General features: G+C 48.8%; 1 protein-coding gene across 1 annotated transcript; it reads left to right on the top strand.

The window, feature by feature from the left end:
* The first annotated feature begins 29,742 nt into the window (after nucleotides 1-29,742).
* DISP3 (dispatched RND transporter family member 3) lies at nucleotides 29,743-68,349 on the top strand. Its single transcript, XM_034068364.1, has 21 exons — nucleotides 29,743-29,845; nucleotides 47,215-48,151; nucleotides 49,376-49,595; nucleotides 50,969-51,105; nucleotides 51,519-51,653; nucleotides 51,859-52,019; nucleotides 52,374-52,513; nucleotides 53,093-53,238; nucleotides 54,682-54,843; nucleotides 55,241-55,402; nucleotides 55,803-55,925; nucleotides 56,538-56,674; nucleotides 57,333-57,514; nucleotides 57,942-58,072; nucleotides 58,188-58,360; nucleotides 59,333-59,459; nucleotides 60,464-60,609; nucleotides 60,894-61,053; nucleotides 61,438-61,551; nucleotides 62,515-62,681; nucleotides 62,948-68,349. Exons 2-21 carry the CDS (start codon nucleotides 47,224-47,226, stop codon nucleotides 63,308-63,310), a joined length of 4,014 nt encoding a protein of 1,337 aa, XP_033924255.1. The 5' UTR covers nucleotides 29,743-29,845; nucleotides 47,215-47,223; the 3' UTR covers nucleotides 63,311-68,349.
* The last annotated feature ends 2,225 nt before the right edge of the window (nucleotides 68,350-70,574 follow it).

Below are 70,574 nucleotides of genomic sequence, written 5' to 3'. Positions count from 1 at the left end.
CCAGCTGGGGAAAATAAGGAACAGAAAGGATGAAGATACCTGGAAAGGGAGAGGGAAATGGGCTAAGTTGAAAAAAGAATGGCAGAAAAAACTAAAGACGGAAGAACAAACAGGACCTGATACTGTATTGTGCTGAGTTCCCTTTAAGAAGTATATACAGCCCTCAGCTCCCAGTGACTGCAGCAAAGGTGGCTTTTACTGAGTATTTATATCACATTTTATTACTCTCACTCCACAGTTACAGCCAGGATTAGGATGGAGGCAGGAAATGCTTTGGACCTTGCTGGATCTGACCCACGGTGAAAGAGAACAACAAGGGCACAGTTCAGGCATTGTATAAGAGCCGGGGACTGGGGGCAGGCAGGAAATACACTCTTATCATTTATCATCCCTGCTCCCTAACCCCTTCCCAAGCATCAGCAAAGATTCCTTGCACTTTCCAAAAAGCAGGAAGCCATTTTGCTGGAGGGGAAACAGAGGCAGGGAGAGAGGAAGCCTCTGTTTTCCAAACCGGTTTGGATGACTCTGTTTCCTCCTAAAACATGCACCAGGTTTGTCTGAGGTCCTGCGTGTTGCCAGCAGGGAGCCAGCAACAGAACCCAGGGGGTGCAGCATCACATCCCAAAGCAGCTGAAGGTACAAAGGAAGGGAGGAATCTGCAGCTACGGTGCCAACTGAAATAGTTAATGGAAGGAAACACTCACCTAACCCTTAATTATTTAGAAGCAGAGTTAATTTTGCAGCTCCTCTGGCAGGTTTCACTGGTCATTAGGGCACTGGCAATGAGTCTTTCCCAACAATCCAGCTATCGATCAGTCTCTTTGAAGGGCTAATGTGTCACTGAGAGCTTGGAGATAGCTGTGGTTTAGGGCAGCTGCTGAGCAAGGCAGAATTTATCCATGCTTTTAAACTTTACTTTTCCTTCTTTCCTCCTCTCAGATACATGATAAAGAAACATAAACCCCAAAAGAAAGAATGGTGGCTTCATCCTACTGGGGGGCTGTATTTTGAGGTTTTGGCTGGTTTCATCTGACTTGAAGAAATTCTTTTGATCATCGAAAGCTTGGCTGGAGTAAACTGCCAAATCCCAGGAGATTCCTTGGGATTTACAGCAGATGTTGAATGAAGGGTTTATTTGTGGCCCACCAGACCTGCACGGCCATTCAGAGCTCTGCTGTCCCCAGAAGCATAGGGCAGCCTTGGAGGAATCATCTTTAACCCCTCATCTATTGTGCAAAGGTCTGAGAAGGTGCAGGGACCACCTGATCCTACCCAGGACACAAGGATCATTTCTGATGGAAGGAGGTCCTGAGTAGAGACACTCCAGCTTTCCTTGGAGAGGAAAGATCCCTGGAAGGACAGGGTAGCAGTGTGTAGGAAAAGGGAATTAATTCAGGGCAACACTCTGCAGTGTTTGTTTGCATTAGCTCTCTTTCTTGCCTTCTCCTCCTGTCCACACTTTTAACATCACACAAAGGTTTGGGAGTAGTGGGAATAGCTTATATGTTATTAATGCTTGTAACTAGTGGCTGGGCTAACCGAGCTATTACAAAGTCAGCTCCATTTCATGCCCTCATTCCACTTTCTCTGCCTTCACTTTTCTGCTCTATTTGTCTGAAACGAACAGATATGAAGTGAAATGACTTGAAGCCTCTCCTGTTTCATGCTCATGACCTAGTGGGAGAGTAGAATGTTACTGTGCCTGGCTCACAGTTTGTGGCTCTACTGCAAGCCGTTCCCTAGCAAGCACTAACAGGCACAGAATCCTTCCCTCCCATTCAAACCCTAATTTGCATGCACCACCCATCTCCTTTCTGCTCCTACTATCCCTATCCTCTGTACACTTCCATAGGTGGAAATCTGGCAGATGTTAAATGTTCCCTGAGAATTCCAGCAGCGCACAAGACTACACAGGGAGTCCAGATGTGATAAGTGAACTAATACCTACGTGCTTCCTCACTCAGACCCAAGGGATCTTGGGAACACAGCAGGATCCTTGCCCAGGCTCCAGGGAATAAGTGAAGAGGCTCTAAGGAGAAAAAGGCAGTGGCGTTCAATTTGATGAGGCTTTTTCCTCTGGGACCTAGGAATTGTAAGGTAGACACACAACATCCACACCCTACCCTGCAATGAGATGTTATAGCACGGCTGCTGTTGAGGCTTCTGCCTTGCCACGCCGTGTAAAGAAGTCGGGAGCTCTGCCTGGAGTCAGCCAGCTGTGGGAAGCCACCACACGCTGGGGTTGCATGGAGAACACCCATCAAGTATGTCTCCTTATGCTCTTTACTGGGTGAGAAATTGTTCTGGCTCTGAGTTTTAATCCTTTCCATATAGAAGCTTCCAACTGGTACAGCTTAGTCTTCCTGCTTAGCTAAATGTGTTTTCAAACACCAGCATGAAACTTAGTGGATGGTAATTACACTTTGACATTAATATTTAAACCACAAACACAGTTAGCACTCTAATACCATCCCCAAAGGCTACTGCTTATTTAAGTCTCATCCTTATGAGACTTAATTATTGTCAGGGATGAATCCTAAAAGGCAGGAAATATTACAGCTTGAAGACTAAGCATTCCCTTGATTATTAGAGCTACAGGATTTGGGCACAGAGTGTGGAAAGGACCTTGGCTATGGCAGCACCACACTGCTACTAAAAATCTAGTGAGTTTTTCAATCCTAAAGCCTGATTTTAAGTGGCTGCTGAGATTTCTTTGCACTTACACTTCTACAGAGGTCTCAGCATTCAGTCAATTTAGCCAGAGAATAAGTCTGCAAACCTTAGATGTCACTACCTGTTATACAGATGGAGAAACAGCAGTATTTCGAGGGCCTGGCCGAAGGCACCATCAGGACTCTGTAGTCTTAGCCTTTCCCTCTCTGGAATTCATAGCTGAGGTGCTGAGGGTAGCAAGTGCCCGATGTTTCGAGCCTACCACTTAACTATTCTTCAAGCTATTTCTCCAGTGTAACCTCTTTCAAGACCTTTTATAAGAAAGAACCCTGGGATCACACATTCTCAAACCAATTTGTGCAGCTGCAGTTAAGTTCCCAGGATACGAGGTGCTAGCTGACCATTTCAGATGCTCTTTGGTATTCTGAAACACACTTTATTGTTTGCAAAACAATAGGGCAATCTGTTACAGCAACACCAGTAAAAAATCACTCCAGAAGCATAAAGAGACTGGGCTGTGAAGGGAGTTTGGCACCAACAGAACAAAGTCTGGGGGTCTCATGTCTCTGAGGTAGCAGCTCCACACTGGGTGAGAGAAGAACAGTGACCTGGAGCAGGGAGGAAGAATTCCTCATGTGTCCTTACATTGATAGGCATCCCTGATGGATGCCACCCAGCAATAGGATGCCAACTGTTGTTGAGGAGACAGGCCATTGATAAAAGCTCGTGCTCCCAGGGTCATCACAGGGGATATATATGAACTCAAGCAAGTTCTGCCCTGAAAACCAGATAATGTCAGAGGGTTTTCTCAATCAACAGTCAAGATTTGTTGTCCTTAGCAGGCTCCAGATCAAAGCTTGACCCAGAGCCAAATCAGATGAGGCTAGAGACTGTTTCCTGTTGTTCTGCATTAAAGGAAGAGTCAGTGTGGTTAGACTGGTCTGCAGCTGAAGTGCATCAGGATCAGGGCATGTGTACAGAGGTGACTCTCCTTCAATTCTCCAGCTGCATTTCACTGAGGATCTCCTGATTTTTGGTTTGAGTGCAAACAGATCATTAGTTGAAATTGCTAATTCCACCTGGCTCAGCACCAGCACTTGTAAACTGGCTTGTTTCCAGGCTTCAGAAGGGAAATCATGCATTTTCAGAGGTCTGAGCACAACTGAAGCCAGGTTTAAATTTGTCAGGAATGGAGTCTTCGATAATGTTGCATTGGACTCAAGCTTACTCCAAAATCTTACACATCTTAGCAAGCCTCTGGCTCAACCTGGGATGAATTTCAAACCTGAGACTGTACCCTAAAGTATGTGAGCCTTCCTATTTTGAGGTGTCATTAATTACGTTTTGCATGGTTCTAATTAAAATCAGAGCCAGGATGCTGAATTTTGGTTTTCCTCCTGCCTCCCTTAGTCTTTCTCTCAGTTTCTATTCTGTGCTGGCTCTTTGGTAGTGATACTGGATGTGGTGGGATCTTTTGTCATGTATCTTTAGATTAATTCCTAGTTTATTTAACAGTCTCAAAGCCTGTAATGAAGGGTGGTGCAGACTCTACCATGTGTGTCCAAGGGAAGTTTGCTGCCATCTGCTTCCTCAGCCTAAAAGTAAGGAGTGCATGAACTTCCAGAGAGAGATTCATAACCTTCCACTGCCTGCGGATGCTATGAGCTGTTGATGTTTAAAGAGTAATCTCCAAAGATTGCTTATCCAACTGTGCTGGTTTATTTAGATAAACCCATCAGAAGGCTCCCATTATTCCCAAGAAGGCGTTTCTGGGCTGTGATAGCTGTGTGATAGTAAATTAAATCCATAATTTACGCTGATCAGGAAGCAGGGCTTGTAAGCTCACTCCTGCCACGTTGACAGATGATTTAAAAATAACCAATACAGGTACACTGGATGTGAAGTCTGTGTCCCTGCACACATGTGATGCATGTAGGATGCTGGAGCAGCAGAGTAACTATTAGTATGTTGGTGTAAATGGTGACTCAAGGAGCAGTGAAACCAGGGGGATGTGAAGGACTCGTACAAAGAGCAGGGCCATAAATCACAGGTCCTATTCTGCTTCCACTTCAAACAGTGTGAAAAGCTTTTTTCCATACTGCTACAGCCCTGCATTTATTTTCTCCATATCCTTCTAGTCAAATTAGATTTGTCCTCCCTTTGAGTGTGTTTAATTGCTCTCTATTTAACATGCAAGTGCAATGTTTTAAATGAGAAGCCTTGATTTGTGGGAAGAGGCATTGACGTTCAATCTATATTTGAATTTATGGGCGAACAGCCTGTGGACTGAGATACAAGCTGACAGAGTCACTGAAGTCCCCATGGAGGCTGATGCTGAGAGCCTGAATCACTGGTGTGCTTATCCTGATAAATGGATGGTATAAATATAGATTAACACAGGGGTGACTTTTGACTTTAACACACCTTGTTTGGCTGGCGTAGAGGTGGGGTGCACACTAACGTGCCTTTCTTTGAATGTCCCGGCTTGGTTTGCCTTGGATCTCAGCTGGATGCTGACCTGAATCATTTCATGTACATCTTTCCCATTTTTAAACACCAAACCTCATAGTTTTCCAAGCATCTCTTTGGGGCTTTAGCCAAGTGGTCCCATTAAAGACAACAGCAGTCCCATAGCACGTTCTCATGTGCAGTTTATCCCAAAGCATCCTGGGATGCAGCTATCAGCAATCCTTCTGCTTTTTGGCAGTTGCCAATCAGGAAAGGGGGGTACATTTCCCTGTTGTGTTGTCTGGTGAAATACTATGCTGTGTGAAGTTGTTGAGCACCTGCTTCTTCACAAAGAGCAAAGGTTGAAACTGCTCCCTCATGCCCTTTAGATGCTGCTAAAAAGATAAAGAGTTGGAGTCAGATGGGTAATTGCTAAAATGAGCAATGTGCTAAGTGCTCCCAATTTTTGGCAATGGAGCTTTGTGCACAGAGTTTAATGGAATAAAAATATGAGGGAAAACAAGGTTTTGCTGTTGATGTTGCTGGAGCTGACATTCTCCTTGAGGGTGTGATGCTAAGCGCTAATGCAAAGGACTGCACAGCAAAGCCCATTTGCTCTACACAATCTTTATTATGTGTAATACACAACTTCCAGAGCATGGTCTCCTGGCCCTTTATTTGTTAAGCTGTGGGTACCAGATGTCTGAGTAGCACTTTGGTAGTGTTTGATATGTTAGTGACCCAACAGTGTCTGATGCAGGAGTGTGGATGATGACACAGCCTATAAAAGTGACAATGATAGAGTGCAGTTTTAAATCTCCTTTTGTAAGAGACATATCTGGGGTGCAGAGGTTAGTTTTGTCCCTTGGATGAATGCACCTAGTGCTTTAAGGAATATTTTGAGCATTTTCCAAGACCCACTTCTTCTATGCTTCTTCTATAGATGTGAGAGGTACCCTGGGAATAATGCTGATCAGGCCAACCCAATGAAGGGCCCAATTCTGTCATAGCACCTGACTCTATTCAAGCAATTGGACATGAAATCTTATTGATGACTCTGAGAGAGACTTGCCAAGAGATAATAAAGAATAAAAGTGGAGGAGTGTTCATCTGCAATTACCTTAGCTGCTTTTAGTAACAAAAGAATGAATGATTTTGCATGCAAGTGAAGCTACACAGGGATTCATTTGGCTTACAGCTTTCTTTTCTTGTGAGTTCTCTGTACATTTGTCTTTTCAAAGTCTGTTTTTCTGCAAAGGGAGATTGACCATGACATAGAATGAGTACATGGTAGTTTTAGGAGTAGCCTGATATGGCTCGTTCGTCCTTTGATTTCAAAACCATACCAGATCAAGCTATCTATCTAGTCCTTCTGCTGTAATTCTCTCCTTTTCTTGCCTTTTTCCCTCTTCTTGAAAATTACAATAGTAAAATTGCAGGGGAGCTGAGATCTTCTTGGCTAAATTGTAGCACAGGAGTAAGCTTTCTGTGCCAAGACCTGAAAAAACATCCTCAGAGGATACAGGGAGTTAAGATGGAAATGCTGATACGACCTTAACTCTAGTGTCATCCACAGCAATGCTTTAATTTATCCAATCAATTTCAGGGCCCTTAGGCTGGGAAAGGATAATGCTAGGGATATTAAATCTGTCCCTCTCTCCAATCTGTCACTGGTGTGTCAGAACACATTGATTCTTCTAGTCCTGTTTTTATTAACTGTCTCCTCAGTGTGGCTTCTCAGTCTATCACACTCTAACCTGCAACTGCTCACTGAGTCCAAGACCCCTGCAAAACCTCAGGATTCTCTGCTGACCCCATTCTTCAGCACTGTCAGTGCAGATGTGATGACCTGCTATTACCGTGTCATTCATTCCCGTGTTCCTGGGAATTGCCATGGAAGGCTAGACTGGAAGTCTGTTTTGTCTTTACTCTCTCATACACTAATGACACATGCATCAAAGAAAGTTGTATAGTGCCCAACAGTAAATGTAAATCCCATGGCATGAGGAAGGGATGAAGGTGGTGTGTCCTGCAGGGTTGGAGCTGATCACCCTTGCATTTTGTCTGCTGCTTAGTTTAGTTGCCCACACCATTCCTGCAGATGGCATTTCCAGCTTGCACTCCTTTGGGCCCTGGGGCAATTGCCTGGACCAGTAAGAGGTTTAATAGCTGCTCACTGTGCATACAGCTCAGAGCTGAAGGGCAGGCATTTCCCAGTTTAACTCAAGTGTAAAAGCACCTAAGGCTGGCCTAATTGTCCTTAAATTACTTGTGAGCTTGAGTATTATAAAAAGGGCTGAACACATCCCTCCTGTAGCTTGCTTAGTATGGTTTCATGTCCTTTTTAAAGGCTAAGTCTACTTGTAGGCATCCTGTGGATTAGTTTCTGAATGTAGTCACTAGATCTTAGATGTCCACCTTTGTGGGCAAAGCTGGCACATTTTTATGCCTCTGCATCATCATAGAATACTTAGGGTTGGAAAGGACCTTAAGACCATCAAGTTCCAACCCCCCTGCCATGGGCAGGGACACCTCACACTAAACCATGTCACCCAATGAAGCACATAGTCATGACCGTTAAAGCTGGAAGCCACATTCTGATCACCTGCTCTGTCCTTCTGCCTACCACAAGCTAAAGGCTCCAACCAGGCTGCCTGTCTCTGCAGTTTGAGCTGACTCTTGTTCATTTTGGGTTTAGAAACTGCCAGAGCTGGGAAATCCACAGAGCATCTTTCATACAAGTTGAAATGAATCAGATTAACTAGAGGTAAATTGGCCAGGGAGCTCAGCAGAGTCCACATACAGCACACCCCATGTCACATCATGAATCCTACCTGACCGTCATTGCCACCATGGATTCACCTAGTCCTGTTACTCCTGTTTCAGGTTCCCATGATCACGTTTACAGCTGCAGCATCCAAATCCACCTGCAGCTTTGAAAATGTCACCTTCTTGCTACCTCCTGCTTACATTACCCACAGCCCAGAGTGCTTTAAAGATGGCCCCAGTATTCTAAACAGTGCAAAGCCAGGTACTGGCAGTGGGCTGCTTTGGAAAGCTATGGATTTTTACCAGTACTGAAAAGCCTCTGTTGTAAAAAGAGGTATTTTTCCCCTCTGTAGTCTGAGGAACTGAAGCCTCTCTTTCTTGATTTATTTGCCCATAAAATTACAGGTGGTTTTGGCACCGCTTCTTTCCCTGTAGCGTGAGCAAATATTTAGCAGCAAATCCTCACCTTAATTTCATTAGTTATCTCATAGGGCTGGAAGCCTTTGAAATAATGGTTGATTTTAACAGCAAAATAAGCTCCCAGTGCCTTCTCTTCTTTCAAAGGTCTTTTTCTCCTTTTACTTTGAAGCTGGTTTTAATTCCCTCTCCTTCACTGTCCAAGGACTTTCAGGTTTCTTTATTCTCATCTGAGATGGAGAAGAATAGGGAATCGTGTTTCATTACCGTGTGCAATACAGTCTCATCTGGGGCAGGTTACTCAGCCCACAAATAAACAGTGAAATAAGGTCCCTAATTCATCCAAATGATTTGTCTTTTGAGTGCCAGCGTGCATAGTTATCACTGTGAAGATCAGGCTGGGAAGAAAGAAGCCATCTTGTTTCACTGTACACATCCTAGCATGCATAATATACCAAGCGAGGAAGGGAAGTGGAGAAGAAACAGCTGACTAAAGTCTTTCTGAAATGATCCTATTCAAGATGCAGACTCTTATTAACTGAAGTTCTTACAGGGACCCCAAAGCAGCTGAGAAATCAAGATAGTTTTTTGCTAGAGAAGTCCCCGCTGCCTGGGATTCTTATGAATCTCACTTTGATAATATCTGTGATAGTTCTGCTGCCCCTTTCTTCCCTCCTGCTGCTGCAGCAGCCCTGGAGCTGAGAGGAAATCAGCAAACGAAAAAGACTCCCAATTGTTTCATTAAAAATGAAATATTCATGGTTATGGAGGATGATGCTGAGTGTCCAGATCCCCACTGGCTTACTGATAGCAACACCTGTGCAATCGCTGTGAAAGCAGAGCTGCCTGCGAAAAAGAACTGAACAGACAAATAGGTGAAGGCCAACTCAGGGCAGTCTCCTCTGGCTGATGGTGCCTTGGAACTAGATGATCTTAAGGTCCTTTCCAACCCTAACTATTCTATGATTCTATGAGACCACTGCAGGTCATGGATTTCCCTCATTGCTCTGTAGTTGGGAGGGGAGAACTCAAGGTGACTGAAAAAGTCATTCCCTCCTGGTGGAATTTGACCATCACCTTCCCCTTCTTCTTAGCCCTCCCCTCTGCAATCATTCAGCCAGGGCTTACAGTGATGGGCTTTGGGAATAGCCTTGGCCTCTGACAGCAGTCATGTCCATGTCTGCGTCTGTCCAGGCCTAAAGTTGGCCAGCTCACTTTTCAGGTACTGTACTCTGCAGACTCAAAAGATCTCCACATTCCTCACAAAGGGGCACCATCCGATCCACAGTTTTACATTGGCATCACTGCCTTTTAATTTAGAGTTTGCATTGTCTGGGTATGCTGTTTGCAGCCTCTTGCAGCCAAGAAGCAAGACTTTAGTCTGATTATCCTTCTGGATGCAGGAAGGAATACCCTGAACAGTGATCCCAGCAGCCTCAAGCAGCTGAGCAGGGTAAGGTGTCAGATGGAAGCTTTCGGTGACACCTCAGAGAAATAATGTATTTATTTTAACAGATCAAAGGCGTGGAGGTGACTCAGTAGCACTCCTCCATCCAAATGAGAGCACAGCATGACGTTTGGTCATGGAGAAGGCACATATGTAGCATAGACACCCCTTCTATCCTGGCCAGCTGTTGAGAAGTGGTGGTGTTTGTTTTCCATCAGTGGCAGAGATGTGTCCTTCTGCAGTGCACGCAACTGCACCCTGCCTGGCCATGTGTGTGCATTCCCATTGCATTCATGGCTCTTACCATGGGGGGCCTGGCACAGCTCCTCTCTTCTCAGTGGCAAAACCTCATCCTGCTTCAGCAGAGCAGGAACAGGCTCACACAGAGCAGACATCCTTGTGTGTCACATCACTGCACGGTTTTGGTGGCAGTTGTGTCCCTCCCCAGCCATCACTGCACAGCAGGGAGCAGAGCAGCTCTCTCAGCACACACAGAGCAAGTCAGGGTAACCTCCAGTCTCCAGTGATGCCTTTCAGCACTGCTGACAACCCCTGTGTGGATCCATCCCTGTGGGCAGATTCAACACTTGTAGCAGCTTAAAGTGGCAAAAATGTTCATTTTCCAAACTTGACTTCTTGTTTTTCTTCTATTTGTGCCTCTGCTTGTCCATAGAATCATAGGATGGTTTGGGTTGGAAAGAACCTTAAGATCAGCCAGTTCAAGCCCCCCTGCTGTGGGCAAGGTACACCTCCCACTAGACCACGTCACCCAAGGCTCTGTCCAACCTGGCCTTGAATTCCTTGAATTCCTTGTGCTTTTCAAGGAATTCAGCCCCTCACCCTTTAGCCCAGAGGAAAAACCCTGTCCTGCTGTGCCCAGCTAACAGGCTCAGAGGTGAGCTGAGTTTCCTTCTGGCTTAGTCTCTGTATTTACAGGCATCTTTTGGGTAGGAATAGGAGGCTCTTCAGAGCACTGCTGGCTTTGCAGATAGACAAATTTGTAGCTATCATAGCAAATCAATCTCTTGCACATAGAATAACACTGCAAACAGGGAACACGTTTCTCATCTAGTCCCTCTTCTGGGACAAACAGGCAGATCAGAAGTTCCAGGAAAATGAAATACATCTTGCTGAGGCTGGATCAATGTGCTGGTTTATGGGGAAGAGCAGAGTGCAGGCCATGTGCAGGGGTGAAGGGGTGACAGCTGCTATCAAATCCTATCCAAATCCTGTTAAAAATGATGTGCTGAAGTGTTTGTGGGGAAGGCTCTGTGAGAAGAGAGATGAGGGAATCAGAGAAAGGGATGAAGGTAGGTTTCATTGAGCAGGTTTTCTCGTTATCACTCCTGAGAGCAGTGTGTGATCTGTATGAAGATGCTGTAGATTGCTGCGTTAGTGAATTTTAAGTGGGAAAAATCACTTTTGTAGGAAAAGCTTGAAGACAGGATTTCAATCACCATGAGCACAGAGAACACAGGCATTTGCAGAGTGCTGGTAACTACTTAAATACCCAGAGGAAGGAAAGTTGATCAGTCAGGACGGTAATCCCAGAGCTGGGAGAACTCACTTCAAGAGTGTCATGGGAAAATCACTTAGAAGATCCCTCACAATAATGAGGTGCTGCCTCTCATCTTCACTCCTAAAAGTATTTGTTGGTTTGTCTCCTTTTTAATCTGAATCTTACTTCCCCATGCATGTAAGAGGGAATATCTGCAGAGAGCCTTTGGAGGCTAAATATATTATCCATTACACATTCTGGTATGAAGGACTGACAGCACTGCGTGGACAAATCCATAAGCAGGTAGCGGTAGGCAGACAGGTAGATAGATAGAGACAAGCAGACAGGCAAACAAATCCCTATGTGCTGTATGCTTTACTTCTGCAGCTTATATCAGCTTATTGACTCGCTGTCACAAGTCAGTATCTGAATTTCTGCTCTCATCAGGAAATGAGTATGTGGTTTGGGGCCCAGTTGTCAGCACACTGACATTTAAAGGCTTGAGTGAAACCAGGTATTTGCCAGTTTGTGCTTGCTTGGAAATTCCTCCCAAACTTGGTGTCTCTCAGCAAGTTAAAGAGAGAATTGCAGCAACTGTTGCAATCAACTGATGGAGATACAGATTTCTGAAGAAATACATTGTATGGGGGAGTAGCACATCTCAGGTGGAAAAATCAGGGCTAAAATACATTGCATGGGGGAATAGCATGTCTCAGGTAGAAAAACAAGGGCTAACACATATTTCTAGGCCTTGAAGATCAAAGTGTATGGGATGGAAGAGAAGGGTCTAGTTCCCGTAAGTAACTTTGCAGGAATTTCCACAGTCTAGAACATGTTCCTAACTGTGCCTCATCTGAGCAGTTGCAGCTCCAAGCTGAATTGCCTGGTTAGGTCATCTCTGCATCTCCTAATCATTTGTGGCATTAAACACTTATTCAATGAAACACTTTTCTCCAGCACCAGTTATTAAGCATGAAAAGTTGATATTGAGCGAGGCCGCTGAGCCAAGACAATTCAATAACTAGCAGGGAGCTGAGATTATTTCAATAGAAGAAGTTTGCTTGAGCCAGATGGAGCTCCCGGGCTGCACTGGGACAATACGACACATGAAATTGGCCTCTGGCTTGTGTTGACAACTCTAACTGTGCTATTAAAAAGCTATCAATGAACTGGAGTGAGGAATCACAAGAAAGGATGTGATAAGGGGGGAATTGGGGGCATTTTAGACAAAATGTAGGGAAGTGGTGACTATAAAACACATCAAGGCATGGCTGGGAGACTCCAAATGCCTTTGTGATCCTCAGCACCAGAGATGGAAGAAAACTGCTCTGTTTCTCCATGGTTAAGAGAAATAACCTGCCCTGCAGTGTGGGACAGGCTTGTACACCAGTGAATTTCTAGCTCAAAGACCCCTGCATCCCTCCCTCCAGTTTCAGAAGGAAATGCTTGGTGTTTGTGCTGGCAAAAATCTCCACCTTAACCAGTCCTCCCCTTAGATGTGGAGGCTGCTCCCCAAAACCACAGCTGGAACACCAGAGCCAATGTCTACCCTGTGAGGCCTACACACCAGTCCTACCAGGTCTGTAGAGAGACACATAGAGATGTTTGTGCACTAAAAGGCATGCTCATAAAACCAGAAAGCACATTTTGAAGCCAAGCTCCTTCTGCTACCTTGTCCTCCTCCTTTTCACTCTTCTTTCAGAGTTGCTCCCTTCCCTTTCGTTTCTTCACCTCCTTTTTGTTCCATATCCCATGCCTTGTCCTGCTTTTCACCCTCTCCATTACTAAGCTGACCCTGAGAGTCAAGTTTGTAACCAGGACTGCCCAGAACCAACCCCTCTGTGTCCTTACTTTTTATTCCATACTTCATGGGACCTGTGCCTTGTTCTGTGTCCTGGGATGCTGCTAACGGCCTCTTTAGGGAAGGAATTGCCATCCTATAACAAGCCGGGAGGTATATGACATCCAATTATCCAAACAGAATATAATGTAATTTCACCCATGGGCAGCGCTGAAAGGAATGAATTTCCTCTGAGTGTGATGTATGAAGCGTCCTCTGCTATCTCTGTTTGCTGAGCTTCTTGCTTTATTCCTACCTCCCCAGCAAATCTCTAAAGCTCAGAAGACGCTGGAGCACAGCACATTTCACAGCTGAGGAACCAAGATAAACCAGAGACATTGCAGCTTGTTGTTTAAATCCCAGAGCAAACAGAGGCAAATTAATAGGTCTTTCTATATCCCTCCCTTTCACTCTTCTGTTTGTCTTCTCCTTTCTTGTTTTCTCTCCTCTTTCCCTTTTCCTTTGTTCTCTTCCTTCTTTGTTTCTTGTTCCGATAAACATGATTCATGCCACAGGGGCATTCAGCCTTGGAGGCTTTGCTTTGCATCAGGGGAATGGCTAGGACAAGACAGGACAATTCAGGGATTTAGCAACTTGTATTTAGCCTGCTTTTCCCAGGGATGAGGTGCTGGTCAAGAAGAATGGAGCTGCACTGTGTGGGTTAGTTAAATCCTGAAGGGAAGGGCCAGCAAAGGAGCTGGGCTTTTCCCAATCTTACATCTCACAGGTTTTTGATAAGTTTTAAATAACTCAATTCCTACACTCCAGTGAAGAGGTCTGAAGCATTCCCGACTGACTCTGCTTTGGGACAACAGTTCAAAGGTATGGAGGCATCTATGGAAAGAGAAACACAGCTAGCAAAATGTTCAAAGGACCTAAAGCAGTTCAGGTGTCTGCTGTGAACAGGACAGGGTCACAGCTCTTTGAACAGAACATGACAGCTTCTTGGGTGCTTATTGGGATCTTGCTGCATGAGTCTTACTGGGGGATGCTTACTGGGGTCTGCATCATTGAGTGCCAACAGCCGACAGTAACTCTGGCCTTGTGTTTCAGCTCTGGCCCGTGGATGCAGGAGCCTGTTGTGCTGCCTCTGTGCACCAAGTGTGTGCCTGCACTAAACACCACATTGCTGCTCCTTAGTTAGAAACACTGAGCAAACCATACTCGAGAATGTGCAGCACCTCAGGCACTTTGGGGAGGGGTAAACAGAGATCTGGGTCCTATTAACATGCTATCCTGAGCACTTGAAACTTGCCTTTTAGCAGAGAGTTGTCCAGATACGAGCAGCAGGTTATGCCATGATTGAGGAACCTCAGGTGTGAGGAAAGAGGAAGAGAAAAGGAGAGAGGAGTTGCTAAGTAAATCCCTGGACTCAGCTCTGCTGCAGACCAGAGCCCCAGGGGCTGCTGTGTGATTCCTCAGGCCACAACTGAGCCCAGCTATAACACAGCTTCTGTGCTTCCCAATGAAATGCCTTGTTGGAATTAAGGGGACTAAGGGTTCATTTTATGTCTTTTTGATGCCCTAGGATAAGCTTTAGGAGTTCTTTGTGGGCTTAAACAGCGAGCAGAAAAGCAGAGGAGGGAAGAAGAGAAAATAAGAAAGGAAAAGATAAACAGAAGTGTGAAAGGGAGGATATAGATAGACTCATTAATTTTCAGCTCGCTACTTCTGTGAGCTGAAAGTGGTGTCATTCATACCACTGCAAAGTTAGAGCCACTCAGCACCAAGCTTCGAATGTGTCCTAGTCCAGCTGAGACCAGCTGTGGGATCACCAGCATGTAACAGAGTGATGGCTTGTCTAATGAGGACTGTGCTGCTGGAGAAGGGACAACAATACATACTTCAGAGGGAAACATAAAGCGTGCACACTGCCCAGCACTCATCACATAAAGGCATGCAAGTGGAACGCTGAGGACTCTTTGCAGGACACGCTCAGTGTGAAATTGCTTTGGCCAGCGCATCCTGCCTGTGTCTCCTCTCAGGCATTGCCTTGATTGGCACTGGCTCTGTGCATGCCACTGATAAAGAAGCCAAGACACCTCTCTGCCCTGCAGCAGGTTATTGGCACATCCTTCCCTTCTGAAGGTTTAGAAGGGGGTGATTGTCTCCCCTTTGCAGCACTGGTGGGACACTCAGGAGAGGCTGTACAGGAGTGAAAGGAGCCCCTAGCACTGCCCTGCACTGGCAGGAAACATGAAAGCAAAAGCTGTGTTAATCCTTCTGGGCCGGGCTGTGATCGCAGCCTTTAATTGTAGGATCACACACAACCTCCTGCATCATGCACCACATCAAACAGCATGCTCTGCAAACTCCAGCTGTATCCTCCAAAGCTGCTGCCTTCATGTTTATTTAAAAGAGCTGTGAAGCTTGGTTAAAAGTACATCCAATGGAAAATGACAGCAAACAGTGCTGAGAGCAATTGTGTGGATCCCAAAGGCCTGAATACAAGGGAAAACCCCTTTCCTATGGGAAAAGCACAGGGAATACTCAGGAGAGGCAGTCCTGCCAGCCCTTTTTATGTTTCTCTTTTCCTACCCTCCTCTGCCTTTCTCCTTGCTGTTTAAAGTAAATACCAACCGGGTGCTTGAGGCATCTTTGGCCCTCTGAAGTGGTGGTGCCTATTTGATCTGCCATTTGAAAGAACGTTGGCATGTGCTATGTCTTTCCTCCTTCCTTGCTGCATCTTTGTCAGGGGTGTAATTCAGGACTAATTAGTTCTCAGGCCTCACACAGGAGCATCAGCACCTGGTGGACTCTATTTGCTAAAGCCTTTCTGAGGCAGGAACACGCCACTCTTTCATCTTATTGTACAAATAATCAGAATAACTCAGCCAAAGCCCCTGGGATGCAGTTCGTGCTTGAAACACTTCCTTCAGTGACTGGCTACTTTGGCAGCCAGAGTACAGAAGGGACTGAGACCTCCTGCCTATAGATGCTGCCAGCCTTTCATCTGCATCCCTATGGGCTCCAACCCTTTCTAAGAAGCCCTATTTCAGAACTGTGCCTCTCCTAGAAAGCAGCTGAAATAAAGATTGACATATAGGCTTGGGAGATGTGGGATGGATGACAGATTGTCTATGTAAATGCAGTAGATTCTCTTCTAGCTTTGTGGTCCTGGTACATGGTACATGCCCTGCTCTGGACTACATGGGGACCTGTTAGTTGCCTTTCTGTCAGACCCTTCAACTCTACATGGTCTGGGTCACCCCATCGGCTCTGTACAATAGAGACCCATGTATGCTCAGTGGCACTACCTCTGGCTCTGGAGTGCTTTTGCACCTCTGAGACCAGTGGAGCTCAGCAGTAAAGGTAACATCACCTCAGTCAAGTGGTTCTGTGTGTTGCAAGGTTGAATCACCTTTATGCCCAGAAAGACTGAGGTCTCTGAGATCTCTTCTTTTTAGTGCGACATCTTGTCTCAGACAGAGCTGATTTCAACCTCTCTCAGTCCTTCCACTGTCAGTAACAAAATCCCCTCACACAAATTCAGTTGCTGCCTTGGGTGATAATTTTCCTGCTTCTAATGTATGTGCACATTGAGGTTGAGTTACAGTTGCTGTGGGAACCATAACTTTGAGTTTTATGATTCAAAAAGAAGAAGAAGAGTATATTTATATACTTTATTTTGCTTGTGAATTGACATGTTAATACTGATGCAACGGAAGAAGAAAGAGAAACAAACTTCTAAACAGAAAGCGTAACAGCAAGTACTGATCTGTTTATTTTCCCTTCTGCAAAGTTCCCCTCACAAGCAGAATCCTCACCATAAAAAGGGGGAAATTATGAACTATGAAGCAGACAAAGGGGAAGAAAGAAAGCAGCAGATAGCTGAGAGGTTAAATTATGTGTTTGCATTTACCAGCCATAGATGGCAACATGCTGGAAACCTTTGTCTAAAACCAGCAATAACTTGATGGACTGAGATGGGCAGAGTCCAGAGCTTATTGTGGGCAAATGGAATCATGCTGCTGTTGTTGCTCAGGGAATTATGCAGGGAAACAAAACAGGCACTGAAAAGCACATGGGGGAGACATGAATCTGTTTATGGTGTCCCCCACTGCCCTGGGGATGCTCACAGGCTTGTGGATTTAAAGCAGAAAGGTTTGTTCCTCACAGACTCGGAGGAACTGCAGGGTGTTTGCAGCAGGCTCGAGCAGAAGACTGCATTACACTCTGCCTTCCCATTTCTCAGAATGAGAAATCTGCTTTTGGTCTTGTAGCAGTGTTAAGTGAGAAAGAATTTTCTTCAAGTTAATGGTGTTAGATGGCATAAATCAGAAGTAACGGGGGAGAACCAGGCTGTGCAGTGTACTACCCCTGTGTTTCACTGCCCAGCAGCGGCCAGTAATGTGTCCTAGTCACAAGTTAATATGATGTAGGATGCTAAAGCACATTCTGTGTATACCAGAACCTTTCCCACATGCCTACTTCTGCTGAAGCCACAAAGTTATCTCTTTATTCAACTTCTCTCTGATTTAAAAACACCCCCTCCTTTGCCTCCACAGCCACTCTGCACTGGTCACGCTGCCCACCGGGATCTAGGTTGTTGGTGACTTTTGCTGAGCTGGTGTCCCTAACTGATGTGAAGCAGCCCAAACCACAAGTCACTTCAAAAGCATGACAAGCCTCTCACCAGCCTGTGAAGAAGATGATTAAAAAGGACTAGAAAGGCAAAATCAATCTGGCCCCTTCTGAAAGTTGTTTGGGTGCACAAAACCGAAAGCAAACATTAGCAAGCTTCAGCTGGGCTAATAAGTGACAGAAGTAGCTTTGTTTCCTAAACACAGAGCAGGGATTTGTTTCCACAGCAGACAGTGATGGCTGAGGAGGAATCACTCCAGTGTGTCAGATAAATAACATGTGTTTCTAACATCATTTTTCACTCCAGAGCTCAAGGAAGTCATAATGGCCTTCAGGGCAATAAATCTAGAGAGCAAGTTATGGATTTAACATGTTAGCCCCTGGACAGCTGCTGTGAGAGAGATATTAAATGGCCATTCTGGTGGATTAATGGATTCCCAAGACACACATGTCCCTGCTTGACTAGGCTCTGACCCCGCTGTGGGGAAGGCACTCAGAAGACTCCTGTGGAGCTCACTTGCAGCCCTATGCACACATTCTAGGATCAGCTCCAAATCTTGTTTCAGTGTATTCACAGGATCACTGTTTCCCTGGGAGCACAGTATGTGGACATTTATAGATGTAACCTCAGAGGAACCTTGGGAAGCATTGGCATACCCATGGGAATCCAACACATGCAGGCAGTACGTGACTTACCTGGTGCAGTGCGGTGTCTCACTCAGCACTTACTGTCAAGGTCCTCAGTGGATATATACTAGTCTAAATCCATCAGATTCACTGTCAATACACTGACCACACTGACCTACACCATGAGAGCTGGTAATTGTGGTCTCAGATGGAGTTAAAGTAGTTGCTGCCAATGAGAAATCTCTCAAGCTCAGCTGGATGTTGATAGAGCAGGTGACTGCAAGGAGACAAGTCCAGCAAGACCTCTGCATCTCCTCCTGTAAGGCTTGAGCAAGGTTTGGCCAGGCTATTTCTGTTCTTGCCTGTCAATGTGTTAATTCTTGTTTCCATTACATCAATAATGGCCACAGCAAATATTTGATTTCAGTGAAACGTGACAGGAAAGGAAACTTTCTCCTTCCATGCTCAGGGTGGGCTGGATGTGAGTTGGATCTAAGGAGGTGGGGAGACAGCTGGGGAAGCAGCTCTCACAGTGTGGGGATGAAGTGGCATGAATATGTACAAGACTGTAATTGGCTCTCACACGTAACCAAGGTGCCTGAAGGCCCAGGTGTCCTGGCTAATTGTTGTAGACAATTAATAACTTAGATTCTATTAATTCTATATCGTGCTGTGCCACTTGTTATAAGAGCAGAGCATGAGATTCTCTGTAAACACTGCTTGGAGATAGGGAGTGTTTGGGGATCCAGGCTCAGGAGGTCACATCTGGGCTGGCACCATTCTTGGCTCTAACAGCAACAAAGAGTCATCATAAATCACAGCGACAGCAGGAGGCAGTGACACACTGTCCATCAGCCTCTGGACATGTTCTGCAGTCACAGTGAGGGAGAGCTCTCACCCTCCTGCTCCTCTCTGGAAACAGGAGCTGGATAATGAGTTTGTGGGTTTAGTAAAGCACAGAGTAGATCAAACCACATCCTTGTCCTTTGACCCTGTTTACACATGGACCTTTCTTGTGGTGATCAGAATCCCAGAAGTCAAAAACGTGATCAGATGCATTGTGTCCCACCTACAGGCACCTGCAAACTGGAGGCTTAGTGGTGCTGTGTGACTTCCTGAAGCACACTTGAGTCCTTTGTGATAACCTGCCACTAAAATCAAGTCTTCTTGAGAGGAAACACTAGTAATTGTAAGAAGGGGATGTGGCAGCTACCCAATTTGGTCTCTGATGCAGGGCCTAGAATAGATGCAGTGTATGGGGGAGGACTCACGCAGGCATAAGCAATGCCTCCCTGCATGCCCTGGGGAAAGCTGGTATCACTCTCAAGCCAGACTGTTTTAGAAGTAACCTGAGCAGTGATGGAACCGGGTTTTCAGAGTGTAATAAAGCTCAATTTTGCTGAGTTTAATGCACTTTTCACAGCAGCATTCATCAAAACCAAACAGCACCTGAGAGAGTGCAGGTCCCTGGTGCTTGAGCACCCAGGAAACGGATGGTGCTCCAAACTGAGCTTTTGCAGGCAGTATGGAGCACATTACATCTGGAAGCAGCTGCCTTTTCCTGGTGTTCCAGCAAGCTCCTCCATGAGCTAGCTCCCCCTTCTCCTTCCTCCAGCATTCATGTACTTGGGCTTGCTGGGGTTTGAACTGCACTACTTCAGTGGCTGTCTCCTATTTTAACTTTCTCCTTTTCCATTCATTTATTTCCTGGAGTTTCATGCCAGACAGAAGAAGGTTCCTCCTCTGCAACTTTTCTATCCATCTTGCACAAGCTTTATAGCAGGATTATAGGTACCAGTCCTATGCCATCATTTTCCTCCTCTTTTGTACCATTTTTAAGCCCTTAACCTGCCTCCTTCACTCTTTTTTGTCTGTTCTCCTTCCCATACCACATATTCCCCTGCTTGTTCACTGCCCTTCCTGCTCTTTTTGACAGCAGAAGAGGTTCTGCAAGACCACGGCCCTATCTCTGAGGGCTGAAAGGGGCTCAAGTGTCCCCCAGGCTGATGCCTCAGCTTGGATTACAAGGGGCGTGCTGGATGCCCTGGTTTGTGAGCTACACTGGATGGTTACAGAGATCCAAATAACTGCAATTCTAAAATATAACTGCAGGGGAAAATGGGAAATAATTATAAATGACTGAATGTAACAGACTGCTGATGGGCACGGGTGGAACTTTAATCTCTGGGCCTTATTAAAGTAAACACATCATTGCCACCCACCAGCTCTGACCATTCTCACTGCTTTGCCATCTGCTGCAGGACGGCTGGATGGAAGCAATTGCCATAATTTGCAGAATGGCCTCATGCAAAGCACAGTAGGAAGGCTGCTGATAGTTTCTGGTCTTCTGGTTCTGAGGATACAAAGCTGGGCTTTCACTATAGGCAGAGGATCCAGACTACTTCATTGTCTTTTCTGAGTTTCAGAACTTGCAGAAGTTTTCCAGACTTTGATGAAACTCTCTTCATTGTTCCCCAGGGACAAGGAATTTCCAAAACATCCCATGGATTGCAGCTTCAGCCAAACACCAGCACCGGAGGCAGTCTGGGAAGCAAAATAAACAAGTAAAACCTAAGCCACACACATTGTTTGAGCTTAATGCAAATAAATCACACAGGTATTAAGTTCAGCTCTAAATCCCTCTCTCCATCTTCCTGTCTTTCATGCGGTTTGTTTCTTGCCTGTTTTATTAGTCTGCTAGTCTGGGTTTATGTAGTTTAGCTGGCTCCTATGGCTGTGTCTTGTCTTTCTGCTTCCCTGGTTAAGCTTCTCACTTTACCTCTATCCTAATAACACTGTGTTGGTAAACAGGGGCATGGCACCAAAAGCTACTGCAAAAGGTACTTCTCCAGCCCCATCTCCCAAGGGATATTCTCCATTCTGAGAGACCAAAGGCTCTTTTGCAGTGATGGTTCTAGTTCTCAGCTACACTGAGGTCATCACTTCCACCACGGAGCCAGCACAGCTGGATATGTCCCCACACTGCCATGACTGCAGTACACAGCCTGCCATACGGACACAAACCCACTGACAGTGGTATGTAGGGTGTATATATGGTGAATGATGTGGAACCACCCCAACAGAGCAGAACTGGGGCAGAGCCTGTCAGAGCCTGAAGCCATCCTCTTTACCAAAAGCCAATGCACATCTGCCTGCCCGCGCTGCAGTGCTCAGACACACACAGCATCCCCTTTCCTTGCTCTCAGAGAGAACCAGACCAGCCATTAGCTGCCTCACCCACAGGACAGAACAGCCTTTCTCCACCATCAGCAGTTCAAGCAGGCTGCTGTTCAGGTGGAAACATCTGCACAAAGCAAAATACAAAGCTTCACTGAGAATTGATGGAGGATTTTGACTGCACTCTGATTGCTTGGGGTATGCAAATAGCACAAGCTCCTGTTCTGTTTCATCATCTAAGGCAGGATGCTTTTCTTGGCTAGGTGGAAAGACCCAGAGATGAAAGGCACACTTAGCTGCTTAGCTTCCCAAAATATAGCTGTTGCTGAGATAACTCTCTGTGTGCTATTTAGAGAGGGGACAAAAGATTTATTTGCTAAGAGGATACCATATAGAACTCCCTGCTATTGCATGTTTGAATAGACAGGTAATGAGTCATATGCTCCATTGCTAGGAACTGGCCAAGCTTCTAAGATCAGAATAGAACAGGATTGATTTATGGCAGCTATGAATTTGGTCCATGTTTCCTTCCTACAGTTAATTTTTTCCCCACAGTGGTAACATTAACAGGAAAAATACCTGATATAAATGCGGGGAATTTGAATGACAACTTCTCTCCCATTAATCATCAGGCTGGAATGTGCCCTGCATTTGTTATGTGCCCACTGGAACATTTCCCACATATTGTTCTCAGTGATTTACATCAGGAGAGGGAGGTTTGATTTGGAGGGATCCTTTTGCTTGCCAGGAATTTCTGACCTGGAACATTCCTGGGAATTTTCTGGTGTTCAGGAATTGTTTGTGTTCTGGTAATTTTCTAACCATAATTTCTCCAAATCTTCCTGGTTCTCCAGCAGCTGAAGATTCCTGGTGTTTCTGAAGCGGCAGTGGCTCTGCACATTTGTTTCAGTGTGTGAATGGGTTGGTTTGATAGCTGCCCAAAGAAGCTGTAAATGCTCCATCCCTGGCAGTGTTCAAGGCCAGGTTGGATGCAGCTTGGGCGACATGGTCTGGTGTGAGGTGAGCCCATGGCGAGGGGTTGGAACTGGATGATCCTAAGGTCCTTTCCAACCCAAACCATTCTATGATTCTATGATTTCTTGTCCTCCTTTTTCCCTGATTCATATTATGTCCTGGTTTCCTGGAGCAGGCATTTCTCCCACCTGATTCTCAGAAGCACCTTTTTACTGCCAATGCCAGTATGCAAAACCTTCTGAATGTCCCCACTGATGGGGAAGGATTAAGAAAGGTTGCTTTGCTTAAGAGTATTTTATTTTTATTGCTCCAAAAAGGGATATCTGCAACCCCAAATATTTCAGCTTAAACTAATATATATATATTGGTTCCAGACAGTGCCTCTTACAGATTTGTGCTTCCAGTGAAGAGCTGAAATTCTCTGCTGGTACAGTAGAGCATTTTTTGACATCTTTATTCCCATTTAGATACTTGAAAACAAATGGCCAGGTCTGAAAAGCTTTGAGCACTCACAAATTCTGTTCCATGTATTGAGAGCTTTGGGTCTGATGCTTTGGGTTGCCCAGAGAAGCTGTGGCTGCCCCATCCCTGGCAGTGTTCAAGGCCAGGTTGGACACAGGGGCTTGGAGCAGCTGCTCCAGTGGAAAGGGTCCCTGCCTGTGGCAGGGGTTGGAACTGGATGAGCTTTAAGGTCCCTTCAACCCAAACCAAACCAGCTTGGGATTCTGTAACTCTATGAAATACGGATTTGAAAAATGGCCCTTTAGCATCAGGATCTGAACATCTTGGCTTTTCATTATTGGAATGCCCTGACTTTTCCCCACTGAGACTGCTTTTCCTTGTGGTGTATTCCTCCTTTGGGATCTTGCCTTCATCAGAAAGATGATTTCTGAAATGCATCAGGACGCAGAAGGCTCTGGATGATTGCTGTCTGTGACATGCAAGAGGACCGGAGACTTCTGCTACATGAAGGTCAGGCAGCTGCTGGGGCATTTCTGTCAGGGAAAATGCAGTTGAAGAGCTCAGTTAACAGCTCTCTCTATGGTGTTGGGGGGGGCTCAGGGGACTGGTAATGGAATATAGCACTTTTTGCCTCTGCTTTAACAGTTAATATCCTCTCTGGTGAGTAATAAGTAAAGGCTGGTGCCAGCTGACTGTGATTTTTGGCCTCTTCGATGTGACCTTGTGGAGTGAACTTAGTCTCTAAATGCCAGATTCAGCAGCCTTCCTTCCGTGGGAGAGAGCATTGCAGGTGAGGTGGGAGGAGGTATGTGCAGGCTGCGGGTGGCAGAGCACAGCACTGAAGAGCCAAGTTTAGAAATCACCAGTTTAACCTTCCAGGTTCACTAACACTGGGGTGGAGTGTGGTGGAGGCAGCTGGTAAGAAGAGGCAATAGTGAACAAATATATGGCACCCTAAAGCCCTTCTGGCACCAGGCTGCACAGAAGGGAGCAGAAGATTAGAGGAAAGCCAAGGCAGAGATAACTGGAGTGACCTATTCAAGATACCAGAGTGGATCCTGGAGAGCCAGGAATAGAGGAACAGAGGGGTCCTCTGGGCTGTGATGTGCCTCAGACCACCCCCCTTTACAGATTGTTATTGTGTTTATACCTTTAATAATGTGGAGAAAATCTATCTACAGTAAAAGTTCACTTATTATGTTCCCCCTTCCATGTTCAACTGCTACTGTCATCTGTGTGGTAGAGTCCATTCAGGGACAGCTCTTCAACTAGAGGGCAGGTAAAATGGTATTAGATGCTCTACAGGTGGATGTGAAAGAGCTGAAGAATTGCAGAGGGGTTTCTGCAGATTCTGGGGCTCAAGGAGCAGACCAGCTCTATAGAAAAATGCAAGGGAGACACAAAGCCAGAGATGAACTAGGGAATAGGAATAGGAAAGGTTGAGCAGGCTCTGCCAGAGGATGACCATTAAGAACAGGGCAGCACTATCCCAGCTCATCGGTCCCTGCAGGGACACAGCGGGCACATTTCTTCTGCTGACCTTCACCTCAGAGTGGCCCATAATGTATAACCTCACCAGGAGGCACAGAACAGCCTCATCTCTGTCCTCTCCTCTGAGTGTCCTCTGATGAGAGCTCTGAAACAGAGGAAAGGATGTCTTATGCAAAGTCACATAGCAAGGCAACAGCAGAGCTAGCTTGGGACAAACCTCAGGGCTTCCCGAGTTCCTGGTCTGCATCCACTGTGCATTCACCGGCCACAAATCACCTCTGCAAATCCCACATTCATTACAATACAATAAAGCTTTGCTGCACGGGCCTGTATGGGTTTTTTCCACAGTGTCTCTCAAACCCAAGAGTGATTTGCATTTTAAAACCACCCATTACAGTGCAGGAAAATGCTATTCAGTAGTTCCCAGAGCTCAGGAGTGAAGATTCTCTCTCAGTTGTTCTCTCCCAGTTCTTTTGCCTAAAATATATTTTTGTCCACATTGCACATGACTTATTGCTAATGTTTATGTCATGAATATTCATTATATCCTTGGGCTTCAAGCCTCCCGTGGAAAGGCAAGCATGGGAGGCAATGGCAGCCCTGAAACTCCTACACTCCATACATACAGCGTGGAGACATCAGGGTGAGGAGGCTTGTTTGGTTAGGATGTGAGCTGTGGGATACTAATGCAGTCTGAAAGCCTTTGGGGAATGCTGGTGAAGCTGTTAAACAGTGCAGCAAAGGCCTTTTGAACAAACAACTTCCAAATAACCATAAGCTTCACTTAATTGCAAGGGAAAGGACCCTCACACAGCAGGGGTTTAGAATATGCTCTGTCTCTCTTCACATCTGTTTCTTTTTCTCAACAATCTGCACATGGATCTCCCTTTACCAGAGAGCTTCAGGACTGGGGAGACTTCCTCTTCCTCGGAAGTGTAGCATCAGACCTGTCAGCAATAGTGAGTTGGGTTTCCACCTGCAAATCTACACTGCTGCTTGCATCCAAAACAGCTTCCCCCTCCCATGCTGCCCTGCACCCACAGCATGGGCCTGAGGGTGCATCCTGCCTGAGCCAGAGCTGCTCTGCAGGTCAGGGTCATGCTTCTCTTTCACTGGTGTGGCTGAAGGCTCCCAGGCTCACTGCTGTTCAGATGGTGCCATCTGGCTCTCGTGAAATAGATGAGCAATGTTATCCGATAAAAGAGGGGCCGGCTGGCTGCGTGCCTTCACCTCTGTGCTCCTTGGGGAAGGGATTGTTCCTGGGTTTGGGAAATGTTTAACATAATTTTTGAGTACTGGTGTTGCCTGAGGAAGAAATAACAGGCTGGCAGCTTGAATTTGGGTCTGAGTCGGTGGGAACTTAGAAGCTATTCCACTTGATCAGGTCAGGGCTGAGGTTTATAAATACAAAGCATCTAGGAAGAGCTGGTGATGTGGTTTTGTTAGTTTTGTGGATAGAGAGGAAATATCCCTTTCCTTGATGTTCCATCAAGGAGGATGTTTGGATTAGGAAAAAAATGAAGAGAAAAGGTCTGAGTTCTCTGACAGGAAGACAGTAGGGAACAAAGAGCACTTCAAAAAGGCCGAGGAAGTTTCTAAACAGAGCATTTTCTCCCCACTCCCAATTTTTTCCCTCTGAAAATATGCTTTATCTGCAGTTCAGCATCCTTTAGGGATTGCCCCGGGAGCTGAGGGGTGCTGGATGTACCAGATTCTCCTGGGACACTCAGCTGACATTGGATGGAACAGAATCTCTCTGGCTTTGAGGACTTTGCCCTTTCTCCCTGGGTTGCTCCAGAAACCACATTCTTCCATAGAATCATAGAATGGTTTGGGTTGGAAAAGACCTTAAGATCATCCAGTTCCAACCCCCTGCCATGGACAGGGATACTCACACTAGACCAGTCACTTACACCAACAGTGGCAGCCTCCTGTGTACTCCAGGGACACACTGGCAGGCTCTGCATACACTCATGTGTGCATTTCACCTTCCCCAGCCTATCTCCCAGGCCAGCAGTGGTGTTCAATAGAAGTCCAGTGCTCAGCTGTTACCCAGACCTCGCTGCTGTGTGGCTGGTACAAACGTGAATTCCTTTCAGGCAATCAGGCAGTAATAGACCTTGTGGAAGCTGAGAGTCCCGCAGATCAAATTTACAAGGCCTAAGAGAACCTGCCTGGCATTATTTAATGCTTTAGTAATGAGCACCTGAACAGGAAAGATTGCTTGGGTAGTTTTATTCTGCATAGATAAGCAGTCAGAATTTCAAAGAGGGACCATAAATATAAGCAAGGGGAATGGCCGCTGGTGCCTGCTTTTGGTGCTGAAGGCAGTCATGCTGAGGCTGTGAGGTTAGAGAGCATGAATAAAGGGGAAGATGCTTTCCTTCAGCTTCCCAACTCCAAAAGGCATCATTTAGCCAGGAATGGCTCTCGGTGCAGTAGCAATCCTTTTCCAGCTTGTGACTGAGCCTCTATGCATGTGGCCAGGCATTTGCAAACAAGCTGCTTGCTAACGAAGACTGCAGTACAGTGCTAATGGCTCTTGGTGTCACACATGTGTTTGTGTACCTGCATGGTTAATAAGGACAACAGCAGTGTGCAGCACTTCTGTCTGTGTGCTGTTTGTGCACATGTGGGGTTAATAACAGCCACAAATAATGCTGATGCTTTGTGGGCACATTTGCATTGCTGGTAGAGTCTGCAATATAGCACTGAAACCTGTGTATATGGATATATGCAAGTAATGTGGGTGCAGTTTGATACAGTTTGTATTTATATGCATGATAGTGCTTCTTATGCAGACAGTTGTGACCTGTGTCTCAGTAAAACATGTTCAGTGTTGCTGATCAAAACTAGTCATGAACTATTTATTCATTTTGTCAACACATGCTGTTTTGTTGAACACTTGTGTGAGGCCTGAGGGAGGGGAATGGTGGCAGGCAGAGGCTGATGCTCTCTGAGCACAGAGGGGCATGGAAGGAAATGTTAAGCCAGGTATGAAGACTTCCACTGTGCATCTTCCTGCCCCGCTCATCCCCAAGTACTTGAAATCTTTTATTTCCTTCCAATGCAGAACAAAAAGAGACTGAATTCACAGAAATGCCCGTACAGCAGGACTGTCAACCCTCCCATCCAGGTGAGCATTCTAATACAGGGCTTTCTGAGCACTGTACAGACCCCTATATGTTCATGGAGTGATATTTAGCAGGTGAATGTGGCAGAGTGACTCTGAATTGATAGGAAAAGGCATATTTTTACTGTATATGCTTTAGGTGCAACACAAGAAAAATTCCTAGTGCGATTAAGGGCTAGCATAGCTCTGAGGTGTGTGTGTGTGATGAAGGAAGGTGTTGTGTGTGTTTACGCTGTCAGAAAACCATGTACAAGTCTTCGAAGCTACAGCTGCCAAGCTGATGTACTTGTGCCTGTGGAGAGGAGATGGGCACGGCTGGTCCGTGCGTCAGCATCACTTCGTGTCTGTCTGCCCGGGTGAGCATTGCAAGGCTCAGAGCACAGTGTGCTTGGTTGAAGAGGGGAGCACGGGGGCCGAGGGGGGCTCACCCAAGCCTGTCTTTGCCCGGAGGACTATCAGGATTGCTGCTGAGGAGAATCCAGTTATGTGTGAGTGCTCATCACAGCGCTGACGGGTAAGTCCCCGCAGGTTGCTGGGCTCTGCTGTGTGATGGATTGAGCGCTGCTGCTCCTCACATCAGCGTGGGCTCTGCTCGCACCACCGGCCAAGTTGGGAAAAGCCATTTTGCTGTTTACTGAACACTTGCAGCTTTCAACCAAATTGTTTCCCCCTTCACCACCACAATCCCTGCGGAAACCTCCCTCACTGGCAGAAACACACAGAACAGTTTTACTTCAGGAGCCTCATTAAATTTGCATTCCTTGGAGCCCCACAAGGAAGATGATGGTCTGGCTTTGTCTGCCTGCCTTCCTGTGCACTTTGGGTGATGCATCAGAAAGGGCATGAGGCCTCTGACACTGCCGCCTGCCTGGCCAGACTGAGGTGATGGGCTGGTTTTACTGCACTGCTCTCTATTTATTGCTGACTTGACAAATCTATCCAAAACCGGGGTGAGGGGTATTTTTCCTAGACACCATCAACACTCAGTAAGTGAGAATAGTGGGCAAAACACGCTCTGTAATGTAGCCTGATTAAAAGCCATTCCCATCAGGTAGTTCTGCAATTTACTGACATAATCCTGCTCTTAGAGGAGTCCCCGTTGTAACAGGTCATGCCAGTAAACAGGCAGAGGGGTGGGGGAGATGTTGTTCTCTTCCTGCCTCCTAAACCGGAGTGAGTCATAGATGAGCACACAGTAAATAAATGCAAGACTGCTGTATGCAGCATAGCCATTAGAGACCTTCTGCCAGCACAAAGCGCCTGTACTCTGGGATGTCTTTATCATAAATAGGACTCTAGGCTCCTGAAAGCCAAGGCAAGGTCGTTAGATACCTGGCTGCATAAGGGACCAGCATGAATGTACAGATGTTTTCTCTACCACCCTAGTAAATAAGCCTTTGCCACCTCCCATTTAATGACTCGGCTTAATTCAGAGCTTGCTGCTGCACACCTCTGCCGCTGAATGCATGGAGCTGTGTCTCCCATATGGAGCGTTAATCTAGCGGTGAGAGCACCAGTAAGGAAACCAGATGAGTCCTTCCAGAGCCCCGGCTCCTGGCACAGGGTGCACGCAGCTGCTGCAAAAGTTTCTGGCAGTTTCTGTTCCGAGATCCGCCCGGTTCCGGAGGGGGGGGTGATGGTGATGGTGCTGCCAACCCTGCCAGGGCCGGATTCCCGTAGCCCGTACTCCAGGGCTTCTTACACCGGGAATTGCCTGAACTCCTTCTCACTCCCCTGTGAGCTAAAGGCTCCCTAAAGGCGAGCAGGGCAATCCCGGGAGCACCCGCAGCTCCTGCCCGCTCCCATAAGGAGTAGCACAGGGAGGGCACACACCGGCCATTGTCCCCCCCCCGGTCCCCGCCGTCCTTCCGCTGGGGGCCGGGCCCGGCGCTGCCGTACCGGAGCCGTTTCCCAGCGCCGCCGCACCGGGGGCCGGCGCGGAGCGGGGGGGGCGCGCACGGGGCAGGGTTTATAGCGCGGCCGCAGCGCCGCCCGCAGCCCGCCGGGGCGGCACCGGCACCGGGCAGCGGCCGGAGCTCGGCACCGCTCCAAGGCGCAGCCGTGGGGGCTACCGGTTGCCCTCCCCTCCTTTCCTTCCCCGGGGGCCGGCGGGCCGGGCTTGCAGTCGGCAGCAGCGGAGGGCATTAAAAGGCGGCGGCGGCGGAGAAGGAGGCGGCTCACGGCGGCGGGGCCGGGTGAAGGCTGCGGGGACCGGGACCGGTGAGCGGCGCTGCCGGGCGGGCATCGCCATCGGGGAACCGGCCCTGCCCCGGCATCGCTGCGAGCCCGCGGCTGCGGGCGGAGGTGAGTGATGCGCTGCGCTGCTCTTCCCGGGGTATGGGGGTGCGGAGGGGCCCGTGGGGCTCCGGGTCCCGCTGGTGGAGGCGGTGGTTAGAGGAGATCAGAGGTTGCGATCGCTCCTTTCACCCCGCTCCAGCGGGTACTTCTTTTGTTAAGCACTCTGCTTACCCCCCCTTATCCCCCTTCTCCCCCTTATTTTGCGATGCTGCGAGTACAGCAGCTCGGTCCCTCCGCTGTGTTTTCAGCCAACTCTCCCTGGAAGCTCTGGAGAGTTCATGAATATGCACGGAGGAGAGAGCGTTTCCCGGGAGGCTTCCTCTGTAATAAGCTGATGGAGCTGATTCCCTTTCTTCTGGGGGAAAGTTGGGTACCAGTTGTGTCCCCGACCTCCCGGGGCTTGGCCTGCCGCCCTGGGGAGCTCAAGAGCCAGAAGTGGTCTCACTGCCCCGGGATGTCTGTAGTCCAGTCAGGCGGGATCCTCATCTCTGGCAGCAGCTGGTGTCAGGTCTTTGTCTAGAGGGTATAAAGAGAATCATGGACCGTGCACATGTGAAGTAACCTTCCTGTGTCATGCTGGCTGGGGTGGAAATGGACTTTTTCAGCCTAAAAACCCCGGGTCGCTTAGTAGGGGCACTCTATTACTTAGCAACAGTCCGAACTGCAGCCTGGTCCTGGGCCCTTGGTATTCCAGGTGCTCTCCAAAGACATACCAGCAAAACAGCCCGTGTCCTGGAGAAAAGGGACTCTTTCATGTGCTTCCTACTTGGTGATTTGATGAGCAAACCAATAGCGGGGCTGGTTCCACTGCCGTGGTGTTCGAAAGTACTTGAGAAGGGTGTGAGCTGAGTAGAACTGAAACCTTTTGGGGCAGATGGAGTGGGATGGCAGTGGCAGGTCCCTCAGGCATGTGCAGCGCCTTGCTGCTGTGTCCTGTGGTGCTTAGCATCTCTGTGTTGTGCCTGGGTACAACAGTATGCTGGTTAGCAGCCTTGGCTTATGTGATTATTAGGAGAGTGCTTTCACAGATGGGCTGAGTCTATTGGGTTTAATGTAATACGCAAGTGAATGAGTCCCTTTAAAACAAGGCTGATGCATGCCTCTTTGTGGCTGCAAGACACAAGTTAAGTGGGGTGAGGACTTGTGTATTGGAAAAGAAGTACTCGTGCAATTCAAACGACAGAATAAACACCAAAGCCACATGCTGGTGCACGTAAAATCTGTTACCCTAAAAAAGCTCAGGGTTTTAAAACCAGGTTGCCCATGAAAATTTGGGTGAGCTTTTGAAATGAGTTTTCTATCCTCACCCGTAAAACTTTGCTGGGGAACAATGTTTTCCCTTCTTGTGGAGTGTTGATAAAGGTATTATCCACAGCATCGCCTTCCTTTGATTGCTCTTTTAGGCTGTGTGTCTAGATGGAAACCTAGCAACACAATAACTGTATTGAAGGGAGATGTTTCAATAGCTACACTTCTTTTATCACACTGGATGCATCTTCAGAGGTTAGGCTCATCAAACCAAGCTCTTTACCTCTTTGGAGCCTTATAGTTTGATTCTGTAAGCCTGAAATAAGACAGGCCTGGGCTAGTGGAGGAAAAAAACCCAACAAAGATTGAACAGAAATGCTTCATAGGATAAATAATCCATTCCTCCTTTCTTCCTGCTGCCCCTTCAAATGCCTGCTGTATTCCCATGGGGAAAACACTACAGAATGCTTGTCTAATAGAAAAATGGATTGAAGGGGAAACCAGCCCTCAGCATTTGTGACCTTTTCACCGGGACACAGGGAAAAAAGCTGAAGGGCAAATGGCCCTGAGCAATGTGTAAGTGTATAATAGGTGAGAGCCACACTGGTGTTTGGGAAGCAGATCAGCACCATTCCAGTCACCCACTGTGGTGAAGACTCTGATTCAGTTTCTGCAACATACAGGGCCAAATTCATCCTCAGGCATAGAAATAAACCCATCACCTACAGTCACTCTGTGCAGCTTTACCTCCTGGCTGTATTCTGGTGTTCTGAGCTACATTGGCAGATACCCTGGTTTGTGCAGGCTGTCTCTTCACAAAAGTAAGGTACTAACAGGGAGTCAACGTGACAGTGTCTGAGTGACTCTGTGTAATCTGGGGGCATGGAACTGAGGGATTTCACACTGGTGAAATCTCCGTTAACTTGCAGGTGGCTGGGGAGGATGCAGTTGCTGGGTGCTCAAATGTCTCCCAATCCCTAGTACTTGAATCTTGTACTTGAAAAATGAATTAAACATCACCAATGCCTTTGTCAGGCCAAGAGGGAAAAATGGTGAAGTTACAGGAGATCTTTCACCACTTCTGTGTGTGTCATTTCTGAGCTGTTAAGTGTTTCTAACAGGCTGTATTGTGCAGGGGGGTAGCTGGCCCCTGTGTGTCTATGTGTATGTAACTGTCTGGCATGAGTGTGGTGGGATATGTGCATTTTAATGTGGCACTTGGGGAGGGGATGCATAGAGTGTTAACGTTTTGCACCCAGAAATCCACAGCACGTATGAAATCCTCTTGCAATGCCAGTGCTCTGACAGAAGTGCTGCTTATACAAAGACTTGCCTGTTGGGTACAAGTGCTTAGTAAGGAAGCTTGACTGAAATGGAGAGGGACAGGAGTTCATACCCTGCCGGTGTATGGAAAATCTGGATATGTTTGTGGTTTCTATTTCTGAAGTTTGAGTGCATCCTGCTGTGGGTCCCAGGGTCTCGGGGTGATGCTGCCATGGTCTCTGCATGCCAACAGGCAGTAAATCCTGACAAGACTCTTCAGTGTGAAGCATTTAGCATAGAGTTGATTTAATCCTGTATTTTTCACTGATGGAAGTGAGAACTGAACAGATTAATTCATTCTCAGGACTCAAACCCCATTATATTTCTCAGTGTAGTGCACAAGACTTCACCTTTCACTTACCTCATTGGCTTGGGGGGTTTTATTCACTCTGTTTAAAAGTAGCCTACTCTTTGGGCTCAGTGGTGAAAGGTGCTCCGTGATCAGCTCTCCTGTGGTGTGAGCTGATCTGCTGTTGAAGCGGCCTCAGAAGGTTTCAGATCAGAGCCAATAATGTGGTCTGTGGGTTGGGTAACTGGGGGTTGCAAGGTTGGCCGAGGAAGGAGATGCTGTAAGTGTGGGTACTTGTTCCCTCCTTGGTGACAAGCAGTCCCATTTACTTCCTGTTCCCTTGTGCCAGGCAGCAGGAGTGGAACATGTGCTTTGCCTTCCTCCTGTCCACACACATCCCTGTTTGTATGCAGGGAGGTAAAGGAGTCCTCACAAGGTGTGTGTGCAAGCTGCCACTGGGCTCTGTGAATGCGTGGCCAGGGGCAGGGGACTGTGTTTCCAGACCTTGTGATGGAGTTGAACAATGAAATATTAGTTTCTAGCACTCCCTTATGTCTCCCCCGTGATAGCACAGAACAGCCTATCTCTTTAAATGATTGATTTCACACAGATTTACTGGAGTTCATTCATCTCGGTGCAGTTTTACCAGGGTGAATTTTCCTGAGGTCTCGCCTTCCTGATGTCTTTCCTAAGGGCTGGATCCTGCCTCCTTGCCTCTGGCACAGGAGCACCTTATTTCATGAATAGCTCTGCTACATTCAGTGAGACTGGTTAAAGAGTAAGGTGCTGTGGTGCCTGTGATTCAGACTAATGCAAGTCAATTTAAAGGACAGATTAAGCGCAGTGTGAGTATGGATTGCAGTGTCTGGTCCTTAATGAATAATTCAGAAACATGGAGAAGCCAACGTAAGAGTGAAGTGCTTAATCCAGATCTGAGGTTTGCAGAACACATTCCATTGACCCCAGTCCAGAATATGCTTCAGCATGGGTTTAACTGGGAGGCTGTAAATTGTCCCATTGATGGCAATGTGCTTCAGGCATGGGTGACAACTGTATGAATTAGCACCCAGTAGGATGTTATTTACAACCCTCTTGCCTGTCACACTGCAACAGCAGCTCTGAGGGTCTGCAGTAGCTGTGGGAACCCTGTTCTTCCAGGGGGATTTGCTTTCCCATAAAGATAAAGCTCAGTGCTAGTCCTGAGCAGTGCTGAGGTTTTGAAGAGAGCAGCACCATTGCCTTGGAGGGGCAGAGCATGTCCTTTCCTGTTGTAACTCTGGAACCATAAAACCTGCAGTGAAACCCTGTGGATCCTGGCAGTGCAGCAGGCTTTGCTGGCCATGGGCAGCCAGGTAGGTACATTGCAGAGCAACCCACACATAGGCTGTCTCCTGCCCTGGAATAAGAGCTTTGCAGATACTTGATCTTTTCTCTCTGTTGAGTTATCTTTGCTTGCTGGGATAAGAGGTTTGGGGAACAAGGCTGGGATACTTTCCCTGCCATCTGCCTTAAGGCAGCAGGCTTGAAAGTTGGCACAGTTAATTCCTGATCTTTGCCAAGCTCTGTTAATAGGGAACAGCTCCTCCTGAATAGAAGACAGTTCATGTTACATAAATAGTGGAGCAGGGGGAGAAGCCAATGTGTTTGCAGGGGGTGAGAGACATACTGGCAGTTGTCTGGTTCTTAAACTGCTGCGGCTGCTTTATGGGGGAGAATCATTCTGCTCCCTGGACTTCATGGTGTGGGTGCTATTGCTCCTGGGGGTGGTTCCACAGCTGTGATCTCACTGTGTAAATGCAGTGACATCAGTGAAGTCACTTAGGATTTGTTCCTGGGAATGTGAGCCCAGGATCTAACTGCTAAGGTGACTCATGAACAAGCTTGTATGGACTTCAGGGCATCCTGTCTGATGCTGCCACAGATTTTCTTCTCACCTTTTGCATAGCAGAGATGCCATTGACTTGAACACAGAGCAGGGTTCTGGGAGATCTCGTTTTACTCTGAGCTCGCTTGGCTGGCTGATGTTGGGCCAGCAAGTCACAGTCTGTTTCTTCATCTCTGTGTGGTGCTCTCTGTCTAATAAATAATAACAATGCCCTACATTAAATTGGCATTTTCATTCCCAGGATTATTTGGCTCAACACATTCTTTAACAGCCTATTTACAAAAACATATTGTAGGGTCCATGTTTCCCCTGTCTTCTTGTGTTCTTAAGGGATCTGTGTTTGCAAACCAATAACAGAGAAGGAAATTCCTCTGCTGGGTATTCAGTTCTTTACACTTTCTAATATTGAGCATGGGAGAAGCTGGGGCATCTGGTAACCAAAGCAGAGGATTGGGAAGAATTGGGTCCTGTTGTTGCTGTAGCAAAGATGACTCCGGGGTTTGGATGCCTCAGTTTCTGGGCACCCAGTTTGTGCCACTGCACTAACTGGAGTTGTGGGTACCACTGCTCCCCACAGGGCAGCTAACCAACATTAGTTGCAACTTGCATGGTCTGTGTTTAGCTTCTGTTAAAATCAGCAAAAGTAACGGCTGAATTCCAGCAGAGCTGGAGTTAGAATGTGGAGCTTGCTTAATTCATTTGTAAACTTGCATGTAATCCGACCTATTTCCCTAGAGGAAGAAGGGAATTGGATCTGATACGTGTTTGCAAAGGGTTTATGCAGTCTCTGATAGGAGCTGATATGATGCACAAATGCAAAGTGCTTTTTACTCCTAGGGGGATGTGCTGCTATGTGTTGACTTGTTTCTTGGCTCTGTTTTACACCCAGGAGCAGAGAATGAATTGCTTTTGAGTGCTGTATTAAGGTCTGCAGAGACAATTTGATAAAAAACCAACCCAAAACAAGACCTAATCCTTTCTTCTGCTTGGGGTACTGCAGAGCACGCAGCACACTTGATGCCGTGAATGGAAGTGTTTGTCTTTTTTGTTCTTCCTTTTAAGAAGGAAAATGAATTCCTGAAGAGGATGGTGCTACAAACTCAGGTTTGAACTGGAGCCCATGACACACTCAGATATGTCTGAGAAGCCCAAAGCAGTCCTGGCTCCTGCTTGCAAATCAAACCTGGCCAAAGCCTCTGTCTTCATATTTCCTCTGCCACCTCTCCCCTCACACACCCTCCCACTTGCTCTCAAGCTAACAACTTATGCGCCAAGTCTAATCTCCAAGCCAGTTTTTATGGCTGAGTTGAGATGGGAATGTGGACAGGCCCACAAGAGCATGAAAGTGACTCAATAAAACACTTGGGCTTCATTTAAACCAAGGGCTGTAAGTCTCTACAAGAGAGACAAACAGCTTGTTTGGAAAGCTAAATCTGTCTCACTGGAAAGCTTGGGCTGGTTCTTGAACCATGCAGAAAGCTGCTCCTTCTGGTGCTTCCTGCCAGCAGGTCCAAACTCCATGCACTGCAAGCTGTGGTTCTTCAGGACCCATTCAGCACTTGTCAGTGCCTTGGATTCACCTGAGTGTCAAATCTATGGCTATGCTTTTAAACAGAATGTCTTGGAATCTGATGTGTATGCTTTGAGCCATTTTGTTTTCCACATCCAAACTGAATTTTGCTTCCATGGCCACCCCTTCTCTTTCTCCCTCTCCTAATGCTTCCATCTCAGCTCTGTCACTTGACATGGGGCTCTTTGAGACAGGCAGTAAATGGACAAATGAGCTGTGACCCTTGGTGTTCTCTGGTCCACTTTGCTTTTGTCACCGATGTCAATATTCTTGTGCGCAGAGCATGGCAGAAATGCTGCAGCATTGTAGGGAGCTATCAAACACCAGCCTGTAACAACTGAAAACAAGATATATCAGCAGGTAAATGTTTCATCCCCTGTGGCACTGCTTAAACTGAAGAAAACCTTCATTCCCATAAATCTGCTACATGGAACCAATTCCTTGGTGAAAGTCACTGCAGAGTTCATAGTGGTGTAGTAAAGGGTTTGACCTTACTTAGATGCCGATAACAAAGACCTATGCTGTAAGTAGCAGGAGCAGATTAAGTTAAGACTGTGGTGACATTTCCTTTCCAGACCTCTGGGTGTTTCTTGTATTTCTGATGTGTTGTGGGGGAGATCACTCCTTCTGGATCCAAATCTTGGCACATACGCAGCTAAATTCATTCCTGCATGTACAGCACCTGCCTACATTCCTGTCTATTTGGTTCTGTTGTGGGTCATGGTGCTGTTTGCACTTCCAGTCATTTGGGAAGTGCCTGCAGTGAGTTTGTTCCCTTATTTGGCCAGCTAGGCCTGGTTGCCAGTGGGCCAGACCCAGTTCCACTTCAGCATGGGGCAGTGGAGTGAGTCCCTTGGAAAACCAGTTTACAGATGTCTGTGCAAAACCAGCCTGTGTTTGCTTGTGGAGAGGGGGCTGTGGGACAAAACATGTTGTGAAAGGAGGGAAAATGGGGTCTCAGACTCCAGAATATGAGAGCAATTCAGAAGCAGCTGGTGTGATTTGCCCCAGGAAAGCTAGAGAAGCTAATAGCAGCACCACAAATGCTTCCTTTGGGTTTGTGTTTTAAGTTTTAAGTAGGACTCTGTCCTACAGTTAGCACAAGCAGAATCTCAGCCTGTGACTGCCTGGCTGAAAGTGTGGGATTCGGTAAGGAACTGGGAACAGTTGTATAGAATGCTTTGATTCTTTGCCAAATGGCAGTCCCTTAGCATCCTTTGGGTTGGATGGCTGCTGTTCAGGAGCTGGGGAGCTCCTGCAGCTTGCATGGCTTTGGTGATAGAAGGCGAATAGGAACAGGGATGGTGTCTGCCTCTTCCTGAAATGCTCTTGTGCTAGGCTTACATCATGCTTCTCCCAGTCTGTACTGGGAGGGAAGAGAGGGGAGACCGCTGCTGCTTCAGCTCAGTCCTGATGGCCTAAAGCTGTATCCTATAGACATGGCTCCACTGGCAGCTTCTGGCTGCCACCAGCAACATTTCCTTCCCTTGCACAGGAACTAACAGGAACCAGCTCTTTGTGTCTTGTCTGTACTAGGAAGCATCCTGGGCTCTCCCTGAGATTAATGTGTCGTTAAAGCCTGTTTGCTTATTCTGCCCCCTCCTCTGCTACCGGTCTGCAGGACTGTGCTCATCGAGCTGTGGGGACATTTAATGTGAGTTTCTGCATGGTTGGTGCAGCTGGCAGTAAGCTTTTGAGTCCTTGTTCTGGCAGGGGATCTGCTGACATGCTGTTCAGGCACTGAAGCATCTTGTCTCCACATCCTCCACTTCCCATCAGGAGGTTTTCCTTCTGTTCTGGAAACCCTTGTGTGCAGCCAGGTCCTGCACTGGGGCACTCAGCAGTGGCACTGGAGGCTCTCTAGCCTCTGGGGTTTACACCTCTGCTTCCAGGTTCCTCGCTGATCCTGGGAAGATGAGAAAGCAGTGCTAATTGATGTAATTCCAGAAGCTCCAGGTTTTCATGGGAGAACAGCTAGCTGCATCTGTTTTGGAGAGAGACGTGTGGGAGGTAAGCAAGATAAAGCTGCTGAGATCTCACTTTGTAGGCTGTTGAGAGCCAGCTACCTACAGGCTGCTGCATGAGTCCCTCCTCATCCAGCAGTGAGTTTTCCATGGGTGATAGTAGTGCATGGATTGCTGCAGTCATTCCCACTCGGCTGTAGTGACTGTCGGGATGCATTCACCCCAGAATTCAGCCCCTCACATTCTCTGAAATAAGAGGCCATGTTATACCACAGCTTGGTGCATGGGTGACCTTGGGTTTGTCTTCTGCTCCCTCATTTATGGGAGGACTACAGCATCACCCATTCCTCTTTCATGCTGGCATGTGGGAAACCCTGCTGGAGAAGTGAGCGTGCCTGAAGTGCTGTGGGAGCTGTGTCCCCACCACAGATCGCAGTCCTCGCAGCCTTCCTGTTGTGAATCTGGCTTTTTCTGGTGTCAGTTACAGCAGCAAAAAGGCAGGACCTTTCGATCCATCAGGTGGATGCTTGGTAGCATCTGGAGTCAGCCACTGGCACGTGTGCAGGTGGGACTTCCTACCTGTACCTTTTTCTCCTGGAAAGCCAGAGCATCATGACCAGATCTGGCCAGACAGGCACTTGAGGTGAAGGGGGAGCACTTGCAATGCTTTCTTTTAATCTTAATGCTCTTTATGCTGGACTGGCAAGAAGTGAAGGTGAAAGAGCTGCCTGTGCTGTGGTTGGTAAAAGAAGGACTGGCACCATAGCTTTGGCATCCCTGCATTACCTTTCATGTTGCTGCCCACACAGCCACAGCCAGCAATGTCCCTTAGCACATAACTGCTGCTGAGGCTGCTGGAAGAAAGCAGCTCCCATGCATGGTGAGGAAGACATTGCCCTCCTCCTTCTCACTAATGCCCTGGCAGCTTATGGGGAGGCTCTGGAGAGGGGCCTTGGGGAGAGGGTGTTTTGATTAGTCCCAGCAGCACAGTGCACACAGGCAGGCTATTGCTGGGGAGCTGCAGATGGAGGAGGGTGCACAGCCAGCCCTTGTCTTCACACTTCCTCCTGCTGCCAGGAGCAGATGTGGGGAGCAGGGCCAGAGCTGGGATCATACAGCTGAGCACAGAGTGGTACCAGTGCCCATGGTGACAAGAACTGGGGGGCTTGAGCATGGGGTGCAATAATAAGTGACTGGGACTTGGCTTTTCTTCTCAGGCTGACAATGATGTGGGAAGCTGGAGTTGATCTATAAAAGAGAAGCACACAAGCCTTGGGGATGGCAGTTTATTCCATGGGCTTGGGAACTGGTGAATACTCTCTGATCTGAGATTCCTTCCTTGGAGTGAGTGATGCTTCTTGGGATAACCCAAAACCCTGGTTTGTGTCAGCCATCAGTATTTAATGTTCTGTGAAGGCTCTGTTGTGAGCACAGCGTTCTGGGTGCATGGAAATCACCTGTTATCTTGGGTTGCTGGTGGGACCCAGGGTGCTTTTGAAACCATATCAAGGCACCCAAGGGCACGCAGCTGATGCAGAAGCCAGCCCTTTGCTTGGAAACAGCAGGTGCCTGGAGCTCAGACAAAGTCCAACTCATTTCTGTAGTGGTTAGGTAAGTCATTTCTGAAGCATATCAGAGGCTCAGCGTGCAGAAACCTGTACATGCCACAGCCCTGAGTGACAGCAGGGCCTTATCATCAGCATAAGCAAGTAGCTCAAGTGGTAAACATGGCACAAGGCTGCAAGGCACGTTTCGTGAGATTGTAACCCAGAAGCTGCTTTCTGACACCTGCAATCATTCATTACAATAACCAGAAGCACATTATTTTATCAGGAAATGAATTTTCCTTGGCAATGATGTGCATGTTAGTGAGGTTCTCGTACAGGTTTAGCTCTGCAGCAGTCCTGGGGAGGCAGGGCACCAAATGCACATAGTCTGATGGCAGCAAATCCTGATGACTTTTCTGTTTGAAAAGTGCCAGTTTCAGTACTCTGAAGTGAGTAGTTTGGGGCAATTCCTTGTGAGCTTTGGGATTGGATTTTTAAATCTCTCGGGATACAGATTCTCTTGGAATCACTTGGGAAGTAGCACCCTAGGACAGACCTCACAGCTGGTACCTGCTGGAGCCGTGGTGGGGCTGCCTCAGTATCCCATAGTGCCATATGAAGATCTCCCCCTGATCCAAGGCTGTGGGATCACTGGTTTTTCCTAGTTAAGGAAAGCCATGGTGTTAAAACAGGTAATGGATGGCTGAGCTAGTTCTTACCTGCAGGCATCTTACTCCTGGCAAAGCACAGTAAAGATGCTTTTGCTCTACTCTTTGCTTTTGCTGTACATCCTTGTCTGTATCACAGCTGTGCAGTTACCTCATTCTTCTGTCCACTTTCTTCTTGGTCTGCTCTGTGTGCAGGTAGTGGCTTCTAACATAGCAAAACAACACCTTTTAAACCAGTCTCTCCCTTTTCCCTCTACACTGGTCTTGCAGGCCCTTTCTCCAGCCTGTTCCTTGCCCACAAGACCAGCTTAGAGGTAAAGAGAGATGAGGGAACTGATGGTCCTTGGTGTCCCAGGTACTGCGTGCATGTCACTGGTTAACACTGATTGTCTGATGTTGGCTCTCACTGTGGATGTCCCTTACCAGCACAGAGGTTATGTTGATGTTACTCCTTAGGTCATGGTGGCAGAACAGAGTGGAATCTGCAGTTTCATACACACAGCCCCACCTGTGCTATTCTGTGCACTCTGAGAAATGGGGCATCTTGTGTGTCAAGCTAGGCACCCAAAATAAGTGTCTGTTTTTCTTCCCCCTTCTGAGCTGCTGCATCTGTCAGATGCAGACTACACCACCCCCTCCTTCTCCTAGAGATGCCAGGAGAGGATTCAGTTCCGTCCTGTTTGCTCAGCCCTCAGACTCTGTCCTGACAGGCAGCGTTGGAAATGAATAATTCTGCCTCTGAGCCAGAGCACGAGCAGCGTGCAGGAAATGAGCCATGAGACCACACACTGAACACTGAGGAGACAGCAAGGTGGCAAATAGCTCCTGGGTTCAGGGAGCATCAGCCCTGATGGAGGCCACAGTCCTTGCCTTGGGACGTGGGGCTTGGAAGCCAGACTGCACTGCAAAGCATTGAGGGTGCTGTGTCAGCATCCATCCATCCTGGATTGGACGTTTCCGGACTGGTGAGTGCTTGGCTTTGCAGCTAATCTTTCCACACTGGTTTTGACATACAGTTATGAGTAGATCTAATCAGTGTTTGTCAGACACCTGGAGTGGCAGGCAGGAGAGATCCTTGATGTAGGCTGAGAGAGCTCCATTTGTCTGTTCTGAAAGCAGGTCGATCGATCATAAAATCATTTAGGTTGGGAAAGGCCTTTAAGATCCTAGAGTCTAACTGACTCCTTCCATTTCCAGCTGCTATGATCCTAGCCAGGGTGTAAAAGTGCCTGTATGGGGAAAGAAGCATGGGACAGACAGCAGAGAAAGAGGTTGCCTCAGTTAGGAGTGAGTGTGCAAGCATGTTCTTACTTCATAAAGCTTGAGAGATCTGGCAATCCTCCACCTTGTATACAACCCTACCTATTGTCTTGCCTCCTGTGAGCAGACAATAGAGCTTTAAATATAGTGTTTTAAAATCATTCTGTTGAACTTCTCCTCCAGCAAACACACATTTACATCATCGTGCTTCAATTCCAACAGCATTGTGCTGCTGGAGCAGTTTGATGACATTCTGATCTGCAAAGTGCCTGGGGTCTGGCAGTGTTTGTGTGTGTCTTTCCAAAGGGTTTAAAGCGAGTGAGAAGGGAAATGCAAAGGGTCCAGAAAGAGAATAGATTAAAGCTTTTTTTCCCCTGCATTGTGCTGTACAGCTGGAAAAGTACCTGCTTGATTAATAATGCTGGAGCCATCCCAGCCAGCAGTTTAACCCAGTGCCTTCAAGCAGCATGTGTCTCTCTGGGCTCGTACCCCAGTGAAACAGGTTCAGGGCTGTATCCTCATGCACAGGATCTGGTCAATGGCTGTATCGAGGCAGTGTTTTCAGAAGTGCTTCAGGAGATGCAGGGTCAGGTGCCCAGTGTGAGGTGTCCTGGGCCTGCTTTGCTATTCTGGAAGTGCAGCACCTCTGAAAGCCAGACCTCCCAATTAAGGGCCCTGAGATTATATCTGGTTCCTCCTTATTGGTTCATTTTCCCCATTCTTGAAAGCAGAGGGCAACACACAGCTTATTCCATACACTCAGATACAGCTGTGTTGACAAAGGCAGAACAGGGACCTGGGAGATCTCTTTCTGTCTGTTTTAAAATGTTACTTGTGGACAAGTCTCAGTGATTCAAGTGCAGAGCAGATCTCTGGTCCCGAGTCTCAGTGTCACTGTGGAGCCCTGCTTTAGAGTGGGTGTACATTAATGATGCCCTGCAGTTGTTTTACACAGTGTTTTCCACCATAACAGGGCCTGGGAGGTGCTGTGTCCATCCCTGCCATCAATGGTGCCTCGTTAGAGAGGCAGCTTTTAGCCGAAGCTGGATGATTCTGCAAGCACAAAGGCCATTTCTCTCCCTTTCAGAGGAACTTTATATAGCTAACAAAGGGCCATAAAGCTGCCTTTGGTAGAACCTCCAAGAGTTTTCAGGCATACAAATAGGCCCGCAGAACCGCTAGCTGTGCTCTGAAAGCTTTGCCCATGGGAGAAAGGAATGTGAAGTTTAATTATTTGGTCGATAGGAATCTCCCATATTACAGAAATTGTCTTTCCCTCCCCTTCCAGCCTTGTGCTTGCTTTCCTTTTTTCTTCCTAGCTTGCTGATGCACAAGGCTTCCCTTTTTCTATCAGAAGGAGCAACTGAGTAATTGAAATGGAACACTAGTGAGGGGATTTTAATCTGGAATTCAGCATTAATTAGCCAGGTCGGCTGTAATTAGCTTCCTTGTCTGTCACTGCCTCTCCCCAGCTTGTCAGCAGCTTCCTTCTATCCTGATTTCACTGCAAAGGAGCTCATATGGGAGCTCCATGGGGGTTTGTCCTGGTTGGGGTGCAGGTGAGTGACAATCCCTGCAGCGCTGTTGTGGTCTGAGCTGGATCCCACCTACTGCAGTTAAGGGCAAAACTCTTCCTGATCCAAAGGTTTGGCTTTGTCCCTTCTTTTCTGCTGTTTGTCAGGCTCACAGGAGTCATAAGTATTCCTACCCTGTGCTCCATAGCCCTGCAGTGCTTTAAATGCCTAATTCATTACCCTGATCAGACTGGGAAGCTACAGCAAGATGTGGAGGATGCCCAGGTTAAATTGCTGAATGGGGGTGCTCATAACAAGAGGCTTAGAGGTTCATTCTGGTTCATCTGTTGACAGTCATCTGTGGAGGAAAGGGGTGAGCATCTTCTATTGGGCTCTGGTAGCATTCATGGCCATGGTGCTGAGGTTCAGCTGCAAGCTGGTGGCTCAGATCTGATGTGAGATGGCCCTGGACAGAAGTACCCATTTGGACTGGAAGAGTCCTTCCTTGTTTTCCTCTTGGTTGTGTTTCCATGCTGCTGCTGTGGCTGTGAAGAGGAAAACTGTATCCAGCTGGATCCTGGCTTTATTTGTACCTCCCAGAAAGCTGTGTCTTTGTACCAATGCAGCACTGGAAGATGTGAGTCTCTTCATAGCCCCTTGACTCTTTGCTATGATGGAGCTTTTGAACTCACCCCTTCAAGAAGGAAGGATCTTCACCCTGGGAGAATGCTGAAACTGCCCAGCAGTCTGAGGGCTGAATGCTGAAGGAAGAGGTGGTTTATGTTCTGAATCCCTCTCTTACCTTCCCTTTCCAGCTCAGTATTTTACAAGCTCCCTCCAAGCTCAGCTGTGCTGCTGAATCAGCAGCTCACTTGCCTTTCCCCATCCCCAAGTGGTTCTTGGCTGGCTGAATGAACGTGAACATGTGCCAGCACGAGGCTAGGAGGTGGGTGAGCTGAGCACAAACTGTGCAGGCTCAGCTTTGGTAGAGGCTTTCATTTAAAGTATCTGTATACCAACTGCTTTGCCTGGACTTATTTCCCATTCTAGGGCATGATGGAGGCTGTGCCTGTAGCAGCACCCTACATCTGAGTCAGGAGCCTTCACAGGAGGTTCTGCCACCCTACAGAGTCCTGACTGGGGTGAACCAGGAGGAAGCCTGCTGGGTTTGGAAGGGGCAGAGGAAAGCCCAAGAAGTCCAAATGCTCACCTGAAGCGGATGAATCAGGGCCTCTTCTCTGAAGAAATGGATCCAGGGTTCTAGGAGGGCTCTTGTGCTCTGCTCCTTCCAACCTAGAGCAGGCTAAGCTTGCACAGAAGGGAGGCAGAACTCTGAGGGCTGCGGGATTAGGTCCACTGTGCATATCCTGGAATGGGGAAAGTAACTGGGCTGTGCTTCAGTGCCTGGAGTCTCTGGGCAGTGGTGGAGGATACACAGGTAGAATATAAGCAGAAAAAGTGCATTCCACTCCCCTTCTGGCTGCTTTGAGGGTTTCTCTCCCCAGCAGTTCAGTTTGCTGTGGTTTGGGTTGGATAAGCTTTCATCTTGACCCAGGCAGGATCTGACGGAGATGGTAAAGCCAATTGAGTCCCAGGGGCAATGCTGAGTGAGCTGTGTCGGGCTTTGTAGCTGAATCATGTGGTAAACTCTCTTTTGAAGAGGGTTGAGAGCTGTGGTGGAAGTAGGGCAGGATGCACGCAGGTGCTGACTGCATGCAGAGGGAGGCTGTCACCATCAGGGACAACTCTTACCCTACCCTTGCCATTCTGCCTGGACCAGATCTTGGTCCTTCCCTGACTCAGTCCTCATGTGAGTGCATGGGATCTTGTGGCTTTTGCAGCATTTGCTGGGCTGCCGTTTACACCAGCATCAGAACTTGTGCCAGGCTTTAGATAGAAGGTAGTGTGCGTTGGCCTTCGCACATCATAGGTGCCCATAAGGTGGGTTTTGCAGTCACTATGAGATGAGAGTGGAGGGAAGAGCCACAGGGAGATGCCTGAGGTCTGATCCCTTCCTTGAGGTGAGGATTTAGCTCTTGGTTAAAAAGAAGATGGTATGATCCTGTTTTCTGCTGGCTTATTACTATCTCAGTCCCTTGTTTCCCTTTCTTGTCACGTGCAGGCTCTTCTGTTTCAGGATTAGAATCTTTTTCCCTCTTCCTCCTCTGTAGCTCAATAAATGGGAAATTATTATGGCTCTTTACCTCTTTCTAAAGAGAGAATATATATGCTTGATCAGGTCTTGCAGTGACTCCATTCTGTTGAAGGAGAGCCCAGGGCAATGGAAGAAGGGGCAGCTGGATGGAATGGACAGAACTGCATGTACGCACCAACTTGTCCAGATGGGATGAGCATCCTGAATATTAAAGGAATCTTAATGAAGCCTAAAATGAACTAGATTTCTCCTAACCTTTCCAGAGATTTGAAAATATCACCACCCCCCACACACCCCATCCTTGGCTCTCTTCTTGCTGTCTACCAGCCCTACATGTGAAGGGGGAAACAACACAGCAGAGTCTTGCAAGCCACCCTCTCCTCCCCATATTGGCCTCCTGAGGGCCAGAGGTTTGACAGAAGAGGGGCTGTGGCCATCTGCCATCAATGGCACCCATTGGGGTTTTGCACAGTGAGGTGACAGAGCAGGAGGTGGATCCAGCCCAGGCTTCCATGTGCCCTCCTGCACAGCTCTGCAGCATGGCTGAGCTGCTGCATGAGCCTGACCATGGCAAGGGAGTAGGAGAGTCCTTGCTCTCACACTCACAGGGAGGATGGGCTGGTGTGAGACAATGGGAGTTGCAAATTAAAGCCACGGGTCAACATTTGTGCTTCCCTTGCTGCAAGCAGGAGGCTGGAGCTCAGAGGTTCCTGTTCCCATCTCCATGTACAGGCTCTGCAGTGCTGGGAGTGCTCTGCCCAGCCTGCCAGCAGAGATGCTGTTCAGACTGGAATGGATCCTATGGGAGCTGCTCCCTGTGAGCAAAGCCACAGGCATCATCCAGGCTGATCAGAGCCAGGAAGACTGCTGTGACCCCTGTTCCTTTGCACATCCCTCTGCTGCCCAGGAGCATTCCTGCCTCATTGCTTTTGCTCTTGGTCCACGATCAGGCAGCTCTCATTCTTCTGAGGACCTGGAATTAAGGGGTGCTGGCAATTCATCTTCTGCTGATGCAAGTCCTGCTAAAATAGAAACACTGGTTAGGAACAATGCTGGTAAATTGCTTCTGGCCTGTGTGTAAATTGGTTGCAGCTATCAGGGTCAAGTAACAAACTGAATCTGCTCATTCATCCGTGAATGGGGGCTGCTGGCTTTGCTTCCCTGCAGAGGAGAACACCTCCTGGGAGTCTCTCTTGCTTTCCTCCCAAGTGTGAGTTTTCCCCCTCCTCATACCACGGGTGCAGGAACAGCTTTTGCTTCTGGCTTCTTCCGTAGCAACTTGGAAAACCCATTCCATAAACAATATCCAGCAGGGGTGGAAGGGAAGCAGGGTTGTTCAGCCCTTTCCCTTCCCACACGGGCAGTGGATAGCCCTTCAGGGACTAGAGCGGGGTCAGAGTGAGTTCTCTGTGGAGGCTGGTACGTGTGAGTGCATGCACACGTGTGTGTCTGCATGTGCTGCTGTGTGTGCATGTGTGTGCCTTTGTGGGAAGGATGAACACAGCTGTCAGTAGCTGGGGAAAAGCTATTGTCAGTTTTAAAGTGAGGAAGATGGGGTCCCTGGCATTTTTCATCTGGTAGCATGGATTGTTCCTGGCATGAGAACCAAGTTAGCTCACTGAATGTTCCTGCTGCAGTCTGAGCAGCACACTGTGAATCGCCTGCTGTCTCTAGCCTGGTGTTCCTGGAACCATGCAGAGCCCCCTCCTGCCACAGCACTGAGCTCTGGGGCTGTAGTTGGAGCTCCTCTCCCTTGTTCCTCTGCCATGGGATACCCAGAGCCTGTTCTTTCAGTGGCTGAGGTTTAAAAGGAGTCTTGCTTTGCTGAGTGCTGGAGTGTGCTTCCTTCCCCAGCTCTGTTGCTGAGACCCTTTGGCAACTGCTATGGGCTCATGGCTGTGCCTGGGGACACACATTGCTGGGCCTTGCTGACTGCTCTTCTCTTTGTGCAGGCACTGGACATGGACACAGAGGATGACCCCTTGTTACAGGATGCCTGGCTAGAGGAGGAAGATGAAGACGTAGCCTTCAGCTCACGGAAGAGGTGTGAGGGTGCTCTGTTGTGTGGCAGAAGTCCCTGCAGAGTCAGGCCCCTGCGTGTCACTCTGCCTGTGTCTGGCTTCTGGAATATTGTTGGATGGGTATTTACGAACCCCTACTGTGCTGGCTTCATCCTTTTCCTGGGCTGTGCCATCCCTGCTGTGCTTGCTGTTGTCATGTTCCTCCACTACCCAGCCCTGGATATTGACATCTCCTACAATGCATTTGAGATCCGCAACCACGAGTCCTCGCAGCGCTTCGATGCCCTTGCCTTGGCCCTCAAGTCCCAGTTTGGGTCGTGGGGCAGGAACCGCCGGGACCTGGCTGACTTCACCTCTGAAACCCTGCAGAGGCTCATCTTTGAGCAGCTCCAGCAGCTTCACCTCAATGCTTCCCACCTCGGGGTGAGCACACGGGTCAAGCGCAGCACCCCACAGGGCAGGATGAGCTCCCCCAAGCCCCATGGCCACCTCAACCCAGGAAACAGGACTTCCCGGACCGCGAGGGGTGCCCCGCGCTGGGACTACTCCAGCACTTACATCAGTGCCAACACACAGACTCATGCCCACTGGCGCATTGAGCTCATCTTTCTGGCCAGGGGGGACTCTGAAAACAACATCTTCACCACTGAGCGCCTGGTCACCATCCATGAGGTCGAGCGTAAGATCATGGATCACCCCCGCTTCCGGGAGTTCTGCTGGAAGCCCCATGAGGTCTTGAAGGACCTGCCCTTGGGCTCCTACTCCTACTGCTCCCCTCCCAGCTCCCTCATGACCTACTTCTTCCCCACTGAGAGAGGAGGGAAGATTTACTATGATGGTATGGGACAAGACCTTGCTGACATACAAGGTGAGCTGAGGGCTTTGGGTGAGGGCTGCTGTGTTATGTATCTCCAGCTAAGACGGGTGACTGCCTTGTGCAGAGAGGAAGATGCTGCTGCATCGTGCCTTGAGGATTCATCTTTTCTGTGCTAGGGCCCCTTTTCAGCCCTTTCAGCAAAGTCCCTGCAGTTTCCAGTCATGGATCACATGGGCCCCAATAGGCAAGCGAGAGGGACAAATGAGGGGGAAGTGCTGCATTGTAGAGATGACTTCTGCTGACACTTGTCCTCTGTAAATGCCTGTGGTTAACCAAAGGCATGTCAGGCTTTGGACAGACAATAGGGATGAGCTTCCTTGCACCGCAGAGCAGATGAAAGAGGTCTGTGGGCTGCTCTGGAGCTTGAAAGGCAGCCTGTGAGTCACCAGCTGGAAAGGTTCCTGTAAGAAGAGGAGGAGGAAGGTCCCTGCCTCCTCCCAGCTCCATAGCCTGTTCTGTCTCCCTCTAGTAGAGCAGAGGCTCTGGATGGTGGAAAAGAGGTGAATCATGAGGAGTCTGTGGGTGTGATGTGGCTGTAGGATGAAGCCTCCATCTGTCTCCCAAGCACAGGCTGCAGATGACAGCTATCCAGGAGCCACATAGGGAGCAGGCAAGGAATTAACTCCATCTGCTTCAGTGTGAGTAGCAGTTCTGCTACCAAAACAGGAAAGATCATAGTTTCTGGGTCTTTCTGGTGTGAACTTAAGGGTGCTTGGATTTTAGGGGCAGACAGGCAGTGTCTCTTGCTCAGAACTGAGTGCCTCCCTCTCTGCGTTCGTCACACCATCAGATGGCAGAGGTACCAGGTCATCAGAGCAGAGCCAGGACTCCTCATCTTCCATGGGTAGTATACAGTTCTTGTGCTTCCCAAGAAGCACATTGCTTGATGGAGCAAATACTATGCCAGTGTACAAGAGCTAAGTGCATCCAGTAGTGGGAGGATCAATGGGGATGTGTGCATTGCTGTTTGGGGGAGTTGTGGAGTCAGGTGGAAGATGTGTCCTTGATGGGAAACTGCATGTAGGCAGCATAGTGGGATGTGAGCCTTTGCAATACAGCTTTCCCTACCCCTTCTTGCTCTGCGCAAGGCAGCAGCAGTCAACATCATGCTGAAAGACAGGGTCACTCCCATTTTCCCTTTGTCACACTAGACCCCGTGCCTTGCCAAGTGAACTAAGCAGGACCTAACCAAAGCAGTGCTGCTTTCTGCTGCAGGATCCCTGGAGCTGGCCATGACCCACCCTGAATTCTACTGGTACGTGGATGAAGGTTTGTCTGCTGAGAACATGAAGAGCTCGCTGCTGAGGAGTGAAATCCTCTTTGGGGCACCGCTGCCCAACTACTACTCGGTGGAGGACCGCTGGGAGGAGCAGCGCCGCAAGTTCCAGAGCTTCGTCATCACCTACGTGGCCATGCTGGCCAAGCAGTCCACCAGGTGAGGCTGTGTGCACAGGGCAGGTCCTGCTGGGCAGGGGTGAGAACAGGGAAAGGCAGAGGTTGGAAAGGATGGAGTAGGGTAGGATGGAGTAGGATGCTTTACATCCTTCAGGGTGTAAAAGCTCCATCTGGAGGTTTCCATGGCTGTGCTCTGCTCTGTAGCCATGCAGCATCCAGCCTCAGCTGGAAGGCTATAGGCACAGGAGGCTTGGCATGCCAGCTCAGGCTGTTGGTCAGGCTCATGCAGTGGCCATGGCAATAATGCTGCAGATGAAGGAGAAAAAGCATCTCCTTGAAGTCAGGCTCAGGTACAGTGGTGTGAGTGAGGGTGTGGAGCATGTGGCAGAAAACCACTCATCTGCTTCTCTTTAATGCCACTTCCTACTGCAGCAGCATACCAGAAACATTAATAGAGACAATGAAAGGGAGCCAAAGACTGGATCCAGTGCCTGCCTTTCCACTCGGCCCCTGTGTAGCATTGAATCTGTTTGCTTCCATCTCACCAGTCCAATTCACCGGCTCTAACAGAGCTGCTTCTTTGCCTTCCTGGTCTGAATTTGGCCTTGGCTGGTCTGGTGCAGGAGGTGAAATGGTCCTTAGTCAAGGCATCACCCTGCGGATCCAAAGCTGCTTTTGCTCATGTCAGTATAATTCCTTCCAGAAGTGTTTGCTCTTTGTACAGAGATGGGGAGGGCAGCTTCAGGGCAGGATAAGTTTCAGGAAATGCAGGGATTTTTCACCTGTATGACTTTGAAGAGAGCTTTGCTCAGTGCTTGCGAGAGGGAGATGGTAAAATAGAGCTAAAAGGGATAAACGAGCAGTGCAGCATCCAGACAGCTGAGGGAAGGCAGTGAGTCCCAGTGTCAGTGCACCTTCTCCAGCTCGCTGCTGCTCTGAATCTCAATAGCTCCTAGAATGAAGGGATATGGATCTTCAAAAGCAGAGTGAAATGCAGGCAGCCACAGAGTGTTCTCAGCAATGGGCTGCAGTTATGGGAAGCCAGAAGGGAACTGGGGCCAAGGCTCAGTTCTGAAGCTGGGATTCCGGATAGCCTCCTATGGTGCAGCATTATTGTACTCCTGGTGAAATTATCTTGGATTACTTCCGCTCAGTGCCTGCTTCCAGAAGCAGAGGCTGGTAAATCACATGGTTTCTGACAAGCTCTCACTCTGCCTGCATCCGCTGGTTATTACCTATGTGCTTAATATAATGAGCAGTGATTAAGATTCCAGATGGAATTGGCTTTGGAGGCTTCGGGAGCTGTTAGTGCCAGATACACACCATACACTGGAAGCATGCTTCAAATGCCTCGACTCTTGTACACTCAACTCTTCCTATTCCTCTTCCTTCCTTCTTATCTTCCCATCTTAGCAAAGTCCAGGTGCTGTATGGAGGGACAGATTTGTTTGACTATGAAGTGAGGAGGACTTTCAACAATGACATGTTGCTGGCCTTCATCAGCAGTAGCTGCATAGCTGTCCTGGTCTACATCCTCACCTCCTGCTCAGGTAGGCTGTAGCCACGGCTGCCCTGCTCTCACACAGATCCAGATGTGTTCTGACTCCCTGTGTCTGTGCAAGCCTCAGGCTCTGATGCCCTCCCACCAGCCTGGCTTTGTGGCCTAGAGGCATGCAGAAGGACATGCAGGGCTGATTCTCCAGAGCAGGGGTTAGTGGGCAGGGTGGGAGAAAGGCTTACAGGAGTAAGATGCAGTTTTCCATCTTACTAATGCTGGTGTAAAGCTGATGTAATTTCATGGATGGGCCTCATGGGAAGAGGATCTCTTGCAGCCCTGATCTGTTCTGTGTCACCAGCACATTCTTGGGAAGCAAGTATCCCAACAGGGCAGGTGAGAGGTGTCTGTTCTCCCAGAGGGTGGCCTGTGGTGCTATATTTTTCCCATGTTCCTTTTCTCCTGTAGTGTTCCTGTCATTCTTTGGCATTGCCAGTATTGGGCTAAGCTGCCTGGTGGCTCTGTTCCTGTACCACGTCGTGTTTGGGATCCAGTACCTGGGCATACTCAATGGTGTGGCTGCCTTTGTCATTGTGGGGATTGGTAAGCACATCCTTACTCAAAACCTCCCTGTGCTGCCTGGCCATAACTCCTGCCTGCAGGTGATGGTGGCAAATGCAGATTGAATTTTCAAGCCCTTTCTCTCCATTACCTGCAAGTGAGATATTTGCAGGTCAGATGTTGAGGGGATCTTTAGCTTGTGTCCCTACTGTGAGCAGAGCATCACAGTCTTCCCCTCTTCTCCCAGGGGTTGATGATGTCTTTGTTTTCATCAACACCTACCGCCAAGCCACCCACCTCAAGGACCTGCGGCTGCGCATGATCCACACCATCCAGACAGCAGGGAAGGCCACCTTCTTCACATCCCTGACCACGGCTGCAGCATATGCTGCCAACATCTTCTCTCAGGTACACTGCAGCTTCACATTTGGGGCCTTATGTCAGAGGCCCTAACAGAGAGGAGCTGGCACCACCGTCTTTCTGCCCTTTCCTCCAACACATGGCTTACTTGCCCTAAGGCTGTCCTTTATCTGCTCTAAGGCAGTGGACACTCTGTGTATCAGTATCAAAGGGAATACTGCCTGTGCCACTGATCTAACAGGATCTAGTGGCTGTCAGGCTCCAGCTCAGCTCTTTACCTCAGCTAACTACCATGGCTGAGGTCCGTATGTGCTATTTTCATGTTCCTCTAGATACCTCTTTCTAACCTGGTGGTTTTTCAGGTGTCCTGCCCCAGTTAATCCATGTTCTCTCTTCCTGTAGATCCCAGCCGTGCATGACTTTGGACTCTTCATGTCACTGATTGTGTCCTGCTGCTGGGTAGCTGTGCTCTTCACCATGCCAGCTGCTCTTGGAATATGGACCCTTTATGTGTCCCCATTAGAGAGCTCCTGCCAAACCAGGTGAGCTCTGGAGACTTCTCGTGTGGATGGGATGCTGTTGTGGAACTCATGGCCAAGGCTGTGCAAATCTTGCCCCACTTTATGCCAGTCATACATCTTCATAGCATCTATGGAGTATTAGAGCCATTTGTGTTCTCAGAGCACTTACTGCACAGCTAGATCCTCAAGCTGTGGAGGCACAAGCCCTGCAAGGCAGAGAGATCAGCATTGCTCCTGACTGAGCACAGGCAGGGCATGCAGATTTGTTCTCAGAAGTCAGCACATTTCCCCTTGCCCTGCTCCTTACCCCTGCAGATGACCTGGCCTGATTTAATTCATTAGCAAGGAGATGAACTGCTGAAATCGCCATCACTCAGCACCCAGCTCTGACGGCTCAGCCCTGCTCTGTGTATGCAGCTCACCCCCTGACCTCTCAACAATTAGCAATGGAAATGGCTTGTGACAGTGCCTGTTGTTATCCCAAGTAATTAGAGCAGGCTGCTGCTCCTCTCCTTGTCCCTGGAGGAACCCACTGGTAACTCTTTGCAGGGTGTGCGGCTTGAAACTCATGTCTTTGTCTCCTTCCCTCCTCCAATCCAGCTGTAATCAGAAGTGCACCAAGAAGAGTGCCTTGCACCTGGCTGAAGATCTCTTCATTGCCTCAGAAGCCACCTCCAGAGCAGGCAGAGAGACACTTCCCTACCTTGATGATGACATCCCACTGCTCAGTGTGGAAGAGGAGCCTGGTATGTGCCTGCTGTGTAGAGCCTTCCTGGGGACCACACTGCCCTGTTCATCCTGCAGTGTTTCCTGTCCATACTTCAGTTTCCCTACTTTTAAGCTGGAGATTGTGCTGTCACAGGAGGTGGAGGGGTCTGAGCTTGCTAACAGTTGTAAATTGCTTTGAGATCTTCAGTGGGTGTTGATACCTACTTTGCCAATCCTCTTGGGTCTAATGTGGCTTGTACTTTCCAGCTGAAAGCACTGATTGTGACATGGATACAGCCATGAACATCTAATCTGTAGTACCAGAACAGCTCACCTTTGAGCAAAGAGTTTTTTCCTCTTCCCTGCCATTCAGAGCCCTGCATTTGGGAAGCAGGAGGGAGAACACTTTGTTCTCCTGCATCACCTCCTGAGGGCATCTCCTCAATCACAGCAAGAAGGCAGCAGTTACTTGCCTGAGACTAAATAAGTAATCTAGAAGAGCCTAGACATTCCCAGTATGTTGTTAGCAGGAGATAATCCTAGCCGTGATCAAAGCTAAAGGTACTTACAAGGCCATGCTCTTGTACTTGGCTTTTAGAACTTGCTGGGATCTCTTCCTTTTAAAACAGCCAACAGAAGAGGTCTGGGCACTGAGTAGCTTTCAGGCCTAGCAGCAACCTGGAACTGGAAGCAAATGGATCCACAGCTGAGAGGGCATCAATCCCACAGCAGTGTGTGGAGCCTCTCCCTGCAGAGCAGCCTCTGAGCTGCTTTTGGGAGGCAGACAGCTAAGCTTTGGCTCTGCGCTGCAAGAGCTGCCTCCTTAGTATGCCAGAGCTATGTGCAATGGTAATGTATGGAAATAACCCCTTCCCATCCCTTGAGCAAAGTCAACAGCAGGATGCTTTTCTCCAGGGGCCCTTGGGCATCATGTAACTTGTGCAGTAGCAAAGCAGCTTGTTCCAGTTGGTGACCAAGCATGGTTTGTGGGTCAGCCATGCAACACACCAGGCACACGGACCCTGCTACAGCAAGTGCCCGCTTCTCACCTGCAGAGGACAGTTTCCTAAGCATCTCTGAGCTAAAAACATCAGATAGTGGCCAGGCTGCTGTCAGGAAGTGTCTAATTAGCTGTAAGATATGCTTCATGGTACAGGGACAAACTTGGCTTGGCCCAAGAAACATGCAGTGGCTCTGTGACCTTATGGACAATTCCAGTGGGATCTGGCAGAGGAAGAACAGCCTGAAGCATAGGCTTAGGACTGAGCAATGGATTTAGAAGCGTAGCTGTCATGTACAGTGACTCAACAAGGATGCTTCTTGTGGCAGTCACCGCCTCTGCCTGGGTCTTACTCCATGTCTTTAGCTTGAGTGAGTTGTACAGCACCTTGCAAAAGATGCTGTAAAGGAGAGCAGAAAGCTATGAGAGACACTCCTGACACTGAGCACGGAGACTACCTTTGATTTCTCTCTCTTTCTAGTTTCCCTGGAAATGGGGGATGTCCCCTTGGTATCTGTGATGCCAGAAAACCTACAGCTCCCTGCAGAGAAGAGCAACCGGGGCCACTTGATAACTCGTCTGCAGGAGCTGCTGGAACAGTGGGTGCTGTGGTCTGCAGTGAAGAGGAGATGGGTGATTGTGGGTAAGGAAGGAGTGGGGTATTCCATCTGCATGGATTCTAGAGGATTTAACAGCATCTTAATAAGTCCCTAAGCCTTGAATATTAGTGACAAGGGACTGTGAAAAGGGACACAGTAGTTGGCTTCTGGCTCAGTGGGAGTGTCCCAGGGACAGTCAGTCCCTAAGGGAACTGCATAAGGAACTCTGATGCTTTCCATCCCTCTCTTTTAAGGCAGATCTGACATAGCAAGCCCTGATGGGGTTTTCCAGGCATGGCAGACCAGCTGCCAGTGTGCTTGAAGGGCTGTTCCTTTTTCCTGCTGAAAATACCCTCTTTCTGCCACAACAATGCTGTCTGAGTGTGGCCTAGGAGCAAAATGCGCATAGGGTCCCACACATTTACAGCCTTCTCCTTGCAGGGCTCTTTCTCCTGGTTTTGCTGCTGTCCATATTCTTTGCTAGCCGCCTCCATCCAGCTAGCCGTGCTCCAGTCTTGTTCCGACCAGACACTAACATCCAGGTGCTGCTAGACCTCAAATACAACCTGAGTGCTGAAGGCATCTCCTGCATTACCTGCTCAGGTGAGAGTGCTGGACCCCAGACCATGGTGGATGCAGCCTGGCCTAAGCCCTGGGCTGAAGGAGCTGAAATGTGAGCTAGAGACCAATGTTCCAATATCCCATTGCACACTGGGAGAGGGATGCTTGGGTGGCCTGTAGGAGTGGAGTATTTTGAAACATCTTTCCTGCTTTAGTCAGGAGCTGCCTGAGTGTTTCTGCTGCAGCAATTCCTTTACAGTCAATGAAAACTGCCTGTCTATATATGCTGGTGACACACCAGTGACCAGCTGAGGGTCTGTGCCTCTGTTCCCTGCTAAGGGTCTGGTGTTCAGTAGCAGAGCTCAATAGCAGTGTGTGCAGGGCTGGTAGCTCTCTTGTCAGGCCATTTACTCTTTCCTTCCTGACTAACCTTGTGGGACAGGTTTGTTTCAGGAAAAGCCCCACAGTTTGCAGAACAACATCCGAACCTCCTTGGAAAAAAAGAAGAGGGGCTCAGGGTCACCCTGGGGAAGCAAAGGGAGCATAAGTGATACAGGACAGCAAGGTAAGTGGGCATGGTAACTCTGACCACGTTTGGATCCAGGGCACAGGGATTCACTCAGGTGAAAACTGAGTTACAGGATCTCTGAAGAGCTGATGGGGAATAAATCTCTTCAGCCCCTGTCCTGCTGAGCCCTAGTGCTGGATGCAAGGGGAATGTTACAGTTCCCATTCCCCTGAATGCCTACTGCTCTCTAGGTCATGGTCCTGTAACCCCGGTGGCAATATAGTGACAAATCCCTCTGGTCTACATACAGCACCAGGAGCTCAGAGCTTTTGCATCCCAGTCCTGTGTCAAAACCTTGTTGACAGGCCATGAGGAGAATAAATTCAGCCTGCTTTGCAGGGGATTTTGAGGATAAAAGAGTTGTTGGGCCAGGTCCCGAGCTGACATGAATCAGTTAAGCCATCAGGAATTACTGAAGCTTAGGATATACTTATGAAAACCTGTGAAAGCCATGCTGTGCTGCTGGAAGGCAGAGCCTGTGCCTGCTGCCCCACAGGAGATAGCACATCAGAACAGACCAGAAGAGCCCTCTGCTTCGATGCTGTCTGTGTCTGTAGGATTCAGTGATTGAGAAGTACCACTCGCCCTCATACCCTCTGTCTTCTTCAGATCTCCAGGGGACTGTGTACATCTCCAAGTCCAGAAGCAAGGGAAGGCCGGCTGTCTACAGATTCTCACTCAATGCCAGTGTCCCTGCCCCCTGGCAGATGGTGTCACCGGGAGACGGGGAGGTGCCTTCATTCCAGGTGAGTCGCTCCAGGGGTGTTGGACCCCTCTGTCAGGTGTGCAGCACTCAACAGGTGAGCCCAAGAGCCTCCTCCTGTCTCTCCACGGGGTTGTAGGTAGCTCAGGGTGAAGTTTCATAGACTCGTAGGGTATTGCAGCAAGGTGCTAACACAGAGAGCATTGTGCCCGGCATCGTAAAGATGACTCCTTGTGGTGCCACAGGACTTACCTGCTGTTAGTGTGATGTGACTGTTAGCAACAGGAGCAGAAGTGTGGGTGTTTGTGGAGATCAGATGAGCCCTGGCATCGTCAGCTGAGCTGTTCTAGCAGGAACTGCTACTGGGGCAGCTCACAGCCTCCTGTCCATCCATAGACACAGGCAAGCAGCCAGCACTGCTTGTGCACAGGCCTTGTTGGTCACACACCCCCAGGAGGACTCACTTTCAGATGTTCCTCACCCTGGACAAAGCAGCCACCATTCAGCCTAGGCCATAGAGAATGGGGGTGGTTTGGGGCCCCATCACACACCAGGGAGGGGGCTGGCTGGGTTTGTGCCTGCAGTGCTCATTCTGTGTGGCTGTGTCAGTGCTCAGGGAGGAGGGGTGTGTGTGATGCTAATGTGCAACAGGCTGCAACCCTGTGGAGTTAAGTGTCTGTTTTCATTAATCCATTGCTTAGGTGTATAGAGTGCCTTTCGGTAACTTCACCAGGAAGCTGACAGCTTGTGTGTCCACAGTAGGGCTGCTTAAGCAGACGAGCCCCAGGAAGTGGATGATGACCACCTTGTCCTGTGACACCAAGAGAGGCTGGAAGTTCGACTTCAGTTTCTACGTGGCCGCCAAGGAGCAGCAGAGAACACGGTAACCTTACAAAACCTCCCCGGGGGCAGGCAGTAAAACCAGCACAGCTGAGAGGCTGATACGCTTTGCTTAATGTCCTGTGCCAGTCCTGCTCTCCGTTGGTGACACCCATGGTCCTAGGAGTTGCTTTGCTATGTTTGTACCCCATCTTTGCAAAGTTACTTTGCAGGCCTGTAGCATCATTAACATGCCAAAGGCTTGACTGTGACTGGGGCCTTCTTTGGGTGGCAGAAAGACACTGCCCATCTTGATCTTGAACTCTTGGGCTGAATAGGCATCACAGAGCATAGAATGATTAAAGATCCAGGCCTCGGGTTGCTCACCTTTTCCTTTCCTTCTGTCCCTGAGCACATCTGTTTCCATGTAAAGCTTTGGACACGTCTTTACTGCCTCTGGTCCCCCATAACAAACTTTCTTTGCTGCACAGGAAGCTGTATTTCGCCCAGTCGCACAAGCCCCCTTACCATGGCCGAGTGTGTGCAGCACCTCCTGGCTGTCTTCTCAGCTCTAGCCCAGATGGACCCACTAAAGGCATCCTTTATGTTCCCAGTGAGAAAGGTAAGCAGATGAGGACCTGTTCAGCCACCCCTGGCTGTCAGGTCCACAGAGTCAGACCTTGGTGTTTTTTGCTGCCTTCTGATGTAACCAACCTTTCTTCTGGATTTGCCAGCAGCACCCAAAGCAAAGCTGTCAGCCACATCTGGATTTAATCCTTGCATGAACACGGGCTGTGGGAAGCCAGCAGTGAGGCCACTGGTGGACACAGGAGCCATGGTGTTCGTGGTGTTTGGTATCAGAGGTGTTAATCGCACAAGGCACCCAGACAACCACGTCATTGGAGACATGGTACACACATTCTGCATGCTCAGGGCTGATGAGTGAAGGGTGGCCTCCCTGGATGGTGTTTACTTAACCCCCACAGCATAGGCAGCATGGTCCAGTGGTCTAGACAGATGGAATAACAGCATGGTCACATTGTGATGGGTCAAAAGTACACTGCTATTTTTACCAAATTCACAATTAATGGACATCAGGAAGCCCTCACTGAAATCACTTCAGACTTTCCAGAAAATCCCTTTCTGAGTGCAGTATCTGACCTTCTAATTGTGAGTCTCAGTTTGGCTTTCCTTAGCAGTTCAGAAGCAAACCCACCTTGAGCTCAGTATGACAATCTCCCTGCAAATTGAAGATCCAGAGAACTGATGTTTTCTATAATTGCTTATCTTGTTTTGAGGCATTAACATAAGAAAATACAAATCAGTTACTCAGAGGAAAGGTTACTGAATGTGACTCCTGAAGAAGCAGCTCATCTCCCGGAGCTGATACCTTGACACGTTCACTGCCTTTCCCCAGAAAACTCGTGCTTCGCTCTGGTCACTTGGCAGATGCACCTCAGCTTTCTGCTCTTCTTCTTCCTACTTTCTTATCTGGGAGCACTGTGCAGATCAGCCTTTGCTTGTTTCTTTTGAAGGGGACAGTGTGAAATGCAGGCAGTGCAGTGGGCACAAAGCTGGAGCACTGCCAGGCATTCAGAGCTGCTCCTTAGGCAGACCCTAATGGTTTGGCGCATGGTGCCTGTTCATTTATCAGTGCTTCTGTCACACTGCCTGACTTTTGGGGGGACACATGTACTTTCTTCCTGTGCTGTCTAATAAGGCAAAGATGTCTGGTGGGCTTTTCCACCATACAGCCTGTGGTTTGTGTAAGTTAGTCCCAGGCTGTGTAGCTAAGAGAGGTTTCAGCTTTTGCCTTCTTGTGCCAGTTGCTGTGTATCTGCCTCACATGTGGTTCTCTTGTTGTTGTGTCTCCTTGTGAAAGGGCAGCGTTATCTACGATGACAGCTTTGACCTCTTCAAAGAGATTGGCAACCTGTGCCGCCTCTGCAAAGCCATTGCCAGCAACACGGAGCTGGTGAAGCCAGGAGGGGCTCAGTGCCTGCCCTCTGGTAGGTAGGACCAACACCAGCACAGGGTCCTTGGGGAGAACCTGGGTCCCTGGGTGGAGACTGGTTCTTGCCCTCCAGTCTGAGGAGTATGGCTGCTAAGGGCTTTTAAATGTTCAGGTCCTGGCTTGATAAAGCACGGAAAGGGGAGGTACCAGTCAGTAGTGGATGCAGACAGTGCAGGGGGAGAGGGCATTTCTCAGCAGTCAGCTAACATCAGTTCTGCAGCTCTGCTTGCAGCAGTATTTGTTTGGGCTGGGGTCCTCAACAGCAAACCAGAAAGGGTGGCTGCTTCTTGCTGCCTCTTTTTCTTCCACAGTAACTTGACCGTTCTAGAACAGGCCTCTGGTCATGCTTTCTAGGACATAAGAGAAATGATCTCTTTGACTCCAAAGACACTGGGTATATTCTTCAGGATTTAATCCAGTGTAAAGAAGAACAGAACTGCATCCATTCTTTCCAGTCTTAGGTATTGCTTGTGATACGCAATCTTTTGGACAAGTAAATATCTTTTCAACAGCTCCTGAATAACCAGCAGATCACCCCTGATCTCATTGGGATGAGGCTGTTCACTGCCCCTGTGGCTTCTAACCAGTGACTGTCTCTTCCAGTTTCAGAGGTCACAAGGTTGTGGAGATGAGTCTAGGAAGTGTATACTGGCTTCAGCCAAAGCCAGTCTCATGCCTGGAGAAGATCCCTGCCAGGCCAGGCAGACAGCTCAGCAGTGCCTGCTGTTTGTGCTGCTTCTGACAGCTGGGGACAAAGAGCAGTGGTGGTGTCCTGTCCAGTGCTGATGGCACAGAGTGCCTTTTCAGGCTAGCAGCAGCTGAGCACTCTGGTGCTGAGACCTCAAGGGCTTTGGCAAGGGGAAGCAGCTGCTGGCAAATGGGCCCTGCATCTCTTGTGTGTGTATTTGGTTTTGGGGTGTTTTTGTGGGCTGGGTTCTCCCCTGTTCTAGTGTGCTTCCTTTCTCTGTCCTCCATCCCTTGCTTTTTCTTTCTCTCCAGGTTACAGCATCTCCTCCTTTCTGCAGATGTTGCACCCTGAGTGCAAGAACATCCCTGAGCCAAACCTGCTGCCTGGACAGCTCTCTCATGGGGCAGTGGGGGTGAAGGATGGGAAGGTGCAGTGGATCTCCATGGCATTTGAATCGGTGAGCACATGGCATCGTCCTTCTGAACAGTTACTTTGTGTTATTTCTGGGGGTTTAGCTCTGTTCCTTCCACTCTGGCCACTCATTTGCAGCCATAATTCAGTGTTTGTGCCTTGTTGCACTCACAAGGTGGTAGAAGTGGCTGCTAATGCCACAACTTGCTCTTACCATGGGAGTGCAGGCAAAGAGCTGCAACTCCAGCTGGTTTGTTCTACCTCTTCCCTTACAACACATACACTGCCCAAAAGAGCAGACACGAGAATAACATGTTCATCTTGTTACAGACAACCTACAAAGGGAAATCTTCCTTCCAGACGTATGCTGACTACCTGAAATGGGAGACATTCCTACAGCAGCAGCTCCAGCTCTTCCCAGAGGGCTCTGCTCTCCGGCACGGTTTCCAGACCTGTGAGCACTGGAAGCAGATCTTCATGGAGATCATAGGCAAGTGACTGCCATGGTTCCATCCCTGAGGAGCCCACGCTTTCTGATACATCCTCATTGCACACTCTGTCCCATCTGATGGGCACATGTTGTATCTTCAGTCCCTTACCATTGCTGTGCAAATTTGTACAGCCTGTTTCTGCTCCAAGTAGAGTACACTGTCAAAATCCTAGGCAGAGCCTAGGGAAATAGAGGAGGGAAGGAACTCTACCCTGCTGATGTGAGAGACAAGAAGTTGATCACCAGCTTTCCACTTTAATCCTCCCCTTCCTGTGTTCTCCAGTGTGAGTCCCTGCCTGACTTGTTGCTAGCAAGGGACATGGTGCCTTTCTCATCCCAACTGTCACCTTCCAGGAGTCAAATTAGGTGGCTTTTCTCTTGCAGGAGTGCAGAGTGCCCTGTACGGTCTCGTCCTCTCGCTGGTTATCTGTGTGGCTGCAGTAGCAGTGTTCACCACTCACATCCTGCTGCTGCTGCCCGTGCTGCTCAGCATTCTAGGTAAAATCACAACTCCAATGTATTCAGCTTTCCCTTTGCCTGAAGTTGGGGGGTTGTGGCACTGATGAGTCTCTGCTGATTTTAACCGAATTGCTCTTACTCTGAGTAAACCTTTTTGGCTTTCCAGGAGCTAGTCCTGGAAACACCCAAGTGAATGGGAGAAACTCCACAAACACACACTGAGAAAGATTTGTGTCTTAATTCCCAGTGTGCTTTATCTACACAATCCCTTCTGTTTGTTGAAGTAAGGGGTTTAGCAACACAAATGCCATCCCTGCCTGTTATGTATAATAATGTGATTAAGTCCCACATGCTCTGAATCACAATTGCACTACTTCCCAAGGATCTGCACCACTGCTGCTGTTTCCAAGCAGTGGGAGATTTGAAAAGCTGAATATTTTAGTAGTTTTGTTAGTATTTGAAGCAAATGTGTAAATAGTTCCCTCTCCCTGGCTGGTGATTTGACGAGATTGTGGTTTAAGTGTGTTGCTAAACTTCGCAGTTGAAAAATCAAATCTGTCATTTTGAAACCACTTTAGGCTCCCACACATGGCTCACAAACGTCACTCTTGCCTTTAAGAAAAGCCTGCATGTGAGCGCAGACTGTGTGTAACTCTAGCAAGCAGAACTAAGGGCCCTCTTTCCTGCAATGCACATGTGCACACATGCACACTTGCCTGGGCTTGGATTCATAATCCTCAGTCTAGATTGGCATCAGTCTGTCAGTTTTGCCAAAGCAGCCCCTTTTCATGTCCCATGTCTCTGTCCCCATATTGAATGGTCCCTGTGGCAATAGAAGGTGAGGAAGTGCTTGCAGGGAGCATATAGAGAATTTGGACTGGCTAGAATGCAGAACTGCAGGGGTAGGATACCAGATGCTCCAGTGACTGACTTCTGTCAATAGGGCTTGAGCAGCAGTCCCAGACTCCTTTAAATGTGCCTAACATGACCTTTTTCACACAGGTGTGGTCTGCTTGGTGGTGACCATCATGTACTGGTCTGGCTGGGAAATGGGTGCTGTGGAAGCCATCTCTCTCTCCATCCTTGTTGGCTCCTCTGTAGATTATTGCGTGCACTTGGTGGAGGGCTACCTGCTGGCAGGGGAGAACCTGCCACTGCACCAAGCAGAGGTGAGCTCTTTCCTTCCTATAGCCTTTTATCCACTCCCCTTATGCCCTCCATGCCACTTGGCCGTGATGCAGGACCTCAAGCACGATGGTCAAGAGAGGATGTGTCTTGCCACCCTCACAGCACACCCAGAATGCTTGCTGCTTGTCCAGCCGGCTGATCAGAGATTGATGTGCACCTGAGTACAGTCAACCCAGCTGAGGTTGCAACCCTCAGTGCAGCCCCATATGCTTGTCCCCACTCCCCCTAATGCTGCTGTCCTCGGCAGGACCCCGGAGCGTGCCGCCAGTGGAGGACGGTTGAAGCCGTGCGTCACGTTGGGGTAGCCATCGTCTCGAGCGCCGTCACCACCGTCATCGCCACCGTCCCGCTCTTCTTCTGCATCATCGCCCCTTTCGCCAAGTTCGGGAAGATCGTGGCCCTCAACACGGCAGTCTCCATCCTGTACACGTTAACTGTGAGCACAGCCCTGCTGAGCATCATGGGGCCCGGCACCTTCACCCGCAGCAGGACTTCCTGCCTCAAGGCTGTGGTGGGGGTGCTGCTTGCTGGCCTGCTGGGTCTGTGCATCTGCCTCGTCCTGCTGAAGAGTGGATTTAAGATCCCTCTTCCCAATGGGACAGCCCTGTAGACCCTATGCCAAGAGCCATGTGCTCTGTCCTCTTGCTCCCTTTCTTTTTTCTTTTTCTTTTTTTTTTAAAGGATATTTTTTGTAAGAAAAAGAGAAAAAAAGCCCTAAAAAAAACCAACAACCCTTTTCCAGAAGTCTTTAAACTCCAGATGCACTTTATTTTCTAATGGGTTTTGCTCTAAACTTGTATTTATTTTGGGTAGTGATGGATGATGGACAGTGAGGGGTGTCCAGCAGATGCCCCAGCCTGTGAGGAGGAGGGGAAGAGGTCTCCTCTGTTTTCTTTCTGCTTTTCTTTCCTTTTTTTTGTCCGTCTTTTTTAATGAAGAGCTTTCTGGAACGGCAAAGCCAAAGGGGAGAGGTTGGGAAGGCCATCTGATCCCTTTCTAAACCCTTCTCTCTGTCTCTCCCCTTGGTCAGCACTGCAACAATGACTCTTGAGGTGATGTCCTACCCCCATGCCAAGCCTGTGCCTCATTACCCAAGCCTTGGAAAACAGCAGGGAGCTGTTGGACAGGCCTGGGAAATAGGGTTGTCTGGACCCCTTTGCTGTGCCCTGTGCCCAAGCTAAACCAGCACTGAACTTGCTGCAGAGGAGCTCTTATCATGGGATTGTCATTGTGGGATCTAAAGTAGAGATGTTGGGTGGCACTACCTGCTTTCCTCATTTGTGGAGGGTGTCAGGATGTACAGCTTTCCCTTTCTTTCTGAAGGAACAATGCACCTTTCTCTGGAATCTCTTGGGTTTGTGAAGAGCCACCAGGAAAGCAGTCAGTGCCCTCAGCAGCCTGCCCTTTTCTCCCTCATCTTGGTGTTCTTTAGGGTAGAGAGAAAGCAGACAGCCTTGAGGTCCCTGCAGAGCCTTTTGGTCTTAACCTGAGGATAGAACCATAGAATGGCTTGGGTTGGAAAGGACCTTAAGATCATCCAGTTCCAACCCCCAAATGAGCTTTAGGATGTCCCTCAGTTGTGGAGACATGAGGGCAGCAGAGCTTCAGCCTGCAGCTGCTGCCTGCTCAGAGCAGATGGTTTATATTACAGTAAAATGAAGTCACAAACTGCTGCCATTAACAAGTACATTTTAAGCATCACTGATTCTATCATATTTTTAAAATTGAAATAGCTAAGTGTGTGTATTGATATGCAGCACATCTGGCCCTTGGCAGAAGAGGAGGGGTTGGGCCTACTTGGAGATGCATTAAACATTATTTACAGGGATGCCAATAGAGGGGGGTGGACAGAAAGCAGCCTGACTTCATTTGTTTGCAGATATCATGTCCCTGATGGCTTTGTAGTCTCTGTCTGGATTGACCCCCCTTTTTAAGATGAGAATTCCAGGAAGCCCATCCACATTGTCAGCCAAGTTCTGAGGACTGTGCTGCTGAGACAGACGAGCAGCTGCTTCTGCTTGGCTCAATGCATCCCAGCTCTGGTCTCTGCCTCAATGCATCCCTGCTCTGATCCCTGCCAGTCTTACACCTTCACATCATGTCATTCCTGTGAGACTGGATTAAATGTTTGTTCTTAAAGGAGGCTCTCCAAGGTGGCAGCTGGAGAAGAGTGCCAGGACAGGACTCTTGTTGATGCTAGGGGCAATCCAGAGCAATGCTGCTGCAGGCAGTGAGGGTGGTGAGAGCAGAACAGACCTGTTCTTCACCACCCCATGGTGCAGCTGAGTTACCCTTTCCTGCAAAGTGTGAAATGTTCCTTGGCACCTACCCCTGATCTGCACCAGCTCCTTCATAATGAACCCCTTGGCCGTGGATAAGTGGCTCTGGGAAGGGTTTTAGATTACCTTTAAGCTGTGCTGCTGTGCACGGTTCAGCCCCAGCACTGATCTGTAAACCAGGCTTTCACCTGTCCTCCAAATTGAGCTACTGGTGGTGTCCTCAGCACTGTGTCAGCGACCGTAGAGGGCAGTGTGCTGATGAGAGCCATGTGGCTGTGCGGGTGCTGCAGGGGTGAGAAAGGTGGCCCTAGTGCTGCTGCTAAGGGTGCTCTGGCTGGTGGCTTGACCTGAATTTAGCTAATGCTTCCGATTCCTTGGAGTGATTAAATCCGATGGATATTTCCAGGTCACCAGACAAGAGAATAAGGTGCTGACTGCACCCTTAAAGGCAGTTCCTTCTTCTGAGAGCATGAAGAAACCTTGAAAGGCCTTTAAAACAAGGCATAGATGTGCATTGAATCCTGCAAAGTTTAAAGCTCATTTAAGCCCCTGGTGTTCTATGTTATAAAAAGGCTCTGTAAGCCCCTCCACCCCAGAGTGATTCTGGACACACCATGCTGGGACCATGCATTGAGCCACTCTTGGAAGGCAAAGACTAATTTCAAAGTAGTGGGAAACCTTTCATGTCTCTTGAGTCTGATCTGGCAGGGTCTGATCCACAGACAAAAATAGCAGAGTTCTTGGCACCTGACGGGATCTGTCCTGTTTTCCAGAGCAGGCAGGTTCAAAGGACAAGCTAGCATATTCCCTTCTCTCTGCCCAGCCCAGGCTCACTCAGTGCAGAAGGTATTAGCAGGAGCAGGGCATCACCTTGCCCTTGTTTGTTGTACTGGGACAGCTATGGTTGGAGCAAGTCAGAAATGAAAGTAACAGACTGAGGTAAGTGTAGAGCTGTAGCAGATGCTTCACAAAAGCATAGTGAGAAGATCATGCCCCTCCAGCAAGGAAACTGAGGTAAGGAGAGGAGGAGGAACTTACACTAGACTGTAGCAGAATGGCAGAAGAGCCAGGAGGTGATCCTGGGTGATTCTTCTCACTGCAAAGACTCATTGGATGTTGGTAACCCAAAAATGTGATTGAATACAGTCATAACACTTGTCTTAAGATCTAGCTAGCCATTTGTCCCATAACTATTTCACTCTGCACAGCTCCGTGGTCAGGGTAGCTGGTGCTTTCTCCATCTACCATGGAGTGAAAGAGGTGGGGTCCAGCCTTCTTCAAGCATCTGTGGAGACAATAGATCAGTAACAGGTGTGTACATCTATCTCCATGTAGGCAGCATCCTCCTTGGGACTAGAAAACACTCATAAAATTATAGAGGTAAGAAAATGGATGGGTTTATCTGAGCAAATGTAAAGGTAGGGCTGACAGCCCTGCTGGGAATTGGTGCCCTAAGGCAGATGCTTGTAGCAATAAAACACAAGTCCTCACCTGTCTGGCACTGTTCTGGGAGCAGATGCTTGCCCTAAATTAATTCATCCCATATCTCTGCCTCTGTTCTTTCTGTGATGACTGCTCTGTTTCCAGACCATCTCTTGGGTCCTGTTGTTTTGCTCAGCAAGAATTAGCCCTTTCTGTGGTAGATTCTCATGCCTAAGATGCTCAGAGTCTGGACTGAAGTGGCTGAAGATTGTCTCAGGGAGAATTTCTTCGGCAGAGGAAGGCTGGGATTTAAAATGCTCCATATGAAGCTGTCAGGTTTGATGGATTTCAACAATAGAATGCAGCAGACCAGCCTTACTTGAAAGAGTGCTCTGATTTTCCATTTCAAAGCAATCTTGCTGCAATTAAAAAGAGAGGTACCCGAGTTCTCAGTTATAGCACCCTGCAAGGGAATATTTCTGTTAACTGCCCACTCCCTCATTTCTACTAAATCCTGTTTTGAGGGTTGCATTCTGAAAAGTTGATGATAGTGTTTCAGGATGGGAATCATCCTGAAACTCTGCAGTCTCCTAGAAAAGGGAGCAGGTCCTGTCCTGACCAGCAGCTCTCTCCCTGCCAGCCCTGCCAGGCACAGAAGGACACTGCTGCCCAGTGCTGAAGCACTGTGATACATGCAGAGAGCTGGTGTTGCTGCTCTTTGCCTTCAGTGGAGCTGCTGAGTGTGTGTACAAGGCTCCCCATGGCTGTGGACACTCAGGGGGAGAGCCTCTGTTCACAACAGACCTGTCAAAATCAGGTGGCAGTGTTCAAGGCCAGGCTGGACAGGGCTTGGAGCAGCCTGCTCTAGTGGAAGGTGTCTCTGCCCATGGCAGGGGGTTGGAACTGGGTGATCTTAAGGTCATTTCCAACCCAAACTATTCCATGATCTCATGACTTGAAAAATCGGTGTCAGAGAAAGGAATAGACCCCAGTCTCATTCTATTTCCTTATGTTGTGGGGTTCTTGAGGTGCTGGATTCAGGGGGAAGTCTGTAAGGCAACTGGGGGATCAAGTTTGGCCACTGACCTCAGCACTGACCTGCAGGTCAAGAAAGGGGATCAGTGGCTGAGCTGGGCTGTGTTTCTCAGTCCCTGCTGGATCTGAAACTATGCCAGAGCAAAGGCAGCCTGAGAAATCTCCCCAGCAAGGACAGACATGTGGCATGCTTACAGTGTTACCATGCCACTGATATGGCAGTCTGGATGCAGTGGTCTCCTAAGGGTCCTGGATTTGTCTCTGCTGGAGCAAACTGGGATATTGCTCTGTTGCATCTAATTCCTTTAGCTTGTCCTGCACTGACTTTTCTTCCCGGAGCAGCCTGCCCTTCTGGAAGATGATAAAAGGCATCTTCTTTAACCCTGTGGTATGTATCAATCCTCCCACACTGTCCAGCTAGGAAGCTGTGCTTGAGTGATCTGCAGGACAAGTTCAGCTTCTTTGCTACTTCCAAAATCACCCCTCACCCCAGATAGCACACAAGCCATAGGTCACAGGCTTTTCAGAGGCTGCTGCTAACCAGTACTCAGGGTCCTGGAGCTAAAAGTCTTTCAAGGCCTGTCTCCATCCTGAGGATGCTGTTGTTTGGCTGTTTGGCTTTCCTCTCCTTTGGGGATGGAGGCAAGAGCCAGGACCAGAGTATCAAGTACAGCAAGGTTTGCAGGGGGAAGCAGAAGAGAACAAATGGGAGGGAGGATGGTCCAAAAGCCAAGGGGAGGAGAGGTGTGAGCACCGCAAGGACGGAGGGAGGGCACTGCTGTTTCACCACGTTGTGTGCAGACCTTCGAGTGTCAGTTCTCAGAGTGATGTAGCACAATTCCCAATGTACATGTGTTACTTTTGTAAGTTGTCTCCTTGCCCTCACTATTTTCAGTGTTTCTTGATTTTTGGAGACTGTTGTAAATAAAAGATTTTGACATTCGCACGTTTGGGTCCCTCGCTCATCACCACATTATTGCTGCATGTAAATGTAGTGCTGGCCAGAGCAACACTGACACAGTGTGTAATGCAGTGGGGATGAGGCCACGTGCGCAAGATTGTCTGCTCCTGCTGCTGTCAGGCTCCTTGAAACCAATTTGCCACATCCAGAAAAGCTGATAGTCTGGAAAAGCCAGCTCAGGATTCCACACAGAGCTGCAAGAGGAGGAGGTTTAGGCAAGTCTTAGGGAGGCCTTTTACTCCTCCATTCCACACTGTGCTTCTTCCAGTACATGACAATTGCACTTCTGCAATGACTCCACGTGCAGGGGATTCATCTGCCTGCTTGGTCAAGGTTTTGCCTCTATCTTTGGCTGGCAGAAGCCAAGGGCCATACTGAACCGATGGATGCCAAGGCCAGCAGCAGCATAGGAGGAGGGTGAGGCATTCACCCCCCTGCAGCCATGCTGAGTGGGGTTTGCTCCCCATACCCTCTCATTTGGGTGTGCTCATCGCTACTTGATTACGCCACTGCTGGGATGGAGACCACCGAGCGCACATCACAGCAACAACTTCCATGTTGTCACTTCCATGGATGAGGGCAAAACCACTGGTGACATCCCCATTGTAGTGAACACCAGGAAGGCCAGGGTCATATTCTGCTGAGTAAGAAAACACTGCAGTATATACAGAAAGGAGGAATGCATTCCTTTTAATGAGAAGTTGGGCATTGCAGGTGGGGGGGGTTATGCTCAAGCCTGCTGATAGGAAACTGATGGGCAAGGCTGGGGTTGGCTCCCAACTCAGTCCCCTTCCCCAAGAGCCAGCACAATGGGCACTGTGGATCATGGGCATCAAGTGTTTCCTTCTGCAGGACTGAGGCACCTGCTGGCAGTGGTGAGTGAGAGACCAGGGCTCCCAAAGGTGGGGATCTGGGTGCCCTGGGGTATGGCAGCCGCAGACACAGGCAGAGATGAGCAGTGATTCCATAGTGCTTCTTTCACAGAAAGCTGCTGGGCTGAGGAAGGGTTTGAGACAGGGGAAAGGGATTCTGAGGATGGATTACATGGGACAAGAGCTGCTCACTGTTGGTTTCAAGCTGGCAGAGATGGGGAGGAATTGTGTTTCCACCTGTGGGAGCCTGTCCATGCAGGGCTGCTGGCCTCTGCTAACACTGATGATCCACACCAGAACCTGCTGCTTGGCACAGCCCCATCGCTTCTTCCAGGTGAGTGAACCTGGTGTGAGCTCTCCATCACCTCCCATTGCCCCACCAGCACAGGGGCTTCCCTGCGCCTTTCTCCCATGGGCTCCTTCCCACCCGAAACCAACCCCCAGCTCCAATTCTGTGCTTTTGAAGGGGAACAATCACCTGTGAAGAGCCCCGCACAGCAGCCAGCCTGCCCTCCTGCCCTCCCTACCGACAGCACCCATCCCTCTGCCTTCGTCCCGGTGAGACTCTAGGGGAGCCGGAGGGTTGGGGCTCATCCGTGCCCCTTCTTCTGGGGGGGGGAAGGCGCTAACATGGCTGAAGCTCCATGAGGGGACGGGGGCACGATGCGTTCCCGCCCTGCTTGCGCGAGGCGCCTCACGAGCCGCACAGGTGCGGCCGTTACCTCCTGAGGGCGCCGTTAAGGCGCAGCTGAGGGGAGCCCTGAGGGGAGCTGGGACGGGACTGGGCTGGCCAGGATGGAATGGGTGAGTGTTTCCCCCTCCGGTGCTGTTCTCTCCACCGTGCCGAGCTGAGGAGCGGCCTCAGCCCTCGGTGCCGCCCTGAGGCGCTTCACGAGGGTGTTTCGGCTCTCCCGGTGTCAGGGCAGCGCCTGACCCGCTCCATCCTCGTCCCTCCTCCCCTGTGCCGCAGGTGGTACAGCGCAGGAACATGGAGCTTTGAGCCGTGCGCTTGTGGGGCTCAGCTGTGCTGAATGCAAACCGAGCCCTGTGGGGTTTGTTTGTTGGGTTTTCTCCCCCATGCTGTGCCCGCTGGCTCTCTCCTGCCCTCTCGAAGCACCGTAACGGTGCCCATGGGGCACTGCCCTGTGTCGAGCAGGTCTGGGGCTCTTTTCTGTGTGGCCCCGCAGCTCGTTATCCATTTCCCAGCAGCTCAGGAGCAGCTTTCTCCCTGTGATGATTGACACAAAGGTCAGTTGAAGAGGATGATTCACTCCCTTCCCTTCCCTGGTAATTTGTCACCCGGCA

The sequence above is a fragment of the Melopsittacus undulatus genome, chromosome 12, assembly GCF_012275295.1.
Source record: "Melopsittacus undulatus isolate bMelUnd1 chromosome 12, bMelUnd1.mat.Z, whole genome shotgun sequence".
Lineage (NCBI taxonomy): Eukaryota > Metazoa > Chordata > Aves > Psittaciformes > Psittaculidae > Melopsittacus > Melopsittacus undulatus.
Note: the sequence above shows the minus strand (reverse complement) of the source record. Positions and strands in the feature narration are given on the sequence as shown.

Coding starts and splice junctions, on each gene's coding strand:
- DISP3 (XM_034068364.1), top strand. CDS start 47,224: ATGGACACAGAGGATGACCCCTTGTTACAGGATGCCTGGCTAGAGGAG. Junction 52,020..52,373: donor CTGCCAACATCTTCTCTCAG/GTACACTGCAGC, acceptor CTCTTCCTGTAG/ATCCCAGCCGTGCATGACTT. Junction 59,460..60,463: donor GGCTCAGTGCCTGCCCTCTG/GTAGGTAGGACC, acceptor CTTTCTCTCCAG/GTTACAGCATCTCCTCCTTT.